Source organism: Alnus glutinosa, chromosome 7, assembly GCF_958979055.1.
Source record: "Alnus glutinosa chromosome 7, dhAlnGlut1.1, whole genome shotgun sequence".
Lineage (NCBI taxonomy): Eukaryota > Viridiplantae > Streptophyta > Magnoliopsida > Fagales > Betulaceae > Alnus > Alnus glutinosa.
In genome coordinates, this window is record NC_084892.1 from 23338921 (window position 1) to 23396323 (window position 57403).

General features: G+C 35.4%; 2 protein-coding genes and 1 long non-coding RNA gene across 6 annotated transcripts in view; 2 read left to right on the top strand and 1 right to left on the bottom strand.

Moving 5' to 3' along the window:
- Window positions 1-404, bottom strand: part of LOC133872388 (uncharacterized) — a 2770-nt gene extending 2366 nt beyond the window's left edge. Inside the window, exon 1 of the long non-coding RNA XR_009901012.1 lies at window positions 1-404. This exon is cut by the window's left edge and continues 1098 nt beyond it. This is a non-coding gene — a long non-coding RNA (uncharacterized LOC133872388).
- Window positions 405-22597: 22193 nt separating this feature from the next.
- LOC133872842 (phosphatidate phosphatase PAH1) lies at window positions 22598-33524 on the top strand. Its single transcript, XM_062310461.1, has 11 exons — window positions 22598-22826; window positions 23269-24979; window positions 25077-25666; window positions 25771-25844; window positions 26806-26890; window positions 27144-27230; window positions 27585-27657; window positions 32617-32660; window positions 32774-32902; window positions 32978-33076; window positions 33172-33524. Exons 2-11 carry the CDS (start codon window positions 23464-23466, stop codon window positions 33226-33228), a joined length of 2754 nt encoding a protein of 917 aa, XP_062166445.1. The 5' UTR covers window positions 22598-22826; window positions 23269-23463; the 3' UTR covers window positions 33229-33524.
- A 4175-nt stretch (window positions 33525-37699) lies between these two features.
- LOC133874148 (protein GRIP-like) lies at window positions 37700-49180 on the top strand. 4 transcript variants are annotated; one of them, XM_062311989.1, is made up of 18 exons: window positions 37700-38034; window positions 38181-38402; window positions 38625-38720; window positions 39313-39365; window positions 39555-39651; window positions 40131-40204; window positions 40387-40504; window positions 41919-42029; window positions 43123-43199; window positions 45832-45901; window positions 46360-46425; window positions 46729-46836; window positions 46958-47088; window positions 47302-47368; window positions 47500-47564; window positions 47698-47788; window positions 48327-48397; window positions 48504-49180. In XM_062311989.1, exons 1-18 carry the CDS (start codon window positions 37906-37908, stop codon window positions 48853-48855), a joined length of 1998 nt encoding a protein of 665 aa, XP_062167973.1. In that variant the 5' UTR covers window positions 37700-37905; the 3' UTR covers window positions 48856-49180. The 4 variants fall into 4 exon arrangements, with proteins under 4 accessions (XP_062167973.1, XP_062167974.1, XP_062167975.1 ...); XM_062311990.1 differs by having other exon boundaries at window positions 45835-45901; XM_062311991.1 differs by lacking the exon at window positions 41919-42029.
- Window positions 49181-57403: the final 8223 nt, after the last annotated feature.

Below are 57403 nucleotides of genomic sequence, written 5' to 3' on the forward strand. Positions count from 1 at the left end.
CCCGTTGTTGAATCGCCAGAAATTGGCTCCTGGAGGACCGGCCATTGACGATCGAGTCTCATAGGGTCACGGCTCCACTGAAAATTGCACCCCCAGCTCACCGGCAACAACCCAGCTCCGGCCGCAGGCGACCCATGGAGGATCGGCCTCCGGTTCTCCATCTTTGTTTCGTCCCTATCAGACCCGTCGGAAATCGGGCCTGGGTCCCGGTTTCACGATCTCCCGGCATCTCTCTCACCCGATCTCTCATCTCACTCTCTCTGATTCTCTTTCTCTTTATCTCATCTCTAATCTCACTCTCTTGGTCTTTTTGTCTCTCTCTGTTCTCTCCTTCTCACTCTCTGTGTGGTATCCGGACAAGAAGAAGAAAGAACGAAGAAGGAGAACTGAAGAAAGAGGATGAAGAAATGAGAGAGAGAGAGGAAAAATATTAAAAGAAGGAAACAACTTGCACGGCAAGTTGTTTGAATTTTTTTTTTTTTTTTCTACTTGTTTAATAAGTTAACTAAACTTACTTAATAAGTTATTATTATTATTATTATTAATAAAAATCTGGGATATTACATAACATTCAAAACAAAGAGGCATCCAAAATGATAATTTTATACATGCATAACATCCAAAATGAAAACATACAATTGAACATTTTTCACAACTGTCATTTTAACATCAACTTAGTACTTCTAGGTCCGCTATAATTAATAAAATAAAAGCCTAATACCAAAATGCCAACTAACAACGCAGTCCTAAACATCTTTCAGTTATTTTGGCCATTATTCTGGCCCAACCTTAACTCCCGGCGTAGTTTATCGGCATGTTCCTTGCATTTTTGATCAATCAATTCATCGACTTTGTTCTTCTCAGCAAGCCTTCTCTCCTCCATTCCTCTCAAATATTTCATTAATCCCTCCTCGTATGCGGTCATTTTATTATCAGCCCAATCAAAATAATCACAATCGCCGGCTTTCTGCATTAAAAAATCAAAAAATGTCATAAACTACTAACGATGAAATATAACACAAAGCTACTTTCATGAAGAAATTACCTTATAGTTAATACATCCATACCACTTCCTACTGGGATTGGACGAGGTCCAAGAGTACCTCACTCATGCAGGTACTCCACATTTACATAATGACGGACCACTTGATAAGTCACTTGTTGTAGACATTTACGCATGCCTACATTAGAAAGCACATGACAATCAAATCTTATATCACTCATAATAGAATTCTATAACATACCAACAAATGGCTTGCATAATCTAACTGATTATCCATGTAATATATTGGCACAATAGCATATTACTCCATAGCTAGGTCAAGTTAGAGCAACCTAAATAGGAAGGCCCAAACTTAGAGCAATCTAAGTTTCGAATTTCCACCCAATACAATAATAGATCCATACAATTAAGATTATAAATTCAAGCAAAAAAAAAAAAAAAAAAACCAATATACCACAAAGCCTAAATACACTTCCTATTAAGGCATTTCATCGAACACCAACTCGGTAGTTCTTCTTCTATTGCAAAATATACCATTTGGGCATTTCATCAAACACCCACTATGCACAGCACATGGTTTGCTCTAAATTTCATTCGGTTAACTACCCTTTAATCTTCAAGCTCATAAATTCAAGCAAAAAAAAAAACATTGCAAAATATACCATTTAACCATTTCATCAAACACCCAATATGCACAGCACATGGTTTGCTCTAAATTTCATTAAGTTAACTACCCCTTAATCTTTAAGCAAAAAAAAAAAAAAAACATTGCACAATATACCATTTAGGCATTTCATCAAGCACCCATTGCACAATATACCATTTAGGCATTTCATCAAGCACCCACTATGCGTAGCACATGGTTTGCTCAAAATTTCATTTGGTTAAACCCACTTCTACAGAACAAAATCAAGATTGAATGGCTTACTGAGATTTCAGATGGGGTTACTGGGGATCTGGGGCCAATACGGTTGCTGGATTTGCCGGCGGAGGAGCAACTGGATGTTGGTAAGCCGAGCTCGTCTGGCTTTGTCGGCAGTGGAGAAAATGGATGCTGGAACGACGGGATCCGCCGAAAGCCGAGTTCGATCAATAGCTGCTACCACAAGTTTGATCTAGGACCTGCGATGTATCTGAGCCCTAACCTGTGCGACCTCCTCTCCTTTCCTCTCCTGTATTGCGAAAATATTGGGAAAAAAAGACCAGACAACAGAGCTACAACATTCGGAATTTCAGTCTGTGGGGAGAGGACTAATCTCGGGTTTTTTAGTTAAATGAGTCACGTGCGCGTCACGTGACTCAGTTTCTGTCCAGTTAGACAGCCGAAGCTGACAGATGGGGCCAAAATAAAAGCGTCAGGTAATTTGGGGGGCCGGAATCCAAGCTTTGGTAGTTTGGGGTGCCATCCGGAGAATCGATGGTAGTTTGGGGGGCTAAATTGTATTTTTCCCATAAAAAAACATTTCTATAAGTATCAGAGCTCCTCTCTCTAAGAGAGAAAGTTTATTCTTCTCCGTTAGTCTCTCTTGTCGGGGGGTTTAAGCCTCCCTCCCAATTTTTTGTTTATTCCCTTTAGCCTTGTAGGGCTAAGGGGGTTTTGTTTTCCTCCCTAGTTTTTTCAGTGGAGGCTAGAATCCCCCAACCATTAAGGTTGTGTAGTGTTTTGTTCCTCTGATTTTGATCCGGTGGTTGTTGTGTCCCTTTTATTCCTTTTGGACTATAAGGGTTTTGATTTGTTGCTTTTCTTTGAATTATGGCAGGAAAACACCCAATGAGGTGTCGGAGGAGAAGTGGTGCTCCGCTTGTGTCATCGGTGGCTGTCCTGGCCGGTTTTAGCGAAACAAGCATGTAGTGAGGACCAGATCTATGAAACTCCGTTGCTTTCTATTCGACACGCACCTCTCAGCTTGGGTTGCCAGAGTCTTCTAGGTTAGCTGTTGGTTGCTACAGCCAATTCGATGGTCTATGTTCGGCGCGTAGCCTTCACGCGCTACGTTTTCTTGTTTTCTGGGAAGCACGTGAGGGCCACGCTATGCTCCCTTTCGCCGTGGTTTGGTGGCGCCCAGTTGTTTTGGTGGCTGACTTGTTGGTGGGGTGTCTTCTTTGTTTGTAGGCTTGTAGCTCAGTTTGGGTATTTTCTTGTTTTGTTAATGTATTGTCTGAGCTTGTTCAGCTTGGGGTTCACACCTTAAAGGTGTTGTTTTGTGTACACCTTTAGTGGTGATTTGTATCTGTTTGTAGAGAGATTAATGAAAGTTTCACTTTCTTAAAAAAAAAAAAAAAACTAGGAAAAAGTATAAATAAATAAATGGGCTGCCTTTGTTGACCCGTTAACCTAGACAACCCCCGAACCTGACAGACTGGAACGTTGGAAGGTAGTGATATTCGATGTTTGGATATTGGAGTTCGAGCTCTCTAAGCATTCCTAGTAACCTCATTAAATTTTACTCACCAAAGTAACTAAAAACCACTTTTCTCTATTCCGGTGAGCCACTTTTTAAAAATTCTCCCAACAGCCTCACCATTTTAACTATTCACTATCACTATTCCATTTAAATAATATATTTTTCATATTTTTTTTATTATTCCTCTATTTAATCTTTTTATACAACAAGTTGCCATACACCTTCTTCTTGAGATTAGATCATTACTAAGAAATTCACAAAAATCTTCATTTGCTTCTCAATCAAATTCAAGAAAGAAATAAAGAAAAAATAAATGAAAGAACCACAAAGTTTATGTCAGGGACAAAAAAAACTTTCATGTCCATGAAATAAGGACATCATCGTGTGTGAGAGATGGGAGATGAGAGAAGAAAATGAGGGGAAAAAAAAGAAGGAAAAAAGTGTACTGATCATGTGAGAGAGAAATGAGAAACAAAATTGATGAAAGAGTTGGTGAATGAATATTACTTATCAAAATTGGTAAATATTTTCACTCATCAAAACTTTTTAGTTAAAGTGGTGAGACTGCTGTGAGTGATTTTTTAGTGTTTTTATCAAATTGACTCACCAAAATAGTTAAAAAGCCATTTTAGTGAGGCTATTAAAAATGCTCTAATCCATCATGTCGTGGACTCCTGGCGAATAGCATAACGCAATGTGCAACACGTGCACCTAGCAACTTTCATTTCCAGAACGTTATGGTATTTATAATCGACCTAAAAAAAAATAAAAATTATATATATATATATATATATATATATATATATATATATATATATATATATATATATATATATATATATATATATTTCAAAGCAATTGGCCTCACGTTTGTCACAATTTGCTCATTACTAGAGAGCTCGACATTATTTATTTTTAACCAAATTTTACCGGGTGTGCTCAGAACACTCCCTGCAAGTTTGAGACCAGATTTTCTCATATTATTTGTTTGAATTTAAAAAAATTTGAACAAATAATTATGAGACATTATTTATGAAATTCACATAATCGAATAAGTTGTTGAACAACTCAATTTTCATTTGGTCAGGTGGATCACATAAACGATATTTCATAATCACTTGCTCAAATTCTCTCAAATCCACAAATAATTTGAGAGAATCCTAATCCCCGCAACTTTGTGTGCTGAAAATTGGATGAGATAGATATGATACGTTTACAACTTCTATACAACTTTTGTATAGCTTCAACAATTTGTTTTTTAAAATCACCAATTGGATATGTAGGACTCACGTGTAAGAAAATAGATCCAATTGTCAGTTTTTTTTTAAAAAAAAATAAAAAATAAAAAGTTGTTAGAGTTATACAAAAATTGTATTAAAGTTATAAACGTATTATATTTCAAATTTGATTAGAATTTTCTCAAATTATTTGTTCGAATTTAATAAAATTCGAGCATGTAATTGTGAAAGACCACTTATGAAAGTTATTTGACCTGGTGGGTCTCTAATCAAAACATTTTTATGGTTAATATGTGAGGAATTAGAGTAATGTTATAAGTCACTCTTTTGTCACTTTTGTGTCATTTTAAAAATGATGTGACTTTTAAAATTACTATTGAATTTTGATCAAGTGATAGTTTTAAAAGTCATATTATTCTTGAACGAATACAAAAATAATAAAAGATTGACTTCTAAAATTACTCGTATTCAGGGTTGGAGTTGTAGTTAAAATTGAATTAAGTGGGATTAGAATATATATATCCTTGATAGGACGTGCATCTCAATCCCTGCTATTGATTTCCGGTTCTAGTGTTTTCTTTTCGATTAGAATTGAATCTAAGTCGAACCTAAAAAGAAAAGAAAAGAAGTACACGGAAGTAATCTTTGAACATATATTCTAAAAATATTTTTGAGAATGTGACTTATGTTTTATTGAATAATGTTACATTCAATTAGAAATAGAAATATGAGAAATGTTTTTTGATTCAGTTATCATTGATTTTTTTTTTTTTTTTAATTAAGATTAATTTAAAGGTGGATTGACAATATTATTCCAATTAATAATGATATAAAAAGAACAAAAATAAACAAAAAAGAATATAAGAATAACACCAACTAACATATCTCTTAGAATATATCATTTTACAAATTTTAACAACAAATTATGGTGATTATGCATGGTGGTTTCAAACTGAGGGAATAACTTCAATCAGGCAGTGGCATAAATCTGTTGGTTTTTACCCTCCAATGAAAGATTGACACGTCATCACTAAATAAGAAAAGTAAATATTAACAAAACTTAGCAAAACACTAGATCAAAACCCTCATTTTCACTATTTTAGTCTTAAAATAAAAAATCACTCCAGCCATTGGCCGTCGCCGCCACAGCCCCACGCCGGAATTGGAGGTGGCTGCCACCAGGCTGCGCGGCCAACCCAGGGTCTGGGAAGTGGCCACGCGGCGGTTTCCGGCTTGGAGCAATGGCGGCGATGTCTAAGTGGGCGGTGGTTGGGAGTTGTGAGTTTTTTTTTTTTTTTTTTTTCTAGTCTAAAAAAGTAAAAAAAAGAAGATTAGATTCAGTGTTTTACAAACAATAATTTTTCTTGTTATAAGCTGATATGTCAATATCTTATTGGTGGTAAAAAATACTAATTTTTTGGTTTTCTATCCTGACTAGACAAAAGAGGCGCTCTGGAACAGAAAGAATGGAGAAAAGCTACGTACATTATCAATTCACGCATAAAGAAATCATGTGACACACGTGAACTAACAATTCAAGAATTATAACAGTTGGTAATACTTTTATCAGTTTATGGTCAAAGTTATAATATTTAAAATGTATATATGTTGTTTAAAGAAAATAAAACAATAAAAAAATATTAAAAAAATTATTTTAAAAAAATAGAGAGTGGGATAAAGATTATTGTTGGAGTGTTTTTAAGATAACCAGTAGTTAAAGTAGAGATTAACACTTTTTGAGTAGCTACGTTAATTCTAACTGCTGGAGATGCTCTTAGGCAACCCCATCCCCTCATCTTGGAGGAATATTTTTTCTTAAAGTGATAATAAAATGTGATTGATGTAATACAAAGTTGAAAATTTTATATGAAAAAAAAAATTTGTTTTACAGTGAATTTTTTCATTTAAATAGTAATAAAAAAGTGTTGACGTTTCCCACTTTTTATATTACATCGAACTTCATGTTTTTTTGAAGAAGGAAAAATAAGAGAAGGGTGAGGAGATTGCCAAATGGGGACTCATGTCAGCCAGATCCACAAACACCTACCCTGGCGTGCAGAGCTTTCAGTGCCCAGAAAACTGAAAAAGTGGCAGCCAGCATCCACAACGTTGTCTAAGAGCACTAGTAGTAGATTTTTTATATTAGTTCCCTTCCCTATGTCTAGGGAAAATTTGATAAAAAAATACCAAAAACTGATCCATAGTAGATACCCCAATTTTACATATTTTGGTTGGGTAGCACTGTAGCTTCCCAATCACTTTTTTTAATAGAAAAAAATCATTCTCTCTCCTCTCTCCTCTCTCCTCTCTGGCTCTCTCCTTCACGCTTGAATCACTTTACCCGCTTGGTGTTCTCATACCACTCGTTGCCGCTGTTGATGATGGCGTCGCCGGGGTCCATGTGGGAGGAGAGGGCGGCGATGGTTTGATCAACGGGTGAGCCGGCCTTGACCAGGATGATGATCGATCAGGGACCAAGAAACTGATTGCGAATTCTCTCATGAGTCCCATATTAGTTCCTCCTTTTCCTTTCTCTGAATCCACTTCACTCTGTTTGCAAATCTTCTTGTCAACTTTCCGTTCTTCTCTCTGTACCTTACATTGTCTTTGTTTGTTTCTCTTCCTGTGATATAAAAGCTTTGTGGGTATTTTGTGATTGGGTTTGTTTGAGCCTAATCTTGATCTCTTGGCAAAGGATTTGTGTTTCTTTTCTAGGTGCCCAAGAAACAAGCATGCCTTTCAATTTCTCTGCTTGGGATATCCAGGGGTTGGATTCTGAATTGAAGGGTTCTGATTGCAACGGAAGAGATGGTTTTGTGTGGAGTGTGACGGAGAAGACGAAAGAGCAAGAGAGAGAAGAAAAGAAATGAATGAAAAAATAAAAGTAAGAAAATTCTTACCACACAAGATAAAGACATTGCCCACAACCACACAAGATAAACTCACAACTTCCATTTCAAGTCATTGCCCACAACCACACAAAACTCTTACACAAGATAAAGACATACATCAAGCAAAATTTTTTTAATACAAAGTATTAAAGGGGAAAAGCAGAACACATGCTGTTGAAAAATTTTAAAACTTGGTTTGGGCACATTGCAAAAAAAAATTTCACTTTGGAGGCACGATTGAAAAAGAGGTAAAACATTAAGAGGGAAACTGTATTTTTCCCTAATTTCTTAAAAAAAATCGAATTAATTAAAGATCTAAACCTAAAACTCTATTTTTAATTGCATTAAACACATTCCCCCCTAAAATTGCATTAACCAAAATAAATATAAATTTAAATGCATTATTAATTTCAATTTAATTATTCTATCACTATTAGGGTCTTTGGCGATTGCCTAATTTGCTTAATCATTTAGCCGGCCCTGCCAATGGTGCATTTTTTGCTTTAGATTTAGGAATATGTATCTGCACTTTATTAGTTGGACCATGTTCAAAATGCGCCCAATTATCGACCTACAAGTTAGTGGACCTAAAATCTTCCACAGTAAGGGGAGTAAACGAATCGATCTTGAGCGAGTTATACTTGCTCGAGCTCGGCTTGTTTAATTTTTTGTCAAGCTCGAGCTCGATCTTGAGCGAGTTATACTTGCTCGAGCTCGGCTTGTTTAATTTTTTGTCAAGCTCGAGCTCGAGCTCGATGCAAACCTCAATTTGTGTTCAAGCTTGACTCGCTATGATGGGATTCCTGTACAAACTCAAGATCGATCATTTTGGTTGAGCTCGAGTTCGAGTACTGTTCAACTCAAGCTCGCTCGAGTTAGATTATTCAAAAATTTTAATTTAGTATTTTTTTTTTAAAAAAAAAAACAAAAAACTAGATTTATTAATGATAGTCTCTCCAAAATCCATCACAAAGAAACTTACACAATTATAATCAACTAAACTTGGAAATCAAATTTATATAAATACAGGGAAACGAGGTGGATCTAAGAGATTTATAGGATGGTAGGGGAAATATTATGCCTTTGGGACCTAAGGGAGAACGTCCCAGCCCAAAAGCTCCCTCTTCGCGGGTCGCCGATTCATGTGCATGTGATGATGTGAGGAAATTGGGTTATGAGCTCCAACTCCATGATTGGAAAGTGCAAGACGATAAGAGAAAGATGATGTTTTTTGTGTAAGCTTTCTTGAAGTGCAGGAGAAAATGAGAGAAAATAAGAAGAATGGTTAAGCTAGGTTGATGGAAGTGCGTAGAAAGAGATGAAGTTAGAGGTGTTAAAGTATTGATTAAATGATTAAATTTACATCTTCCTATCAGCTTAAGCTTTTAGGATAAGTGATAATGAAGGAGACATGGTTCGAACTCAGAACCTGTTTTTTAATACTATGTTAAATTACTAGCTTTTTTGATAAGTAGTGATTTAACAAGAAGAAGCAAAAAAATTTGATATGTATAGGCGAATGGCTAGGATTGATAGTAAATTAATCACACAGCCCAGATTAAATCTTAAGAGCCTTTTTTTTTAATGCTTGGTAAGCGTGAGCGTCAGGCTATCATGGCTGTGTGATTAATTTGAAAAATTATCTCCTCCACGCAGATCTATTGGTGAGATCGTCTCCAAGTCACATGATGTAGCGATCTTGAGCATAGATTTAAATTGGCTATTTCTTGATTCAATCATAGTCATTTAATAAGATGATTAATCGTACTAGCAAAACATTGTATAAATAATAGGTTAAAACATGTGTTACAATTGTTAACTACTTCCCAAAATGGACAGTTGAGATTTTACAAAAATGATCAGACAGCTAAAAGTTTCCTAAAAAATGCATTTTTAATATGTCGATTGTCAGGTTTGGTCTAATAAATCATGTAAAAGTAGGGATTTCAAAATTTTCTTCAATCAGCGCGAGTGTAGATGAAATGGGCCCCATGTGTGATCATTACCATTGATTATAATTTTATATTTCATGATTTAATATAATTTGTTAGATGAGATTATTGGTAGTGAGCTCATGGCCATACGAAACACCATATACCACTCACTTATAAAGATGCATTACAGCTGTAGCACACGTTCTCCATCCAACAGATAAAATTTAATCAATACAAATCGTACATGCGAGAATTCATATGCGAATACGCTTAATGCAATTAAATTTGTGTTGAAATACGTTTAATAAGTTTAATGCAATTAAATTTAAAATCAATCTACATTAAATGCCTATTTTTTTAATTAATGGAATTATTGGGGAATGCCTTTAATGCAATTAAAGAATATGAATTTAAGTTTAGGTTTTTAATTTATGAGATGTTTTATAGAAATTATGAATAATTTTTTGAAATTTTAATGTCCTAAGCTTGTGACTCTTGGAGGGAAAATTTTGCTAGCAGATTATAGTGGAATTTTGTGGGATATTTGAGTGAAATTTAATGTAAAGTTTGAATTTTGAAAATTAAACTTAAATTGTTTCATTAAAAGAAATTCATTTTCCTTTTGGTTTTGTCTTGAAAATTAAAAAAATCAAGAGTCAGATAGATCATGCAACTAGGAGCTATAAAATTTTGAAAAAAATAAAATATTTTGGATAATTAAGTTAAGTTTGATTATAAAATATTTAATTCAAAATTCAAAATTTTATTTGACAGAAGGAAATATGTGGATTTGGTCAATCTCATTCCCATATTTGCATTGCCAAATTCCAAGATTTCAATTTAATATCAAAGTATTTTTAAGTCTCACATGTATATCATTTTGAACACATATCAATTCAATATATTAAAAAAAAAAATTAAACAAATTCCTCTAACCTAATTTTTATTTTTAAAAAAACTATAAGTATGATTGAAAATACTCTTTAAATTTAATTACCAATTTATATCAAAGCAAGGACCACATATTTTACTTGGTTAAAGGATTTTTGTTACCACTTCTAGATTGCACTAACAACGGATGTTTATTATGAGTTGGTTATAGTGGCAAACATGCCATCAACATTTGTTTGGATTATTTTGTTGGTTTCATTTATGTAGCTTGTTGGACTTAAGAGTTTAATCTCTTACAGATGTGAAACAATTCTTCAGCCCGGCTTTAACTGTACTGTCCGAATTGAAAAGAATAGGGCAAAGGCAAGGCGTAGAAGGAAGAAAAGTAGTAATTTCACCCAGAACAATGTGGTATACAAATGTCACTTCTGTTCACGTTGAAATCTGAAGAGAGGGACCCCAAAAGGACATATGAAAGAGATATGTCCCTCAAAGGCCAAAACATCTTCAAAACCAGAAACTTCAAAACTGAAGGTTCAGAAATGAGCTAGCTTGGAGAAGAGCTCCAGAAGTAAAGATGGTATCAGTAAAACAGATGAGATAGCTTCACCAGCATTTGCTAGGGAGGTTCCTGCTACAGATAGTCCGGCAACTCCATCAGTGAGAAATGGCTCTACTTAATTTGTTGGAGGCGAAGAGTAGAAAGAGAAACCGATCAATATCCAAGAAACCAGCTGGAACTGAAAGCAATTCTACCCCAATAGATGTGGAAAAAGCCGTGAGCACGTCAAGTAAACGAAGAAAGAAGTCTTGGACCAGTTTGAAGAAAATTGCTGAGAGTGCTGAGCATGATAGCCGGAAGATCACTAAGTTGACAATCCCATTTTGTTTATAAACAGAACTTACTTTTTAGATTTCAGTGTTAATATTTTTTTTTTTTCGATTTCAACGTTAAATCTTTAAAAATTACAAAAAATATATAGCTTTTAACATTTTATAAATGAAATATTTTTCGATACTCAATCATATTGAAATATGATGATAGATATAGAGTAAGTATATCAAGCATAGTTCAGTTGAAAGTTTTTGAGTAATATAATATTCTCAAAAATAAAATAAAATAAAAAACATTCGTAAGGTGCTGTTTAAAGTTTTAAACATAATTCCTCTATATATATTAAAGCAAATCATTACCTAAAAATGAGGAATCGACTAAACAAATAAATAAATAAATAAAACATGTGTATATGTGATAGTGACGCATATGTGTGTGTGTAGATGTTGTAGGATCGGATCCCTTACCATTCATATGATATTTAGCACTTTTATCAATCTAATATTTAATCTCATTATTTATCCTAATTTTCCCACTTTGAAGATGATAAAAATTTAATCATTTAAACAAAAAAAAAAAAAAAGATATAAATTATACATAATATAATATCTTAGAATTATAATTTTTTTTTTTTAAAAAAAAAAAAAAAAAAATCGATGTTGGGAATGGCCCCAGTAACTCTATAAGAAGTTTTTCATATTTGTTATTTATTGGAATTGCTGATCACCTGAACAGCAAAACTAGAGATTTCTCTACGCCAAGAGCTTCTTTTATCATTTGAGATTTCTCCCTAAAAAAAAAAAAAGAAAAAAAAAAGAGACAAAATTCATCCTTCGGCTCAGAATCAAACCGCGCTCCGCCCCCTTCTTTCTTTACCGATCTGCTACTTCTCAGGTACTCATGCTTGTTTAGTGTTTTTAGTAAGATGAAAAGCTTGGTCTATTTAGGTATTGAATTTTTGGAATTAGAATTGAATTCTAATTCTATTTACAAATTTCGAGGCAAAAAAATGTGTTTAGGTGTTGAATTTTTAGATTGAAAAATATTATTTTTTAATGATAATAAATGATTGGAAGTTTGAAAAGTTGTGTATAATGATTGGTATTGTGAAAAGTTATGTGAAATAATAATTTAAATAATAATAATTTATTATATATTAATTGCTTAATTAAAAAATAAATAAATAATTTTTTTTAAAAAAAATTAAAATGGATGCAAGGGGTGGCACCCCTAGGCAATGGGGGTGGCCGCGCGCCACACCCGGTCACCCAGTGGTCGGCGGAGGCCGCGCGGCCACCCCCAAGGGGTGGCTGCCAACCAACAGCCACCCCTCTGCTTTTTTTTTTTTTAATTTTTTTTTATTTAAGTTTTTTTATTATTATTATTTAAATGTGGGACCCACGCGTTTTTTGGAGACAACTTCTCCTGCGCGTGGGTCCCAGTCATTAATCAGAATGTCAGAATTGAATTTTAATTCAATTCGGGTCAAATCCGGGTTTTAGGTGGGTGGGCAGGTTTTAGAAAAAAAAACCCGAATGGAATAATTATTCTTTTCTAATGCCAAATAGACCATAACCTCATCAAACTTAAAAAAAAAATGTAGTTGAGCGGTACGAGTATTTTTAAGAGCCTCATCTATATATTTTAACTATATTGATAAGACAATTGTCAAGTTTAGAAAGAGTAGAGAGAATAGCGGAAGAGATAAATCTTGATTAATCTGAATATGAAAAAATGTAGTTACAGAGAATGAAAGGAAATTACAATATATAGCTATCTAATCTAAACTATTACAACCAGAAGATAACCAACATAACAGTCTATTAACAATAAGTAACAGCTTAACTATTTACAAAGAAAAATATCTTCTATCTCTAATACTCCCCCTCAAAGTGGATGGTAGAGATCACGGACAGACATCTTGGATAACAAGTTATGGAAAACAGAACAGCCAAGTGGTTTGGTAAGGATATCAACAATTTGATGTTGAGAAGACACATGAAATGTCTTGATGAGGCCAAGTTGAGTTTTTTCACGAATAAGATGACAGTCAATCTCGATATGCTTAGTGCGTTCATGGTACACCGGATTCTCAGCAATATGAATTGCGGCCTAACTATCACAGTAAAGAGATGATGGCTGTGAATGAGGAATGAGAAGATCTTTAAGCAAAGAAAAAAGCCATAAGATTTCACAACAAACAGAGGCCATAGACCTATACTCGGCCTCAGTAGAAGATCGGGAGACGGTTTGCTATTTCTTTGATTTCCAAGAAATGAGAGAATCCCCAAGAAACACACAATATCCAGTAATCGACCTCCTAGTATCCAAACAACCTGCCCAATCAGAATCGCAAAAAGCCTTGAGTTAAAATTCTATGTTGGCAGGAAAAAATAGTCCTTGAGCAGGAGCATGCTTAATATATCTTAATACCCTATGAGCAGCATCAATATGAGATTGTCTCGGCTTATCCATGAACTGACTTAGAGTTTGGACAAAATATGCAAGATCAGGCCGGGTGATTGTCAAGTACAGTAATCGACCAATCAAACGCTTGTAGGAAGTAGTATCCGAGAGAGGAGTACCATCATCCCTAGACAACTTCAGATTTTGCTCCATAGGAAATGAAGCAGGCTTAGAAGCCAACAACCCTAAATCCTCCAAAATTTCCAATGCATACTTGCGTTGGCAAACAGAAATACCAGTTGAAGACCGAGCAATTTCCAATCCAAGAAAATACTTCAAAGGACCCAAATCTTTGAGTTTAAAACGCTCATTCAACATAGTAATAAAGGAAGAAACAGCATGGGAATCATTACTTGCAATAGCAACATCATCAACATAAACAAGTAAAGCAATAAAGGATGATCCTTGAAGCCGGGTAAAGAGAGAATAATCTGCCTTAGACTGCACAAAACCAAGATCAATGAGGGTGGAAGAAAACTTAGAGAACCATTGTCTTGAGACTTGTTTCAAGCCATAGAGAGACTTGGTAAGTCGACACACTTTTGACTCCCCCTTAATGCCAAAACCTGGAGGCATCTTCATGTAAACTTCTTCATTCAAATCACCATGCAAAAAAGCATTATTTACATCTAATTAATGTCAAACCCAATTCTTGGCAGCAGCCAAAGCTAAAAGACACCTAACAGTAGTCATTTTAGCTACATGAGAGAATGTATCATGATAGTCTAAACCCTCACATTGTGTGTACCCCTTTGCCACTAATCGAGCTTTATACCTTTCTACACCTCCATCGGCCTTATGTTTGATTTTATACACCCATTTACAACTAATTGGTTGTTTATGAGGTGGAAGGTCACAAACAATCTAAGTCTTATTAGCTTCAAGGGCTGAAATTTCAGCTGACATAACATCACGTCAATGACCAGATTTTACAGCTTCATGATAAAATTTGGATTCGGTTGCAGCAGAAATAGAAAAACAGAAATGTTTATAGGCAGGAGATAATTTGTCATATGAAATATAACTAGACAAAGAATAAGGAATACCTTAATGTTGTGCTGTAAAGGAAGCCAGAGATGGTAAAGAAGAAGCAAGCTGACAATAATAATTCTGCAGATACCGAGGTGTTGTTTTAAGCCGAGAGGATTTTCGAAGAAGAGAAGGAGAAGGTGGAGAAGGTAGAGAAGAAGAATCTGATGAAGGCAGAAAACGAGGTGAAGAATCTGATGTAGGTGAAATAGGAGGTGAGGTAGAAGGTGATAAAATGGGATGATGTGTTTGAAAGTTAGAATGAGGAGAAGACAAAACAGGAGGTTGAAGAGGCAGAGACTGTGTAGAATGAGTTGGTAAAAAATCTGGAAAATCAGATATAGGTAAAGGTAAAAAGATGTTGTTGAATGTGGTGAAGAAGAGTTAGTAAAACAGCCATCAGATGAAGAATTTGTAAGATTTACACTAAAAGGAAAAATGTGTTCATGAAACACAGCATCTCGGGAAATGACAGTAGTTTGTATATGTAAATTGTAAAACTTATAACCTTTAATGCCAAATGGATAGCCAATGAAAACACATGGAATGGCTCTAGAGTCAAATTTAGTCCGATATCTGGACAAAGTGGAAATATAAGCAAGGCAACCAAAAATTCTAAGATGTGAATAAGAAGGAGAAGCAGAAGCAGAAAAAAGCATCTTATGAGGTGATTTATGTGATAATAGAGGAGTAGGAAGTCGTTTTATAAGGTGAGCAACAGTTAGAATGCACTCACCCCAGAAAGAAAGAGGGACTTGAGACTGAAATTTCAAAGCTCGAGCAACATTTAGTAAATGTTGATGTTTCCTTTCCACAACATCATTTTGCTGTGGAGTTTCAACACAAGATAATTGATGAATTGTTCCATTAGAAGACAAAAAAATCATGCGTCTAAAACTCAGGACCATTATCAAAACGCAAGCATTTGATTTTGAGGTTGAATTGTGTTTGAACAAAGCTAAAAAAGGATTGAATAAGAGAATGAGTTTGAGATTTATTTTTCATTAAATGCACTCAAGTAAAACGAGTGTAGTCATCCACAATGGTAAGAAAAAAATTCAAGCCATTTATTGAAGGAGTAGCCATTAGCCCCCAAATGTCACAATGGACAAGTTCAAAAGGCATACAAGTATGAGAGTTATGTACAGGAAAAGACAGCCTATGCTGCTTGGCTAAGGGACAAATAGAACATATGTCCTTATTGTTACAAGAGATTTCAAGAAAGGTATTATGCAAAGATTGCATTCTGGATACAGACGGATGGCCTAGCCTATAATGCCATACATCATTGCATGATGTTTTTATTGAATTGAAACAAGTGGAAAGAGATAAAGGTAAAGTGGTGGAAACCTTAGGCTCCTGCAGGGGGTAGAATAAGCCACCATCTCCTTTACCCACTCCAATCGTCTTCCAAGGGCACAAATTTTGTATGAAGCAAAATCCAGTAAGAAAAATGAGACAAGCTTTCAAGACTTTAATGATTTTGCTAGCTGAAATTAAGTTGAAAGGAAAAGAAGGAACACATAGAACCTCAGTCAATATAAGATTGTCTGAAATGAAAACTGTTCCTATAGGAGTTACAGGAACAACAAAGCCATTTGGTAGCTTAACAAAAGTAGAAACATTTGCAGTAATTGTGGTAAAAAAGAGATGAACAATTGATTATGTGATCAGTTGCCCCTGTGTCAATGATCCAAGGAGTAAGGTTGGAATTCAAAGAAGGAGATTTTGATATGTGAATGGAAGAAAAAACAGAGTAATTAGGATTAAGATTGTAAAGGGAAGAGAAATGACCTGACACCTCAAAGAAAGTTGAGGCCGGAGCAGAAGAGGAAGCATGGAAACTACTTGCCATGTTTGCAGAAGCTTGATGAGCCAGATTCTGTTGTTGAAGAAGTGAAAGAAGCTGCTGGCACTGATCAGACTTGATGGTAAGTTGAGGCACGACTTGTTAAGGCTCATTCTGTTGAGGATGATTTGCAAAGTTCAAATCAGTCGCTTGGACATGATTTGCAGAATGAGCAAGATAAGGTTTCATGAGACTCTTTGTGAACTTGAATCCCGGTGGAAACCCATGCAGACGATAGCACTTATCTGCAATGTGACCTAGTACTCCACAGTGAGTACAGATGGGCTTATCCTTGCGATAAGGTGGTTTGTTGAAATGAGTTGCTGAAGCAAGAGATTAAGTCAGGAGAGCAGTAGAATCCTGACTAAGAATATGAGATTTCACCGAAATTTCCTACTACTTCTCTTCTTGAATTACTAAAGAGAAGACTTTATTTACTATGGGCAAAGGCTCCATAAGCAGAATTTGACCCCGAATAGCAGCAAAAGACTCGTTGAGCCCCATAAGAAATTGATAGATGTATTCTTGATAATAGTGCTCAGCAACTACCTTCATTCCTCCACAAGAACACGATGGAATTGGGCTATAATTACTGATTTCATCCCAGAGAGACTTGAGTTGAGTGAAATAGGAACTCACATATGAATTCCCTTGCGAAAGAACGGAGATTGACTTCTGAAGCTGAAAAACCTAGGACCCTTTTTTTGAGAAAATCGCTCCTTGAGGTCAAGCCACATCCCATGACTAGTGTCAATGTAGATCACACTCCCTACAATTTCTTTGGAAACCGAATTGAGAATCCAAGACAAGATCATGTTGTTGCAGCACACCCAAGCTTGATATTTGATACCAGCATCAAGCGCAGGTTGAGGAAGAGATCCATCAATGAACGCCAACTTGTTTTTGGCGGTGAGAGCCATTATCATCGAACGGCTCCATGTATTGTAATTCTCACCGGTGAGCGGTTGAGAAACAAGAGTAGCTCTTGGACTTTCTCCTTGAGGCAAGTAAAAAGGACTTGCAGGATTGGTGAAAATGAAAGGAGAAATGGTGAATTGAAGAGGTGGATTATCGATATGTGGAGTTTGATTGTCGACGGGAGGAATTGGAGAAGAGGAAGAAGGAATTTCAGACGCCATGGATGTAGGCTCTGATACTATGTCAAGTTTAGAAGGAGTAAAGAGAAAAGAGAGAATAGCGGAAGAGAGAAATCTTAATTAATCTGAATATGAAAAAATGTAGTTACAGAGAATGAAAGGAAATTACAATATATAGCATGAGAACTCGAACTATCTAAGCTAAACTGTTACAACCAGAAGATAACCAACATAACAGCCTATCAACAATAAGTAACAGCTTAACTATTTACAAAGAAAAATATCTTCTATCTCTAATAACAATAAGGTAAAAGCACACAAAAATCACTCACAGTTGTTTTATTATTATAACCAAAAAAAAAAAATTGATGGCTAAACAGTACCGATCAGCAATATTAAGTATTGTTTACTCACAAAATCATTAAAATACTATAAAGATTGTCATTTCACTCCTCCTCTTCTTCTTCTGTTTTTTTTTTTTTTTGTTCACATGACTCGCCGACTCGCTGGCATGTGTCTTAACGACACGATACGTGGATTTTAAATTTATAAGTTTTACCACTTCGTAATAGTACAAATCAATTGTACTATAGTAAGGGTTATCGAACCACAGAGATTGGATGTTGTTTTGCGTAACATGATATTTAAAGAGTGTATTCAACTTAACTTTGAAAAAGAAAACAAAAGTAAAGGTTGTAGAATTGAAGCTACAACAAGTAAGGTAATAAAGACGAAAAATGAAACAAACTTAAAAGAAACATATGGTATTGATCTTATCCAATCCTCAACCGATGAAATGCTTAAGGTCTACATGGATCTTCCTAACATGCATGATATGAGCGCGTAATGGGCATCAACCATTATGACGACCTCGACATGAAAATACTTTAGTTAAGACGTAGTTATAAAGCACATAGTTTTACATTAAACAACCCTACGTAAAGATTAGTCTATAATTGAAAAACGTTTACACTACAAAAGATGCGGGGTGATTAATGCTCCCTAGCTTACTACTCTATAAAACATCCTAATAAGCATACACAATACGTGAAAACCTTAATTAGGCCACAATGATAAGATATCTAAGTTCACACCGATCAAATCACGTATAAGTTACACTATAATTGAAAGATGGTTTATACTACCAAAGGTGTGAAACGATCAGTGCTCCCTAGTATACCCTATAAGGTAACTCTAATAAGCGAACATGCATTATGTCAAATAGAACCATTGCAAAAGACATCGTTCTCTTTCAAGAACGTTGATTTTACTCATGAATCCAATAAAACTCATAGACAAGCAAATTCATTTTTCATGAATAAATGGATTGGAATCTTGAAAACAAAACCTTTTAGCATGGGTTTTGAGATCCTCTAGCCTTACACAATCATCAAACATATTAAGAAAATCCTAAGAACTTCAAGAACACTTTATAGTTTTTTGAGAGGATTTTGATCAAATCCTAAGAACTAATTTAGCTATGCATAATTAAATCTAATCTAAGCATGAAATCTATGAAAAATAGTAAAGAAACAAGAAGAAAATGAACTAAAACAGTAGATTAAAACTTCTAAAATTCGGATTACAAGAAAAGAAAGGAAAAGAAAAACAAACTAAGCTAAGAACATGAAATTTAAAGGAAGAACAACAAAGGAATTAAGCTCTCCGGATTTCGGTCCAGAGAGTTGCATCAAAGGAAACTAAAATTACAAGAAATTAAGTTGATACACCTGAGCAAATCCGAAATCCCCAAAAGATGCATGTTTAAACCCTAAATCCTAATCTCATATATATAGAGATTTAATTTACAAAGGTGACATCAAAGACCGATTTTTGGCCGCACATAATAGTGTCGACATCCTCTGTGAACCGCTCAAATTGGATTAATTTCATCCACACAAAGCATGTTGACATCCTAAGATTTTCTCGGAAAATATCCAGGTTCGATCAATCGACTTCGCGACTGCATAAATAATCGATCGATCGATCGATTTTCTTCGACTGATGATGCGATCGATCGATCGATTTGCCTTGGTCAATTTTTCACATTTTCAGGATCAGCCTTGAACTCTGGAAATGACCAAAATGCCCTTGATGTATTTTCAAGTCTAATTCAAGTGTTTTGAACTAGATTTCAACTAAGACCTAAAAATAAGACAAAACACTAAAACACAACAAAATATTATATTTACAACACAAATTAGGCATAACAAATGTAAATTAAGGGGTCTTGAATAGAATATTTCAAGACTTATCACTCGCCGACGAGTCGGTGACGATAATCATTTGGAACCAACCAAATGAAAAAAAAAAATTACAATAGGTTTTCTTGTTATAGGCTGATATGTCAATATCTTATTGGTGGCAGAAAACATTAATTTTTTGGTTTTCTATCCTGACCATACAGAAGAGGCGCATAAAGAAATCATGTGACACATGTGAACTAACAATTCAAGAATTATAACAGTTGGTAATGCTTTTATCAGTTTATGGTCAAAGTTATAATATTTAAAATGTATATCTTATTTATCTAGGTATAAATAATAAGGGACGAATAAGGAAAAAAAAGATGAAGAGATAATTTCTATTTTTCAAAATAGGGGATCAAGAAAAGGTGAAAATAAGACAAGGAAAAAGAGAAAAAAATCTTGGATATCTCGTTTTTTTTTTTTTTTTTTTAAAAAAAAGATATTAATCTTTTAAAAATATTTATTGCAAAAGTCAAACAGAAATAAAAGAATAGAAAAAATTTAAAATTTGAGACCAATTGCTTTAGCGAGGAGGGCATTTTTGGTCTTTTAAATAACACTAACAAAATTTTGGAGGAATTAACTTTCACCTCAATTGAGAAAAATTAAACTTACCCTTCTCAACTTTCAACTAAATTTAGAAAACTTACACTTACTCTTATAAGTGAAAAGATGGTTACAGATAGCGGTTATTGACTAAAATAAACCGCCTAAGGAGGTTAGTGAAAGCGGTTATTTAATAATCACCAGCTAGCGGTTATTTAGGGTCCGTTTGGGTTTGCAATTTCAAAAAGTACTATTTAAAATAATAATTTGAAAATGTGCGATTTGAAAAAAAAAATAATTTTTAAAAACGCAGTTAAGCGTTTGGCAAAATCGCAGTTTCGCCTTTAAAATCGCAAATTAGTCATTAAAATTCTGGGTTTTAAAAAAAGCATCATCTTATTTGTGATTTGAAAAAAACAGATTTTATGCGTTTTCAAATCGCAATTTTTAAAAATGCAAATTTCAAACAATTTATGTTCTGCGATTAGGTTTAATATAACACTTATTGTCTATGAAATCGCAGTCACAAATGTACCCTTAACCTACAACTGCACTGCTAACCGTTTTTACTAAGTTGGGCATATTTTCAGCCAATTTTTATTGGGCTCACTTAAAATGTTTTGTGCATTTTTCTTTTTTAAAGTTTTTAATTTTTAAGGTTTTTTTGGCCCAATATGCTGCACTTACCCAAAACCCTATCTGAAAATCGTTTTATGTATGTGTGTGTTTCTATATATATATGTATATGAGTAGATGGTTAGCGATTATTAACCGTCTTCCCCTACCCTTAAAATTGCAAACTGTACTGCCTTTGACAGCTAGCGGCTTTTTCTAACTGCCTACAAAAACTGTAACGACCCACCCTCAATGACATAATATTGTCCGTTTTTGGCTCACTCGAACAGACTTCTCAGGAGCTCACCCATCTTGGTATTACTATCGCAGAAACACGCTTAACTGCGGAGTTCTAATAGGTTCATGGCCATCACAGCTTTAAAATGCGTTGTGTCAAGAAGTGTGCGATTATACATATAAGCACATCCCCATTTCAAGTGATGTGGGACGTCGCAAAAACGGTTAGGAAGTTAATAACTGCCACCTTTTTCAGCCCTATTTACTTCTTATAACTTTCTTAATGTCCCTCAAACTAAAAAAAATTATAATTAACCATTCAAACTAGGGGTGAAAAAGCCGGGTAGTTAATAACCGTTTACTAACCGTTCTAAACCATTAACTGCTAATCCCCTAACTACCTACCGCTTTTTTAGGCGGTTATAAAAAATATCTAACCGCATAGGGAGGAGCGGTTAACGGTTTTAAAGGTAGACGGAGGCAATTATTAATCGCTTACCTATATATATATATATATATATATATATATATATATATATATACAAAATGACATCGTTTCATATGGTGTTTTAAAAGACCCATACACCCAACAAAAAAAAAAAAAAGATAAAAAAAAAGGTCAAATGAAGACTCGACATCTAAAAATAGACTCATATTTTAAAAGCTAATTGTCTAATACGGAGCGGTTACAATTATAAAAATAAAATCACCGCATTTTTACCCGTAATTTAAACTACTACCTCATTTCATAGTTTTTAATTAAATCAGATGAAAAAAAAGAAGTAATGATAATACCCCTGGGTCTCACCTCCATAGATTTTTTTTTTTTTTTTTTTTTCAAATTTTCTTTCATTTAAGGGCATTTTGGTATATTTCACATACTTCATTAGAAACATTTTGATATATTTTCACACATACCACCGAAAGTACAATAGGATATTTAGGTTGAGTGAAAGAGACTCAAGGCCAAGGGCACTTACAATTTTTATTTTTAGTTTGAGATATAATTTTTTATTTTTATTTTTCTGAGCATCAATAAAATTTTGTTCACTTGAAGACAAAAGTGCACTACGAGGTAACGAGGAGGTAATGGCCTGGCTCCTTCCTTTCAATCAAACCTGGAGAAATGTATCTGGGCATAGTATTTTATTATTTAACACGAAAACTAAGCCTGAATGCCAAAAAAACCCTTGTTTATATTCAACATTTACCGGTGACCTAGAGAGCAGTTTCTGTAATTTAATCCAACAACAGGACTAGTTAAGCATGTCCGTTGGAGGAGTAACTACTTAATGCTTGGCCATGGAGGTCGCACATTTTGGCGTCCTTGTTATCCAAACAATCCTTCCAAAAGTCCAAGCTTCGAAGCCGCCAAGCATTTCAACAAGGGAGGATTGAATACGGAAACACAGACATTAATTAAAGAAATTTCAAGAAGACTAGAAGCGAGCGACCTCACCAAGAAAGAGCAAGAGAGAATCATTTTTGAGCATTTGGGCTGTTAGATTGGTCTCTCTTCGCCCATCTTCAATTTCCAATCTGTAAGTGTAACCGCCTTAATGTCGTTTTAATTTTCTCTGAGAGGTTGCGTTCTCGCTCTGCTTTTTTTTTTTTTTTTTTTTCCTGTCTTGTTTGTTTCATTTTCTCGGAAAGTTGGTGTCTGTGCACTTTGGTTGCTGGGAAAGAGAAAGCTTAGGAAAAGAATCGAAAATTCGAGATTTTTTTTTTTAAAAAAAAAAAAAAAAGCAGGTCGGAGTTTATTTTTTGGTTTCTGTGCATGTATTTTCGTGGGTTTCAAATGGCTACTGGGACATGTCAAGTTTTTCTCTTCTTTTCCTTTCTTTTCTTGGCGACCAAACGGGTATTAGGGCTTTAGTTCACTTTAAACTGGTGTTGACACCGTATGTACTATTTACTTTGTTTCTTTAAAATGATCATTTGATGGCTTTTTTGTTGTTGTTGTTTGCCTTGGATGTCACGCAGTGCTATTGATGAGTGATAGTCATAATCAAGAAAAAAGAAATTCCAAGATATTTTGAAATACGTCGCAGTCTTGGTTGGAGGAAATAATTTATGTCATTTTGTGTAGATCTTTTTATTGAAAGGAAACAAAGATTAAGCTCTGTAATCTAATTGGGGCTTCCCAAAATCTTGAGGGGTTGAGAGGAGGTTGACCAGATGAATGTGGTGGGTAGGGTTGGGAGCCTAATTTCCCAAGGTGTTTACTCTGTTGCTACTCCTTTTCACCCCTTTGGTGGGGCTGTCGATGTCATTGTCGTTCAGCAGCAGGATGGGACATTTCGAAGCACGCCTTGGTACGTACGGTTTGGTAAATTTCAGGGAGTTCTGAAAGGTGCTGAGAAGATTGTCCGCATAGCTGTCAATGGCGTTGAAGCCAATTTCCACATGTATCTTGATAATTCAGGCGAAGCCTATTTTATAAAGGAGGTTGATACTGGTAAAGGAAGTGAGACAAATGGGGTTGTAAAGGATTCTGATAATTTAGAAGTTACAGTAGATGATAGTAGTATAGGTGATAATAACAAAGACAGTAGTAATGACAACATTGATGACATTCATAGACTTGAACATAGTATCTCTGATTCAGTGGTGGTTCGATTGCGAGATGAATCTGTTTCCTTGTATGCAGACAGAATTGAGAGGGTAGAATCTGATGTTGAGAGAAGGTTTTATGACTTCCAGGATGAACATTCCACTTTGGAGGATTCGGTTGAGTTGTCAGAATATGGATCTAATCGATACGAAAGTTTAGATGGTGAGGATTTTGTGGCACCCCAATGTTTGGATTCAGAAGTGATCTTGGTGAGTGTGGATGGTCATATACTGACAGCCCCCATCTCAGCATCAGAGCAGAATACGGAGAATGTGCAATTAAGCATACCCCAGTTTCATTTGGGCCCAGCTGAAGGGACAGATTTTTGTGAAGGCAATGAGGAGTTTAGTTCAGGTGACAATGTTTGGGCCGCAGATTATATTAATAAGCTGAGGGCATCTACAGCTAATGTTGCATCTGATGATGTCCGCAGCATTATTAATGATGACAATGCTGTTGGGCGCCAGCTGGAAGTTTGTGAAGGAGAAGGGGAGCATGTCTGTCAATCTCAAGAAGCTCTGAGCATTTCAGATCAGGAAGGAGAGATGCTCATGCATAGTGATTCAGAAGAAGTGTCTGCTAATAACAAGAGGGAAGAGGTGTTTAAGAGCTGTTTGGAGCTATCAGAGTTGACCAAACAGGTTGCAAATGCTGATTTAAATGATGTGAATTGCTCATTGGATGTACAAAATTCACAACAGATATCTCAACAGAGTTCTCCAGTAGCTAGTGAAGACAAAGATGAGGGCGTTGTTGAATCTAGAAAGAATGATGAGTTATCTGCTTCCTGTAGTTCCAGTTCTTTGGGTAACAGGGCATCTCCAGGCTTACAGGTTGGAGTTGAATCAGTTGAGAAAAATGCATTGAGTGCACATCATATAGTTTCTGACAGCATATCTGTTAATTCTGTCACTAATGGTTCAGAATCTAAGGGCAAAAACTTGTCTACATCAGCAGCATTCGAAGGGATAGATAATAGTCCGCAGAGAACTGTACTGGAAGATGAGTGCAGTAAAAGCGAGCTAGTGGAACCTCAAACGGAAGCTTCCAGTGAAGGGATACAAACTCACTCTAGCATAAGTAAGGGGTTCTTAGTGGCATTTGTTATAATTATGGGCTCTCCTGTTGTCAATCTTAGAGAGTATTTATTTTCTTCCATCCTTCTTACAATTTGCAGGGTTTGAGATCTCGCTCTGTCGGAATGAACTTCATCCAGGTATGGGCTTGGATGCTGCTGCTGAAGCTTTTGATGCACATCGGATATCTGTAGAGGAGTTTAAAAACTCTGCAGTATCGCATATTAGAAATGAGAATCTAATCATCAGATTTAGAGAGAGGTACTTGCTGTGGGAAAAAGCTGCTCCTCTTGTTCTTGGAATGGCTGCCTTTGGCTTAGAATTACCTGTTGAGCTCAAAGATACGATTCCTGTGGAACAGGATGGCACACCACAGCCCAGGGATGACAATTCTGGTAACCCTCCTTCATCTGGACGCAGATGGAGGCTCTGGCCTAATCCATTTAGAAGAGTCAAAACACTTGAGCATGCTAGCAGTAATGCATCGAGTGAGGACGTCTTTGTTGATTCTGAATCTGGTAACTCACAAGTGGTATCAAGTATGACATCGCATGATAGCAAGGAGTCTCCTCACAAGCAATTGATGAGGACCAATGTTCCCACTAATGAGCAGATAGCATCTTTGAATCTGAAAGATGGTCAAAATATGATAACTTTCAGTTTCCCTACCAGGGTTCTAGGAACACAACAGGTTTGTTAATCATGTAGCATTTAAAACTTGCGATATGCAGATGATAGCCAGTAGGATTGGATTTTGTATATTTTTCTTGCTAATACCACATTTACGTTGAACAGGTTGATGCTCATATTTACTTGTGGAAGTGGAATGCACGGATTGTAATTTCAGATGTTGATGGGACAATAACCAAGTTCGTATATTAAATCTTATAATTAGGCTGCTAAATATGCTTTTTACCGGAACTTCCTAAAAGTTGATGAAGATGCTGCTATTTATGATGTTCTTTTCCGGTCTACTTTCTCTATTTTGTATTAGATATGACCCCATGAGATGACGTGCCCAAATGCCTGACCATAGCTGCCATGCACATGATTTCTTTTAGACTTTTCACTTTTCAGTATATAATCAAGTCATTAAAGTTGTCATATTACCACCAAGGCTTCTATGAGGGTGTTTCCTCTTTTGTGGTCTCCTTTCATGGTTTTATTCATATAGATTTTAACTATTTTTGTTTTCGAATATTACGCTATGGTGGAATGGGTATTTTTTTCGTCACGTGCCTTGTTGTACATTATACTGACACAGGCATCCGGTACAAAGTCATTTACAATAATTTAGTTTCAATAGTATAGCCATGATGCCTTAAATTGTGATGTAGTCAAGGACACCAAGGGACTCTTTTTGCAGTGTAATCACTTTTAAGCAGGACTTAAGGTTCTTGCTGATTGGTTGTCACGTTTCTATTATAAGATGTGTTCCTTGTTTATTGTCTTTCCACATGGGGGGCAATTTTATTTGTCCTGATGCTTGCATATAAGATTTCAATGGGAATGTTCATTTTCATTTTTGCATATCATAACTAGACCTTGTGATTGAAATTGGAAATGTACACATATCTTGGTGATATGGAATAGAAATCACTAATATGGTATTAAGTAAAAGATTGTGGAACTAATGCTTAGCTGAGAGAAAAATAACTCTTTATATGGAAAGAAGAAACCGTTCCTCTATAATGGCTTCTACTTTAAAAAGTATGAGCATTCTTGTCAAATCGATTTATGATGAAACCTATAACTTTGGACGTCTTCCAATTAACAATAGGTTTTGTGATTTGTGCATTACCTTGATCCTTTGTTTTTCTTCCTTTCCAGGTCTGACGTTTTAGGCCAATTCATGCCTTTAGTTGGAAGGGATTGGACTCAATCTGGGGTTGCTAGACTTTTCTCTGCAATTAAGGTACGTCTTTGTCTATCTTCTCATCTCCTGTTTTATAGCACTATGTAAATTCGTAATTCAATTTTTTTGACGCATTTGCTTTCTTTGGAGTTTGGTTTGAATGATCATTTTTATTGAGCAGTATGGTTGTTGAGTTAATTCCTTCAACTAATGACCCTTTCTTTTTCTTTGAGTTGCACATGACGCTGCTCTGGAATTATATGGCCTTCTTTTGTATATGGATCTCTAATATTAGATCCCTGTTTTTCTACAGGAGAATGGATATCAGCTGCTGTTTCTGAGTGCACGTGCAATTGTTCAGGCATATCTAACTAGAAGTTTTTTGCTCAATGTGAAACAGGTACCAAGATAAACTGGTTTTTGGTTGACTGGGTCCCTAACTGATTGAAAATGGGAACCTATCTGTGAGATCTTATAGATCTTATAGTTTGATGAAATTAAATTAGGAGTTGACAGTATGGTGGCATCAATGTAGTTTTTGCCTTCTATCTTCATTAGAAGGTTTGCGTCCTGATCTAGCTTCTGAAAATTTGATGCACATGTCTATATGGGTCATTATGGTCGATCTTTGTATTTTCTCTATTGGTTCAGTTCTTCTCTACTCTTGCCGTACAGTACACTTGCAGTGTAGAGGCTGCAGCTACTGTGGTGGTAGAATTATATAAGCTGAATGACAACTCTTCTACACTTGCAGGATGGAAAAACTTTACCAAACGGACCTATTGTCATTTCACCCGATGGAATATTTCCCTCACTGTACCGAGAAGGTGATATTCTTCCCATCTTTGAGAATTATATAATGCCCACTAATTTGTAGAAATACTTCAAACTGCATTAATTCTGTAGTGCAGTTGCCAGCTATATTATGGAATATTCAGTAGTTGCTCTCTGCAAAATATGATTTCTGTCTGAATGTTTAGTGGTTATAGTGATTTTTCCACAGCTATCAAACATGCATAAAAAATTATCTCCACTCATTCCGCGTGCTGCGGGAGGGGGACGAGGGGATGGATATACGAAGCTCCTACACAATATAGAAACACAGAATATTTGGCTTTGAAAGCTTGCCCATCTAGTGAGCGTCTATTCAGTATATATAGAGATTACATAGAATACAAGATAACTTCTAACTTCTTGATCTAATACTATCTCTTAGAGATAAGTCTTATCTAATACAAAACTGTAATCAATAATCTAAACTAACTTAAATACAAGTAAAACTCTTTCACTCAATACAAGTAGGACTCTTATCTCTAGGAACCGGTTGTCACTAGGAGTTGTGAACTACCGGAAGTCTTATCAATACACTCACTAGAACTCTTATGTGTTAGAGAAGAGTTAGGAGTGTGTTGTGCGTTAATATCCTCCCTCAAGTTCAACGGGAGTGCACAGACGTTGAGCTTGTATGATAGATGATGAAATCTCCTTGAAACAAGTGGCTTAGTGAGAGCATCTACAATTTGATTGTCACTTGGAACAAATAGAATCTCTAGGTCTTTGGAAGCAACCAACTCTCGAACAAAATGGAAGTCAATGGCTATATGTTTGGTGCGAGCATGAAAAATAGGATTAACTGACAAATAAGTTGCACCAATGTTGTCACACCATATCTTTGGTGGAGTAGAAAGTGTAAGACCAAGTTCTTTGAGTAGAGATCGGATCCAGATCACCTCAGCAGCCGTGTTAGCAACAGATTTATATTCAGATTCTGTAGAAGACCTAGAAACAGTAGGTTGCTTACGAGAACTCTAGGAAATCAAGTTGGAGCCAAGGAAAACACAATAAGCACCGGTTGAACTTCAATCATCCGAGCATCCTGCCCAGTCAGCATCCGAGTATGCTTGAAGAGAATCTGTTGAGGTCTTTTGTAACAACAAACCATGAGTGATGGTATGTTTTAGGTATCTAAGGATCCGCTTGACAGCTTGCCAATGAAGTTTGGTTGGGCGATGCATAAATTGGCACACACGATTAACCGCAAACGCCAAATCCGGGCGTGTAAGAGATAAGTACTGAAGTGAACCTACCGTGCTTCTATATAAGGAGGGTTCTTCCATAGGATCACCTGTAAATGCGGATAAGGCTGCAGAAGACGACATGGGAGATGAGACTAGTTTTGCTTCTGTCATATTCGTTTTGGAGAGTAAATCCCGAATGTAGCACTGCTGGGAAAGTACGAGACCATCCTTCATGGGTATGACTTCAATTCCAAGGAAGTAGTGTAACTTTCCAAGGTCTTTAACAGCAAAATCAGTACTTAATAGCTGCAAGAGTTCATCAATGGCAGTTGGAATAGATGAAACAATAATAATATCATCAACGTAAATAAGTAAATATATAGTGACTGCTGCGGTGTGGTAGATAAACAGAGAAGAATCTGCTTTTGAGCCAATAAAACCAAGGTCAACCAATTTCCCACTAAGGCGAGCAAACCATGCTCGTGGTGCTTGCTTCAAGCCATAAAGAGCCTTTTTCAGTTTGCAGATGTGATGAGGATACGAAGGATGAATAAACCCCGGAGGTTGCTCCATATAGACATCCTCGGACAAGAGACCATGCAGAAATGCATTTTGTATGTCGATTTGTTTCATAGACCATCCTGAAGAATACGCATGTGATAACATAGTCCGTATGGTAGTTGGTTTGACAACAGGGCTGAATGTCTCACCAAAATCAATGCCCGCATGTTAGTGAAAGCCCTTTGCAACCAATCGGGCCTTATGACGTTCTATAGATCCATTTGCCTTCCTTTTAAGCTTAAAAATCCATTTGCAGCCAACCACATTCTTCGCAACCGATGATGGAACTAGTGTCCAAGTGTTGTTTTTGAGCAAAGCATTAAATTCAGTTTGCATGGCAATGCGCCATTCACTAACCTTGACAGCATTGGTGATACATGTAGGTTCTGTAAGGGTAGCGCACTGTCCCGTTAGTGAACTGTCGGATGGTTCTGACATTATTTTGAGATCGGGTCTGCATAGGATGTAAACAGAGAGGTTGCTGCATAGATGACACATCTGGTTCTGCAAGAGATGAAACAAAAGGAATAGGAGAGCTATAAATACTGACACTAGTAGGGGAAGAAGGTGTATTGAGAACAGGGTTGGTGGGTGGAGTTGATAGTGCTAGTGTTTGGGGAATAGATGGGGGTAATGAAACAGAAACAGGATTGGAAGAGGGAGAACTGGAGCTGGAGTAGTGTTTGAGAAGGGAAAGACATCTTCATGGAAGATGACATCCCTAGAGATAAAGATGCGGCTAATTTCAAGGTGGTAGCATTTATAGTCCTTATGACTTGTGCTGTATTCTAAGAAGACGCATGGTTTGGATCTAAGTGAGAATTTGTGAGAATTATACGCCCGAAGATTAGGAAAACACTGACATCCAAAAACCTTAAGAAACACTTATAATCCAGAGTTTGAGAGAAAAGTTTCTCAAAAGGAGAAAGGTTTTTGAGTAGGGGAGTCGGCAGTCGGTTTATGAGGTAGTAGGAAGTTAAACACGCATCATCCCAAAATTTCTTTGGGAGTGCGCTTGTTGCTAGGAGAGCCAAGGTTGTATTGATGAGGTGTCGATATTTCCTTTCCACACACCCTTGTTGTTGATGAGTGTGAGGACATGAAACACAATGGAGAATGCCAATAGACTGGAAATATTGGTGGAGGTTGCGATATTCGCTCCTCCCAATCAGTTTGGACAGATTTTATTTTGGCATTAAGAAGACGTTTGACCATGGATTAAAATTTGATAAACACTGGCATGACATCAGATTTGGCTTGAATGGGGTAGACCCAAGTAAACCGACTAAAAGCATCCACAAAAGAGACATAAAATTGATTTCCATTGATTGAAATAGATGGGGAAGGACCCCAGACATCTGAATAAATTAAGTCTAACGAATTACAAATAGAAGTTTGAGAAACTGAAAATGGCAATTGGTGACCCTTTGCTTGTGGACAGACCAGGCAGGGTACCGTTGCCTTATTGGATAAACTAGGAAGTTGAAATTTGGATAGAACAAAGTTGACTGTTCGAAGAGCTGGATGTCCCAAACGGTAGTGCCAACTATGTGGAAAAGTCCTCTCACCAACGAGTGCTTGTGATTGAGATGAAAGCACTAGCGAAGGAAAGAGGTGATAAAGGCCATCCTTAAGTGGGCCATGATGAACCGGGAGCCTGGTCTTGCAATCCTTAATAGTAAAAAAAGAAGAATGAAACTCAAAGAAAACATCATTGTCAAGTGCAAATTGACAAACAGAGAGGAGATTCTTGCATATATGAGGGACATGAAGTAGTTGTTTGGGACGGTAAAGAGGACGTTGGATGAATCAGACTTGGAGGAAGAAGTCGTGGAGGCAGACATAGTGATGAACGGAAATAAAATTTGGATACATGAGTCTATAGAGGCTCTGATACTATATAGAAACACAGAATATTTGGCTTTGAAAGCTTGCCCATCTAGTGAGTGTCTATTTAGTATATATAGAGATTACATAGAATACAAGATAACTTCTAACTTCTAGCTTCTAGCTTCTAGCTTCCTGATCTAATACTATCTCTTAGAGATAAGTCTTATCTAATATAAAATTGTAATCAATAATCTAAACTAACTTAAATACAAGTAAAACTCTTTCACTCAATACAAGTAGGACTCTTATCTCTAGGAACCGGTTGTCACTAGGAGTTGTGAACTACCGGAAGTCTTATCAATACACTCACTAGAACTTTTATGTGTTAGAGAAGAGTTAGGAGTGTGTTGTGCGTTAATACACAATGACGGACCCAAAGGGAGGCCAGGATTGGGCCAAAAAGTTTGACTTGGCCCCTATTTAACTACACACAAAAAAGGAAAAAAAAAAGTGAACAGCCTCCTTAGTTTTGCAATGCAACGCATCAAGTCAACAACCATGATTTGCCTCCGTTATTTTGCAACGCAGCAACAATGATGACTCAACTCACTCAACAACTACCTTATTTGTCTATCAACTTGTTTTTCAAGTGTTTTTATTTGTGCATACTCTTCCCGTTTCTATTGCAACTACATAACGAGCATTTTCAGTTATAAATATTATTAAAACTAGGCTTCGCAACAAAATTGAAGATGCATTTTTGACTGACTCTTTGATATTGGACATCGAAAGAGAAATTGCTGCGAAGTTTAGTACATATTCAATCATAAATGTTTTTTGGAATCTAAAAAAAGGCCAAGTTCTATTTTGATGGGTGATTGAGTTAAAAATCGAATTATATTAAGAAACAATTTTTCTCTGTCTTTTATTTTGTTTATATTTTGTTAACACGCAATGGATACTAGTTTTATTTTTTATATATTGATTAAATTTTAAATCTTAATATATTTTTCATTCATGCTTTGGGTCCCTCAATAAGAATTCTTGGTTCCTATATCAAATGAAGTAACTAATATTTTTACCATAGGCCTTCAGTTTACATCTAACCATAATTTAGTTCACCTTTGATGTGTGATGTTACATGCTCTAATGATAAAGTACTCAAGCTTATAAAAACTGCCTTGGTTTGTTGTTCGCATGTGGAAGCAACACCTCACTGATCTGTTCATCTATCATTGCATCATTGACCATTTAATAGAAAAATAGGGTTATGTATGACTTTTACCCAATAGTTTCATTTCCAGGTAGCATTGGTCCGCATTGTTTCTTACTTTGCATGCCTTGTTGACCATTTTGTTTCTCCATTTCTGATGGCAGTAATAAGAAGAGCACCTCATGAATTCAAGATTGCATGTTTAGAGGTAAATATAGAAGGTCAAACCTTATTACTGGATGTATATTAGACACTTTTACTAAGCATTGGATCCTTCTTTCTGACATTTTGATGCATATGATATAATATCATATTACGCAGGATATTAGAAAACTCTTCCCTTCTGATTACAATCCATTCTACGCGGGATTCGGAAATAGAGACACAGACGAACTCAGTTACATGAGAATTGGGATCCCTAAGGGCAAAATATTCATTATCAACCCTAAGGTATTTATCTTCAACTTATGTTTTTCACTCTTCAATAATATTTTTGTTCACTAAAAAGTTGATATAAACTGACAGGGTGAGGTAGCTACTAGTCATCGCATTGATGTGAAGTCGTACACATCTTTACACACTCTTGTCAATGACATGTTCCCTCCAACTTCATTGGTTGAGCAGGTAATTAAGATACCTCACCTTAAAGAGACATGTCTGCGTCTTATTTTGTTTTGTTTCTCTCTTCATGACAACCTCGACTATCAATATCTGTGCAGGAAGATTTTAACTCATGGAATTTTTGGAAAATGCCTGTGCCAGAGATTGAGTTATAGGACCAACAACAAGATCAGTGGCTTGGGATGTCCCACAAAATATGAATACACTCGACAGTCTTCTTGTTTGGCTGTTTGCCCTGGCTGCCAGAATTGATGCTTCTTGGTTCATTGGTGGTTTGTAGTGTGCAAGCAGCCCTTGTTGTACGGGAAGTTTTGGGTATTTGATGGGTCATAAAGATCTCTCACTGAATAAAAATTCCTGCTGACGTTTACAGCTCCCTTGTACCAGTTTCTTTCTTTTGGTTTTGTATAATTTCTCGACTCCTGACTCATTAATAGAAGGATTTGGCTTACATCCTGTAAATTTTTCAATGGAGATCTCCTGTTAAAAAATGAATGGACAGGACTTAAAAGAAAAACTTCCATCCTTTCTGATTTCTCTCATTAGATGAGCAGGTGGTTATGTAGAATCTTTCATGCTTGCAACTAGTGATTTCATGGGAGCCATTGCTGCATCTTGATGGTCCTCGCATAAACACTGCTTTCATATAGGATTTAGAAATTGTTAACTGATCATTCAGCTCATCATCACTGTAAGTGATGTAGGACAACATTTACCCATATTTTCGGTGTTTTTTGAATTAAGAAAAATAACAAAGAACATATTGGGAAATCACTGTTTGAGGAGATTTTTTATCGGCTTCAGACAATAGAAATACTTAAGGAAAGGATTTGTCACCATCCTTGCTTATTTTCAGCCATATTTGGTTGACAAAAGAAATCAATTTGTTGATTTTTATTTTATATGAGAAATGATTGTTGAATAACTCTTGTTTAATTTTGTTTACGTGGCAGTTTATTTATTTTTTCAAAAAACGATGAAACCACTATGGGGAAAAAAGTCTTGAAAAAAGAATGAAATAAAAATAAAAATAAACTTTCATGTAGGTAAAGTTGGACAAAAGTTGTGTCAAAAGACAAAAGTTGTAGAGAAATGCTAGACATCTCAATACTTTCTTTTCTTTTCTTTTTTTCTAGAATTTGGTTTCAACCTATGAGATTGTGACACATCTTCTCAAAATGATAGATTTCATGGAATTATAACACATGGTTGGAACTAAATTTTAGAAAAAAAGTATTTGAATGTCTAGCATTCCTCAAAGTTGTATAACAATCATTTCTCATTTTAGATTTGGAGGCTTTCTTTGCTATAAAGTATTTCTATAATTATTGTATTTTTTTTTCTTCTTATTTTGTTTTATTTTCATTCTTAGCAGAATTTTATTACCTTTCGTTTGTAAGTTTGGATCGGTTGTATTGGAATAATTAGAGTTTTTTTTCATCAATAATATATAGTTTTCTCTATCAACGTGTGTTGATTTTTGTGCACTTAGAATTTGGTTTTTCTTTCAAGTTTATCGCTTTCACTACGTCAATAACTTTTAAAAGCTGAAGATTTGACAACTCTAGAAACTACATAAAGCATGCGGTGGTGGGGTGTCTAACCTATTGAAGTCACTTGACCTTTACTCATTCCCAAAAGACACCTCAAAGAAAGAGGTTTGCTCAAGGCTTATAAAGCCCACAACTCAGGCATACCTTGGCAATGTGGGACTCTTAACACGCCCCCTCACGTGTAATATCTTTTGGCCAAACACGTGTTCAACATTGGAAGGGAAGGCCCAACATTGTCCAAGGGCTTGTGGCTCTGATACCATATTGAAGTTCTCTTGAGTCTTACTCATTCCCAAAAGGCACCTCAAAGAAAGATGTTTGCTTAAGGCTTATAAAGCCTACAACCCAGACATACTTTGGCAATGTGAGACTCTTAATATAACCATGGCTCTCTTAGCAATTTTAAAACGTGATGTTTGAAAAAATAGTGATTTCAATTTTCAAAACACAGCTAATAAAAACATGATTTTTAAAAGTAAAGTTAAGCATTTGGTAAAATTTGCTGGTTAAAAAAAAGTCTTAAACTGTCTTTAAAATTGTGCGCTTTTGAAGACGCTCCCTTGCCACTGTGTTTTTAAAGTTGCACTCATTTACCTATTATATATAAACGTGAATTTTTCTACGTTTTCAAACTGTCATTGTCACGCCCCCAACGGTTCCCTACATACAACAAGTCGAAGGTGTGACCATCCTCTAGTGACTAGTGAGCATGTGCACAGCAAAAAATTGTCTCAAAGAATGCAGCAGAAAATATAAAACTTTACATGAAACAGAAACAAGGCACGAAAATTCTTCAAATGAAAATTTTCCATTAATGTTACGTGAAACCATAGAGTTGTACAAATGCTCAATATTTAGATTCAATACAAATCACAACTTTCTAATGCAATTTCTTCATACAACAACTAGTAAGGCTGTACTTGCAAATGTAATTATTGATAACAATAGCATTCGTATCTGTATTATGCGGTTACTAATCGTTATTCATACGGTTATTGCGGTTATTGAATGCGCTCGTTAACCAATATTCGCATATTAGGTAATGAACATTTTGAGCTTATTTTATTCTTTTTAGACTTTTATTAAAGCTTAATTTAAACGATTTTAAAATATTTTTTCGCCATTTTTTGGGCTGGAACCTTGAGGAAATGAGGCCCTATCTCATACCATCGCCCCATGTATCTCTTTCAGTCCACGCCCTTCACTACTTCCATCTCTTTGTTTGCCATGGCGGCCCATGGGTTGCGTCACAGTGCAATAAGGGAGAGAAAGAGTCTTTGAGGAGGTTGTTGTTTCCGGATTTGATTTAGGTGCTGTAAAAAAAATTACAGTAATTTTTTTAATGGTTAAGATTTACTTCATTCTCTCTCTCTTTTTTATAAAATAATTAAAACTAGATCTTAACTATTAAAAAAATTACAGCATAGGTGCTGTAGGTTTTTTTACAGCACCTAAGCCTATTCTGTTGTTTCCTTGGGTTTGAGGGTTCTTGAGAGCATTCCCAACAAACTATTTATTTTGAAACTTTCATCAAATATTATAGAAACTCGTCAATATTCCACCAGTATCAAGCTCTCTATCCTTTCCTTAAATTAGCTTCGGTCAGAAACTCTCTCCAAATTTGATGTCAGTCTTTTTTCTGCCATTCAGTTTTATATCATTTTTTTTGTCCTCTTCAACAGAGATACCTCATAGCCACTTCCAGCTCCACCACTTCTAGCTCTGCCGCTTGTTTCGGTACTACTCTCTCTCTCTCTCTATCTCTCTCTCTCTTTGTGCTATAGAATAGAGAATACATATACCATTAATGGTCTTGTATCGCTGATTTGCACTTGAGCTACACTAAGTGAAGGCTTTTTTCTTTTTTGAAGGGAAAATTTCAATTTTTTTTTGACAAAGATTTGATTTTTTTTTTCTTCACATGGGTATTGATTTTCTGCTTCAAAGAAATAACTTTTTTTCATCAAGGTGTTGCAATTTTTCTAAGCTCTCTTCCCTTTGTTTGTTGAGTTTAAAAGTGAGAGTTAATTGAGTTCAATTCAACCGGTTAGAGGTAGTTATTTGTCTGGTCTTTCTTTATCATCCCTTAAATTATGCATTCATTTCTAATTGTGTCTCCTTATTCAATTCAACCAGTTGGTTTGTTGAAGTCTTATTTGTTGTATAGTCTCCTTAGCCAGATTTAATTAAAGTCTAGTTTGGAAGTAGTTATTTGTCTTGTCAAGTTTAGGACGGACACGTCAACACTGTGTGATAGTTATAAAGAGTAATGTTAGAAACTACATTTTTATCTCATAATTATCTTATAATGCTGACGTGATAATCCTAACTAACTTTTGATGAGAGGTGAAGATTGTGAGATAATAATGAGACAAAAATGTAGTTGTATTTAGGGTTAATTATAAAAATGCCCTCCAAATTACTTGTCGTTTTTAAAGTAGTCCACTGAACTACCAACCCTAGCATTATGGCCCTCCAACCTACCAAATAGTGCCAAAAAGACAAATTTTATCGAAATATTTATATAATACCCATGACACGTGTCATATCTTCAATTAAAAAAGAACAAAAAATTAAAAACCCACACCCATGCCAAATGGGGGTGGTTGAGCCACTCCCAATGCTCTTGGGGGTAGTTTCGGCCACTTCCATTTTGCTATTTGGGGTGGTCGAACCACCCTAAGAGCAATGAGATTGTTTGGCCACTCCAAACTGGCCATAAGCCACCCACTTTGGCCAAAATGGGTTATATTGGCCAAAATTTGGTCCAAAGGGATGGCTCGAGCACTCATTCATTTTTAATTTTTATTTTAATTTTTTATAATATTTTCTTTAATTTTTAAATTAATTTAAATTGTTATTATTTTTTTAATTGAATATATGACACACGACAATGGTATTAAAAACGGCAGGTAGTTTTTGAGCTTTTTATTTTTTATTTTTTTTATAATTAACCTTGTATTTAACATTACATTCTTTTCATATCCTTAAAACTAAGAGGGTCTTGATTCTATATGGTGGAGGGCTTGGCCTACCAACAAAATAGAGTAAATTCAATTTTAATGAAGCGAGCGAAACGAAAGGCGTAAGACTCGGGCTATTAACAAAATCGTACAAACAAACGTGCGAACTGGCGCGTTGAGACGCTTGACTTCTTCTTCCCTGACCATTTCTCTGTCTCCCACTGGTTGTTCCTAACAAAATCAACGTTCTGTTTCATCCAAAATACTTCCAAATTTACAAGTGAGAGGGAGAGAAAGAGGTTGGTGATTAATTACTATGTCGTGGATAAGAACAGTGGTGAGCAAAGCAGTGGAAGCTGGGGGCAGGAACAACCTCACTCGCACCGTTCGCGACTACGCCGGCTATGCCGTCGCCGACGGAGCCAAGATCATCCACGACCGCATCGTAATTCCTCTTCCTCTTCTTCTTCTTCTTCTTTTTCTTGATCATTAATTTATACTCCCGCGTTGGTCCCCGTTTTATTTTTATTTTTAATCTATGTGACTTTATTCTCTTGGATTTTAGAGTTTTATATTAATGTTCTCGATCAGGGTCCTGGGAACTTGAAAAGCTTTAAGCACACCGTGAAACAATTGGAAGACGTTTCTGTGTCGTGTAGAGGGATAGAAAGAGTTCAGTTACTGAGGAGGTGGTTGGTTGCACTTAAAGAAATAGAGAGATTATCCGATGTTTCTCAGGAGAACAATGAAAAGAATCCCGAAGAGCAGCTTACTTCTGATGAATCCAAGGATTCTCCTAGAAAACCCACTTTGGTGAGGATCAAACCCGGTTTCGTATTTCATTTTTATCTCTCATTTGAGTGAGTTTAATTATATGTGCCAATGTTCTTCGTTTGTGGTTATTCATATAAGATATGTGCTTCATTTGTTAATAAGATGTGTTCTTGGTGGAGTTGAAAATTTATTATGATCGTATATTTCGTATTCTGTTTCATTTTAGTTGCTTTTTAATAATTGACATACAATGGTGGACAGGTTTATTATGTTGGCTCTGACATGGGTGGTGTGCATTTGACTTTTCGTGATGCCTTTCTTCAAAGCCAAGCGCTTGAAGGCATAACGTTGTCCATGGTAAGTTGAAAACACATCCATGCTTCTCATGGGTAGTTTGTAGGCTTCCAATGTTTTATAGTTTTCGAAATTTTCAATTTGGCCTACTACTAGATGAGTATTGACAAGAAAGGATAGTACACTTATCTATTAGTCTCCCTCTCTCTCTCTTGGGTGGAGGGGGGAGGGGGGTGAGTTTGAGGCCATGCCCTAGCGTATGATAGAGTGTTTAATTTACTAAATACATCTGTAGTGTATGATTGTATCCTATATATGACTTGTCATCTTGAATATGGATGTCTCTGCTGTATCAAGTGGACCTCTTATCGATGATCCAATAACAGTTGTGATTTGCTGGGACATATTGTAAATACTTAAGAAACTTTTCTGATTTATAGTTAGAAGAATAAGATCTTACGTGCTTGATGATTTTGGTTTTCTTCATTTTTCATTTTTCCTATTTTGTTCTTATTGTAGAAAGTTCTGGCATTGTGATACTTGTACTCTTCGTCCTTTGCCTCAAATTTTAGTTCAATTCTTATTATTATTGCTGGGCTTTGTATTTGCTGATTCATGGAGTTTAACCGCAGGTTAATTCTTTTGTATGAATCAGATTCTTGAAGCACCAAATGATGAAGAAGTTTCACTACTTCTGGAGATATATGGGTGATTTGTCTCACTCTTTCAAATTTCTTATAATGCCTAATTACAGCTTCTTTGGCCTATTCTGTTTCCTGGGAACCAAAACTTTGGCATATTGTGAAAAAGAAAAAAGAAAAAAAAGAAGATTACCACCTATTTCATCCTAGTACTGTTTGACTTCCTTATAACTTCCTTGTGGTATGGTTCATACAGGCTGTGTCTTACAGGAGGAAAGGAAGTTCATAATGCAGTAATGAGCAGTATACATAATTTGGCAAAAGCATTCTCAAGCTACCAAGATGAAGTACTGGTAAAGACATGAATCAATTTGCATGGGGTTGATATAAGCGTTATGCCCCTGAATATCATAAGGAACATATGCATGAACTCATTATCATACAGATGCTGGCACAATGCAATTATACAAGTTATTCTTTAGGAGTTTTGAAGAAGCCTTATGAATTGAAATTATCTTCATTGTTGACAGACCTTCACTGATACTTACTGGCTGACATTCATAAGTTTTCGTTCTTTAGGTATTGTTTTGCATTGGATCCTGTTCTGACCATTGTTATATTTGATTTATCTGTACTACGTATTTGTACGTTCTTACAGAACACTCAAAATATTGCTAGGCTTGCCTATTGAGCATCATGATTGTGCACTTCAAATAAAATCATTGATGTTGTTTGCATTTTACAATGATGTTACAATTGGAGATGTCTGAGTTTATTTTCTAATAGATGTGCTCTCTCCTTTCATCGCTTCCTTTGATTTTGTCCTCTTTAGATAAAGCGAGAAGAATTGCTCCAATATGCTCAAGGTGCAATTTCAGGATTGAAAATAAATGCTGATCTTGAAAGGTACTTTAGGAACTTAATTTTAATTTCTGAAAGTTGGGGCTATGGTCTCAAGTCAGCTTCTCAAGTCATGCTTCTTTTTTTTTTTTTTTTTGGGGTCCAAATCATGGTTGCTCATGCAAATGGTAAGATTGAAACTTCAATTCTTTTTGTCCACTTGTTTTTGATCTGTTCTCTGCTCTCAGAATAGGTGCTGAAGCTTGCAGACTAAAGGAAAAACTTGATAAAATGAAGGCATCCCAGGGTCCTTCAAGTGAAGGTTGTGAAAAATCACAGGAAGAAACAAATTTTGTAACGATAGAGGTGAGCTTAATCTTCTCACTCTGAAACACAAACAAGCACATAAGAACACAGTGATTGGAGACATAACATTTACAATTTTGATGTGATGCTTTGGTTTTGAAATCATAAAATGATTGGAGAAAAAATAATATTTGCAATTTTGATGTGAACTTTCCATTGTGTGCCTATTCCTTTTCTCTCTCTCTCTCTCTCTCTCTCTCTCTCTCTCTCTCTCTCTCTCTCTCTCTCTCTCTCTCTCTCTCTCTCTCTAATATGGAAGTTCATTGATCAATATCAGGTTTGACTTTATCATCCTCGGATGTAAACAATTTTATTTATTTATTTTGTGTGTGTGTTTTGACATCTCGACTCCCATTATAATATAAACTTAATTCCCATAGTATTCCTATTTAACTTTCCAAATTTATGAATGCGTGAATTATATAGAACTTATGTACTCTCTTGATGCCTTAAGTTAAAGGAACTTAATCAGAAAAAAGAGGGTTGAATGGATAATTTGATACCATTGAGCCTTGTGGCATAGTGGCATCAGGGGTCCTGTTTAAGGACTGTTTTAAGGCTTGCTAGGTTATGCCCTGAGTTTGATCTATGGACCCTCTCCCTTATGTTACTATATGGGTGATGGATTGGGATCAAACTCTAACTCAATTTGTTTTGAGGGAGCGCCTATAGACCATGTTCAAGTAGGGTGAAGTTTGTTATGGACTAGGAATATCTTGACTGATTCTCCAACTAGTGGAGACTGCTATGGTTATGCCTAGATAGGGATATATTCGGTTGCCCCTTTTGCCGTATTCTGAAAAAAAAAAAAGAGGAAAAAAAGGATAAATCGATAAGTTGTAGGATTGCAATTAAAACTTGTCTTTTAAGTTCTAGTACTTTGAGTTCAATAATATCTCAAGTGACACTTCCTCCTCCCCATAATAATGGTTTGAAGTGTGAGTTTGTGAATTCAAGACCCATTGGATGTGTGTAATGTACCATTAAAAAAAGTTAATCATATCCACTATTCCCATATATTTGGATTAGTATTGTCATCTTTCGGGAGAGAGAGAGAGAGAGAGAGAGAGAGAGAGAGAGAGAGAGAGAGGATGTTTAAGGCATTCTGGTTTACTTTATCTGAGCCATAAGTAGTTGTGTGCAAGTAGCTGAATGTTAATTATATGTTAAGTTGTATTGCAATGATACCGCAACTCTTATTTACAAGGGAAAGCAAAACTATTATCTTAGCCAGCTATCTTAATGAAAGAAAAGCTAAGTTTTAATTCTTAACGTTTCAAGGAACTCTTAGATCTAATCATGAACTTTCCATTCAATTTTCATACTTTTGGGGCAGCATCAGTCAGCTTCTCAGTCAGATAATCAAGTGCAACTTTATGACTGATTGAAACTGAACTCTTTGGTTCCCTTGCAGGCTCTACAAGAAGCAATTGCACAAATTGGACTATGTTCCAAGTTCGAGGCACTCTTACTAAGGAAAAAACCCTTCAGTAATGGGGATTCTTCAGAACTTCATGCTGAAAAGGTCTCATTTCCTGGTGATATGGGTCATTTATATCTTTTTCTTCTTGATGTGCAGCCAAAGATCTGAACTGAGTTTGCTGACAATAAGTTAGCTCTCATTTCCCTAACCTAGGAAAGAACTGAGGTTCCCAAATAATCAAACCAGATGTCTGATTAGGTCAGCCAGTTTTTGGTATGCACCAAACAAAGCAGCCCTGTCAAATCTGTGTAGGAGGAACAGAGCTATGAAGAAAGCTTCAAATGTGTGACTCATTGTTGTCAGCATTATCTTTGATAAATTCTCTTTATTTGGTATTTTGATAGATGTCTAGTATACAATAAGCTTAACCATGCCTCTGAGTGACAGATGGCATATTGTTCAGGTCCATCTTTTTGGGGCAGGTAGTTATCTCCTTGTTGATCTCTAAGACGACAAGTCAGAGCAACTTGTGTAACATAGTTGTTGATTGAGATGTCATGATGCCCAAATTGTTGAATCATAAAAAGATAGTTTAAGAAGCATACTTTTATGAGAATTATTTGGAGGGGCAAGAAGTATTTAGTACTTCAAATTTTATCTATATTACATGGACTCGCTTTAGGAGTTTTGATCCAAGCTGTTCTAGATGTCTGGTTCATCTAATCTGCAGTGTCCAGATATGGAGAAATGGCTGGATTATTGACATGTTTCTTTTTCGTCTTTTAAATGAAAGTGAAGTGTGAATGTAGTGAATAATTAAAAGTAGCTTAATAGTGATATGGGCGTGTTCCTCTCTTTGTTGAACATACACGCTAGATATGTGTTCTATGGTGAGCATCCAGAAGGCATATCCCACTCCCATACCTGTGTCATCTGTGTCTGCTACAGGTACTTCATGCATTTTGAAGTTCTCATGTGAAATAAAAAGATCATGGTATTGTGTAAGGAGTTCTAAAGTCGTAATTTGCAATTTATTTTTAAATTCCACCAATGGATATAGAAATTTTTGGCAAGTGAGTATGGTTTACTTTGGTCCAGCTCTTTCTTGATTAATGCTTAATTCTTAATTCTTCACTATCACTATTACTATTACAGTTTGTTATGATTGATGGTTCAGGATTGCATTATATTGCAGGTAGATAAATTGAAAATACTATCGGAATCTCTTGCTAACTCTACCTCCAAAGCTGAAAAGCGCATGTTAGACCACAGGTATTGTGTTTTAGGACTTGCTTTTGTTTTTTTTTTCCTTTGCACAATTTCCCATACTTGAGTTTGTATGTTTATGTATGCATGGCTTCATAACTTGCATGTGCATGCATATATGGATCATAATGGATGCATTTGCTTGCATGGTAACATGGCTTACTTAGATTTTTTTAGGACAAGGGATGCCCCTAGTTTTTATAAGATAATAAAGGGGAAATATTTTCATCATTTTGGGTGTTTATTTTTTCCTTATTCTTGACCCAAAATATATTTTTATAGGTTACGACATATCCTGTATACCACATTAAGAAATGCCCCATAGTATTCCGTTAGAGTAATGTTTGCTACACAACATTTGTACACACTTTGTACAACAAAGTTGACGTGGAAATTGCTGCACAACATTACACACTTTGTAAAAAAAAATTGAAAATAATTTTCACGTCAGCTTTATTGTACAAAGTGTGTACAAATGTTGTTCAGCAAACATTACTCATTCCATTATCTTTAAGTACTTTGGTGGTGGATAATTTGTTTGTGGTAGAAGGCGTTGCTCATTGGAATGTTCTCTTTACGCGCTATGCTCAGGAATGGGAGGTGGAGATGGTTATGTCCTTTTATGAACAATTATACTCTATTCAGATTCGGTATGAGGAGATTGATAGGGTGGTATGGAGTCTTTCTAAAAGGAGGAGTTTTGAAGTGAAGACTTTCTATAAAGCATTAGTTTGTCACAAGGCGGCCTTTTTTCCTTGGAAGGGTATTTGGCGTGTTAAAGCTCCGAAGCGGGTGACGTTCTTTGTTTGGACAGCGGCTTTAGGAAAGATTTTGACACATGACAATTTGCGTAGGTGTCGTATTGTGGTGGGTGGTCGAGTGGTGTTGTATGTGTAAGAAGCATGGGGAATCCGTTGATCACCTTCTACTTCATTGTGACATGGCACATGTTGTTTGGAGTTTTTTTTATAGCTTGTTCGGGGTGGAGTGGGTTATGCCTAGTAGTGTCCTGGATTTATTGAGTGGTTGGGACACTTTGTTGGGTCGTGGTCCTGTTAATCGTATTTGGAAGTAGGTTTCTTTGTGTGTTTTGTGGGGCTTGTGGCGTGAGAGAAATTCTAGGCTTTTTGAAGATGTGGAGGTACCAGTTGGGACTCTTTGTAGAAATGTGCTTAATATGTTATATCTTTGGGTGTCGGCGCATAGCCCAGGTAGTATGTCGTTCATTGATTTTTTACTTTCTTGTTCGTTTCTTTCCTCTGATTAGGGACACTTTTGTATACTTCATGTGTACTAGGGTTGTGCCCCTTTGCGCTTTTTATTGAATTCTTACTTATTAAAAAAAAAAAAAAATGTATCCCCTCTTATACTAATTAGAGTGAAAACCAAAATAAACTGATTTCATGGTTCAAACCTGGACGTGAAGAGGTCCCACTTATGGGTCTTGAAATATATTAGTAAATATGTCAAACATTTAAAAATTTCTTGCTAATGCCATAGTTCAATAAATTACAAAGTTTGGGTTAAATAACCTTGTTAAGGAGCGATTCTCAACCTTATAACTGCTCCTTCTGAAGAAGGAACGTGGAAAGGGAGATGAAACAAAAAGTATTTCATCCAATTCAAAGTAGGCGAGGGCAATGATATACATATGTGGCTAGATTGGTGGCATCCAGATGCAATCCTATATACAAGATATGGCCATAGCGTAGTTTATGATGCAGGAAGCTAGGTGGAAACAAAACTGTCAAGTGTTTTGAAAGGAAAGCTAGATCAGATGAGATGGTTAGTGTTCAAAGCAAATTCTCTATGGTGAAGCTTGAAGATGCTGATCAGCCTGTCTGGGTCATATCTAAAAAGGGAACCTATACTTATTCAGAAACTTGGAATGCTATTCGTGTCAAGATGCCACAAGTTAATTGGTGGAATTCAGTTTGGTTTCCTATGGCTATTCCTAGGCATGCTTTCTTTCTGTGGTTGGTTATAAGAGATAGCTTATCAACAGGAGAGACGTTGCCGAAATGGGGATTTAAAGTGGATGTTATGTGTGTGTTCTGCGTACAGGAAATTAAGTCATCTTGGGCCTGATACAAGGTCACATGGGTCCCAAACTCGTAACAGTGGCCAATACCAGCAACACCACAAAGTTGGACCTCTTGGGTCTCAACACCATTGAAAGTAGGCCCACGTGAGCCTCAAGAGAGACGGAGCTTATTACTCAAAAGTAAAGGGCTTTCCTATGGACTTTGTGTACAGTTGCAAGTCATTCCAAATTGGGACAGGGCGATAGAAGCAATATTCAATAAAAGAACTCAAACTTATAAAGCCCTAGGGATGGTGTGTACTTACTGAACATCAATGTTGTAGTTGATTAAGCTGATACTTTTACAAGATTTGCACTTCATTTAGAATTGGAATGGTGCATTACAGCTTAATACATTTCTGCATGTCTGGAAGTTTGTCTTCAATATGCTTTTGGTGAAGTGGAGTATTGACATGGAAAAGGTGGAAATGTTGACTATAACATGGCTTGTCCTGACCCTTCTTGTAGTTTAGACTGAAATTTTCCGTTGCATTCCATTCTTTTTTTTTGTTTCATTTATTGAAGTGTTTCTTATTCTTTACCTCTACATCTTAGCAGGTATCAGAAAGAAGAAGCTCTCAACTTTCGTGTGGCAAAAGCCAATGAAGTTACCCAACTTGAGAAGGTACATTGACTCTGAAGAAGTAATTTTCCTGCCTCATTAAAAACCATTAAGCTAAGGGACTCCCTTTCAGAGATAGATCATATCATGACTAAGTAGTATGGGTTTCTTGCAAGAAAGAATTGTGTCTTGATGCTTCTACACTTGCCTATTGAATACTGGCAACAACTTTCAGCTGCTTGGTATTTAATATATTCAATACAGTGGTTTATTTTAATACCCCTTTCGAGCTTCATTCTTCTCCTTATTGCTATTGACTAATAATGAAGGACTAACAGCTTGGAGTTCCCTTTTGAATTTTTTATCCAAGAGAATTTACATGATTGGGCTAATAGTTGATACCTTTAAAAAGTTTCCTACCCTTATCTGATATGTAGTGAACTTTAATAATGGATTTTATTTTGTTTGTGATCCATTTCGTTGTAGAGGTATTTAAACATAAGTGCTGTGGCATTTTCCAGGAATTGGTGGTGGAGATCGGAGAACTAGAGAAGCAAAGAGATGAACTTGAAGCTAAATTGAAAAAGGTTCTTTTTTGCTCTACCTGATATGTTGTTACTTCTGAAGCACGAAAGATTACTTTAATGTGATGAACTTGTCCTCAATATTGTTCAATTGATAATAATTCTGCCAATGTATCTTCCATTCTAAAGATTACTTTAAGTAAGCTGGGTGTGTTTTATCCACGTATTTGTGTGAGCACACACAAGGAAAGGTGAATTGCCAATGTCAGTCCAACCCATCCTTCGATTCACAACATGACCTACTGGGTCTTTAAATTATTCTTTGAACTTTGAAGTGATTGCATATTGCTGAGCATTTTTTTATAGGTCAATAACTCTTTGGCTGCTGCTCGTGCACGGCTACACAATGTGAGAGAAGAAAGAGAGAATTTTGATGAAGCAAGTAATGAGATTCTTGCACACTTGAAAACAAAGGTATGCTAGCTTTTCTCATGCCCTTCTTCACTTTTGGATTATAAATTCAAAGATAAATTCTTATAGCTATAAACCCTTTTCATTATTGATACTTATCTTTTTCAACATTATTTGATTATAGGAAGATGAGCTGTTGAGATCGATCTCTTCCTATAGATTAGAAGGTAATGCCGTTGATACATGGATCAATTTTCTGGAAGATACCTGGGTTCTCCGGACCTCGTATGCAGAGCAATGGGAGAAGCAGATCAAGTATGTATGTTTGCATTTCTCTGGTTGGAAAATTTATCTGATGCAAGAACTCTTTGTTGGATAGATATAGTTTGAAAACCGGAGTTCGGAACTTCATATTAATATCTCCTAATTTCACTTTTATGTTTCATTTCCCTGCTTATTTTTATCCATCTCATATTGGACCATAAGTTACTTGTATTTGATGCTATATTTCTTATTTGCATGCTCAAGTGGTGAACTGGAGAGAAGTGGAGACTATTTTGTGAATTTGGTTACTCATCTTCTCTCTACTTACAAGGTATTAGTTTGCTCACCTAACTAGATTGTTTTATTAAATATATTGTTATACCTCCAATTCCAATCTATAACTGTGACACAATATATTTTCGTATTTTCTAATTGGCATGCATATCTTGTATATTAAATTAGGAAATGTTGGGGCCTTCCGTTGCTTGTACTAGGAATATTGTGGACAGCTTGAGTTCAAGTCAACGGTATTTGCTCTATTTCTTTCAAATGTTTTTAGCAGTTTTCAAAACCCATTGGGTGCGTGTAACGTCTTGCGAATCAAAGAAAAACTATTTGTTATGCAATTAAACCAAGCCTCTTGTTGTTAATTTACATCAGGTTAGAAATATTGCCTAGCATGGATGAAAGTTCCAGAGTAACAAATTCAAGGAAAAATCTTGAAGAAGAGTATTTGGATGTTGAAGCCAAGGTATGCATGATTCTCATTTTTGTCTGGATGATCTTTTGCATAGTTTGAATAATATTTTGATGTCAAATTTTATAAAGATTAATGAGATCATGCTTCGTTTATGAGTTTGTATTTCTTCATTTATTTTGCTTCAAAACTTTTGTCCATCATGTATCGGCACTCCTAATTTTGAATTGTTGGTTGCTTCTTTTAATTAAGTAGCATGAAATTGATAAATTACCACTTATCACAAAAGCTTAAACTTATAGGAATGAATGAATTTAATTATTTAATTTATATTCTAACATTCTCTCTCACGTATAGGCTCAAACTCTCCTATAGTAAGGGAGGTCCAATACGTGGGATATTAATTGAAATGAGAGGTGCTCTGATACCAAGTTAATAACCACTTGTTGCAAAAGCTAAAGCTTATAAGAATAGATGAATTTAATAATTTAATTTATATTTTAGCAGAAATGAGGTCTACTGTTTCACAAAATTTAAGCGCTTATCTACTTAACTGATATGATCATCACTTTCATTTTTTGTTCCTTCTCAGTTTGTAACCACTTTAAGTGTTGTGGACACCATGAAAAAGCAGTTCTACATTCAAAATGAAGGCATTTTTAGGTATGCAGTCTTGTCACATCGTTGTCCCTCCCCTTCCCCCCAATTGCATGCTCTACAATGGCATCAATCTCACTTAAAATGGATACATGGCACTCTTTTCATCCAGGAAAGATGATCAGAAGGTCAAAGAGCTGTTTGATGTCCTGGAGAGAATAAATGACGAATTTGAATCAATTGAGAGACCGAAGTTGGAAATTGAGACTCCAACCCGGAAGTCAGAGACACCATCCGGCAATGGCCGCCATCAAAGTTCATTCCTTACCTCTAAACACAATACTGAGTCTCTGGAAGACAAACAAGATGAGGCCTCAATTGAGAAAGTAAATGCATCGGGTATTGAGTCACAACTGGGAAAAGCAGAGCCAAAATTTGGGAAGGTTGGTGGAGATGACTTGGCAGAGGAGATTGGTGACTGGGAGTTTGATGTTCATGTAGAGGATCTAAAAACCAGCAGCTGACCAGCAAGAAGATGGGACAAAGAAAAAAATAAAATAAAAGAGGGAAAAAAAAAATCCTCTAATGTTTTATTCATGGGAAAAGAAAGAAAGCATTTCTCCATACAAGAGAATAGCTTGAGTTAGAAAGCATTTCTCTATACAAACATTTTATGATGATATGATATGCTAGATCACATTAGGTTGTAATTGAGTCGAGTATTGAATTGAAGCTTGTTTCGTTTAATTTTGTTTTAAATATGAGTCGAGCTCGAGCTTATCATTGAACTAAATAATCTATACAAACAAGGTTCATTTATTTTTCGAATGAATTCAAGCTTGTTTACAAGCTGTTCAATTGATTTATTCATTCTTTATATAAAGCAAAGAGAATAACTTTTTTATATGGACATGACACAAATCTAGTCTTTTGTGCCATTCAATGAGAGATAAACACATCAGCGTGGAGGCATAAACTTTTTCTGAACTTACAAAACTTTTTCTTTCCACCTATTAATATGGCATTGCATACTATTATGCCTTTTATGAATGACGTTGTGCGTAACCTCGAAGGACCTAATGCACCCGTGGCTGCAAATGTGTCATTCATAATGGGTCACCTGATTAACTCTAAGTGCACTCAGCGTGGCTAAAATTTGGTGATGAACCATACTGTGGCGACACTCCATCTTAGCCCTGCTGGCTGCTACCATGCAGTGCCTTCTCTCTCTTGGGCTAAATATTATCTTAAATGAGTCCACCCTCAACTCATGCTCAACTATCTCTTTCTTTCCCTTTTGAACTTTCATTTAAAACATAAAGCATGTGTAGAGGGAACTTTCATTATCTTAACAAACCTTCATTATTTGGAAAGTTTCCTTAAATATATAGAAACTTTCTTAAATAGAAAATTCTTTGAAATCTAGCTTAAATACCAAAAATATTGAGTGACAGTCTCTTTAAAAATCATATTAACTTTCATAGTATTGAGGCAAATTATGGAATTCAAAAACATTTATGCAAGGCATTTAAAGAATTATTGCATATAGTAACATAAAACATGCAAGATATTCAAAGAGACTGAAAAATAAAACATTTAAGTAAAGGGGTAGGGAATAAAACATTATCTCCATACTGCCACTAAGCTGAACACCTTCTAGCTACCTAAACCAATAAATTTTAGTTATGTTAGCTTTAAGCTAAACACACTTATCCTAATCAAGAGTCGACCTTAGGTTAATTTGACATTTCTTAGCTTTTTCCCTTTTTCTGAAACATTGCTTTTATTTTAATTAGGCCTAGGGTGTAATACCCAGATTCAAAAATATAAATTAAAAAATGTAAAAGTAAATATAATAATGCTCAAAATGTAAGAAGAATATATGGTACAAATAGGTACCTAAAAGGAAATACTTATGCAAATAATTACTGGGCAATTAAGGTATTAATTAAAGTCAAAAATATGTTTCGTAAAAGGCCAAGAAAACATAAGAAACACAGTTTTGAAGGAAAAACAATAAATTTTGAGCCCGAAAATAGCACTCACGAGTAGGGCTGAGCATGGGGCGGGGGGGGGGGGGGCGGCGGGGATGCACCTTTTTTGGCCCCGCACCCCGCGAAAATCCCCATGCACCCGCACGGGCCGGGTGGGGATGGGGCGGGGTTGAGGGGCGGGGATCCCCGCGGGTATGCGGGGATCCCCACAGGTGTAGAACACCTAAACAAAAAAAAAAATGGTGCAGGAAAAAAAAGAAAAGAAAATATATGAGAGGGGGGGTGATTCTGTGAAGAAGAAGAGAAGAAGAATGGTGCAGGAAGAAGAAGAAAAATCTGGAAGAAAAAGAAAAAGAAAATATATGAGAGGGGGGGCTGTGAATTTGTGAAGAAGAAGAGAAAAATAAGGAAGAAGAGAAGAAGAATGGTGCAGGAAGAAGAAGAAAAAGAAAAAGAAAATATATGAGAGGGGGGCTGTGAATCTGTGAAGAAGAAGAGAAAAATAAAGAAGAAGAGAAGAAGAATGGTGCAGGAAGAAGAAGAAAAATCTGGAAGAAAAAGAAAAAGAAAATATATGAGAGGGGGGTTGTGAATCTGTGAAGAAGAAGAGAAAAAGAAGGAAGAAGAGAAGAAGAAGAATCTAGAAGAAGAGGAAAATATATGAGGGGGGGGGGGTGCGGATCCGGGGAAAAAAAAAGATTAAACCCGCGCCCCGCCCCGCCCCGCCCCGAATGGGTTGGTTAAAATCCAACCCGTACCCGTAAAAAAAAAAAAAAAAATCAAAAACCGCAATTTTAGGGGCGGGGGGTGCGGGTTGGGGCGGGTTTGCGGGTTTTTGCTCACCCCTACTCACGAGTCACTAAGCTCTCCTCAATGGCCACAACAAGTGTTTCGAAAAGAGTTTTCAAGATTGTGGTCATATGCACAATTCTGAAATTCGTAGTAAAAGTTATGTCCATTTTATTGCACGTTGCGTGATGTTGCCCCTAATATGTATACTTGGGAACTACATTTGAATGAAACTGTCTCGTTCAAATGGGATGGTAATTAAGGCACATGTGGGACATGTAAGAGCTAAGTGAGATCAAATTTTGTTCGAACGAGATGTGGTTTGGCAGCAAGTCACAACAAGAGCTATAAAAAAGGGGTTTTAAGGTTTGGTGCATTTTGTGCCACTCCCGTTTCTTAGACCTACATGAAGAGAGAGAAGGTGAGAAAGAGGGAGAAAGATGAGATCTTTGAGTGTTCTTGGAGCAAAGAGGTGTGGATCAAGCTTCAAGGGTAAGTACCTAAGCCTTTTTCTCTTAGCTTTCATAAAGTTTTAGTGATTTCTTATGCATGGTTTGTTATTTCTGGAGTTAATGATATATGATTGTGTAGTTTGTGAAGATAATGGTGATATTTTGGTTGAAGGGTAGAAGATAAGGGCTCTTCCATGAACAAAGCTCAAAGTTTTCTTTGAAAAAAGTTGGAGAGTGAGGTAGGAGAGGTTTGTGAAGTTTGTGTTGTAATGGTTGAGTATATGGGTTTCGAAAGAAATGGGGAGAGAAGGAATAAAGATTGGAATTTTAGTTGGAACATAAAAGTTGTGATTTTGGAGTAAAAAATGGTGTTAGGGAGGTAAAGGAGAATATATTTAGTGTTCTGGAATTTTGGGGAAGTGAAAAGTAGAGGAAAAATTGAAGCTTGGGCAAAGAGAAATTTAGAGAAGACGATGAACAGTAATCTCGTTCGAACTATATTAGTTCCTGTTCGAACGACATGGGATCTGAGAGTCCCGTTCGAAGATCAATCGAAATCCGTTTCAAACGGGGTTACTCAAGGTGACTTAAAACGCACTGTTTGAAGTCATGTTCGAACCACCAAAAAAAAGAAGAAAAAAGAAAAAGAAAAAAGAGGGAGAGTCAAGGAAATGGACTTTTAGTACATGGACCCTACACTAGGTGAGTCTTAGTGCAATGTTAGGAGGAAAAATTAGGGTTTTATCCTTAAGAGTCCAACTAATTATAGGATAAATTTGTAGACGATGGAACCAATTTCTATGGAGAAGACTTTGTTTAGGAGTTTAACACTTAAGGTAAGTGAACATTTGTGAAAGTAACAAATAGAAATTTTGTTGCAGGAATAATTGTAAAGAAAAAATGTGAACTTTTGCTCAAGCATGAAATATTGCCTTTTTATATGATGTGAGCCTTAGATATTTGATTGAAAGAATATGTTTCTAAATTGCCTTATTGAACTCACATGTTATGAATACCAATGTCACATACATATGAAAAACTTTACTATGTTAAGAAGAGAAATGACATGTTCATTAATTGATAGAATTTTTATGATAAAAATGAAATGACTATGTTAAGAAATGTTGTGCGTGAACATGTGCATTTTTAGAATAGTTGAGCTTAACCATATGGCCTAATAGATTTACACTAGATCTGCGTGTTAACATTATGTGTGTGTGTGTGTATATATATATTTGTAGTCGGTGCAACTATACACAATGTGGGGCTACCAGGTCTTGTATTCTAAGTTGAGTGAGCCACCAAGGCCACCCATGGTCGATCAACTAGGGTATGCGCTAGCATGCATTCCTGTAGCCACTGAGGTGTACTAGGAGGTCCTACAAAATGTTCAAAGGCCGAAGAAGCAATGTTACTCGATCATTATCAAACTAGCTAACTGCAATCTTTTTCTGTTCGTGAGGATCCCACCAAGATGCCTTCTACTTCTAATAGGCCATGAACTAGATCCAAATCATTCTTAATGAGTCCACAAAAAGTGATCCCATTTTTTTCATTGGGTCTTGGTAGAGACCAAAGTCCTTGAGTAGGAGTGAGCATAACCCGCAGATACCCACACTGACCCACAGTACCCACCCCACCCCACCCCACCCCACCCCATCTAACAGGAAAATCGCACCTTTGGTGCGGGCCACGGGCCTTTACCTGGGCCCCTTGCACGGTGTGGTGTGGGCTGCGGGGGAGGCCCTTGAAAATTCTCGGGTCCCCGCCCCGGCCCGCATCATTAAAAAAAAAAAAAAAAACTTAAAACTTCTAATTTCTAACTTTCTAACCTAACCCTAGTTAGAGGAGTGACCCTAATAATCATAAATCATAGTGTAATTATTGTAAGAGGGAGTTTAATTGTCACCCTAGAAGCCATGGTACTTCATCTATGCTACAACATATCAAGAAAAACTGTAAAAAATATCCTGGTAAGTTTGATAAAACACAATCAAAGTTGAGCTTTGATGCTAAGAGGGAAGGACAAGCGGTAGTGGGTGAAGGATCTAATGGTAACCTTGTGATTGCTAAATTTAATGCTTCAAAAATAAGGGCAGCAATTTCTAAGATGATCATAGTGGATGAGTTGTCATTTAGGTTTGTAGAAGGTGAAGGGTTTCAGGACTTCATGAAAATAGTTGAACCTAAGTTTTTAATTCCTTCCTGTTTTCCTGTGATGAGGGATTGTTTTAAGCTCTTTATGTCTGAGAAAGAAAAGTTGAGGGGAATGTTCTTGACATTCGGTGTTCGGGTTTGCTTACCACTGATTGTTGGACTTCAATACAGAACCTTAATTACATGTGTATCACTGCTCATTTTATTGATAGTGAATGGAACTTACACAAAAGAATTTTAAACTTTTGTTTAATTCCTAATCACAAAGGTGAAACCATTTGAGGAAAGATTGAGTGGTGTATGCATGAGTGGGGCATTGGTAGCATTTTCACTATCACAGTTGATAATGCTTCTTCCAATGATACTGCTTTGGAGTACTTGAGGAAGAGAAGTGGTCATAAGCTTGACGCCATATTAGAGAATCAGTTTATACATGTGAGGTGTTGTGCACACATCTTAAATCTTATTGTGTCTGAGGGGTTGAAAGGAGTTGATGAATCCATTATGAAGGTTAGAAGTGCGGTTAAATATGTGAAGTATTCTCTTGCAATATTTGAGAGTTTTAAGACATGTCTGGAAAGAGAAAAAATTAATTTCAAGGGGTTGTTGTGTTTGAATGTTCTAACTAGATGAAACTCTACATTTAAGATGTTGGAAGGTGCAGAAAATGTCAAAGTGCTTTTGAACTTATGGAAGAGTTGGATGGATATTATTTTTTTGTGTTGTGGGATGGTAAAAAAGGTTTAGGACCTCTTAATCATATATATATATATATATATATATATATATATATATATATATATATAAAAGTCGAGTTCTTCCTTAGAATGACATAGAATGATGACACGTCGCATGAACCCATACTTTTTAGTGACTAAACCGGTCCTTTAAGTATTAAACCGGTATTTTAAATAAAATTGAACCGGTCTATTTAATCTCTATCTCTCTCTATTAATGATGCAATTAGTCTCTCTCTCAATTAATGATACAATTAAAGATGTTTCTTTAGTATTTTATATTTTTGGTTGAAATCTAAATATGTTTCCATTTTGTTTGTGAAATTTTTGGTTGAGCAATTCTTCATTTGAATGTTTATGAGATTTTTTATTTATTTATTTTTTTTTCCGTTCATTTGCTTTTTCGAATGTTCAGAATTATATAGGATTGAAATATAATAGGTATCACATCGACAATAAAAAAAATTCCTGTTAATTTTTTAATTTATGCTTTGATAATCAAAATCGTGGTTTTCTTCTTGCCATTTTTCTTCTTCATACTTATTTTCATTCTAAACTACACATATGGGAGCAAAGATTTTAACATGTTTTAATTTATATGAATTAAACTAAAAATAAAGGTCTTATGTTTTAATTCGTTTGAATGTTTTATGGGATAACCGGTCCTTTAAGTATTGAACCGGTCTATTTAATATCTCTCTCTCTCTCTCTCTCTCTCTCTCTCTCTCTCTCTCTCTCTCTCTATATATATATATATATATATATATATATATATTAATGATACAATTAGTCTCTCTCTCAATTAATGATACAATTAAAGGTGTTTCTTGAGTATTTTATATTTTTGGTTAAAATTTAAATATGTTTCCATTTTGTTTGTAAAATTTTTGGTTGAGCAATTCTTCATTTGGATGTTTATGAGATTTTTTTTTTTTATTTTTTATTTTTTTTCGAATGTTCAGAATTATATAGGATTGAAATATAATAGGTATCACATTGACAACAAAAAAAATTCCTGCTAATTTTCTATTTTATGCTTTGATAATCAAAATCATGGTTTTCTTCTTGCTATTTTTTTTTCTTCATACTTATTTTCATTCTAAACTACACCTATGAGAACAAAGATTTAAACATGTTTTAATTTATATGAATTAAACTAAAAATAAGGGTCTTATGTTTTAATTCGTTTGAATGTTTTATGGGATATTTGTTTTTCTTTTATATGATTTATACAATTTTTACTTATTTTTTGGAAGTGTTATTCTGCTTTTGAAAGTCAAAAAAAGACAAAATTTTATTTGATTATTATGCACAAAAGGAATAGAAATGCTTTTAAAACACTAAAGAGTTAATTAAACATTAAATTTGAAATGCTTTTTTTTTTTTTTTTTTAATGTTCAAAATTATATGGATTTTATTTTTATTGAAACATAATAAGTATGTATCACACTAACAATATCATAGATTTCTACTATTAATCCTATTATTAATGCTTTGATCATCAAAATCCAGGTTTTTCTCTTCCTATTTTTTTTTTCTTTACACTTCTTTCCATTTTAAACTATACATATGAGAATATTTTAAATGTCTTAATTTATATGGATTAAAACTAAAATTATGGTTCTTTTGATAGTAAAATTTTATATGAATTATATATTCATTCAATGTTCTTTGTGCAATGGAGAATTATGACACATGGCGTGAACTCATAATTTTCAAACAATGAACCGATTTTTTAAGTAAAAAAAACTGGTGAATTTTAAAGGTTGAACCGGTTTTGTCATAATTTTAATAAATTTATTTTGCTTTAATGAAAAAGGTCATGGGTGTTAATCTTCATGAGACCAAAATAAGGATTTTTTCGCATTATATCATTAAGTGTCATTGTAGCCACATTAAGTTGTGAGATTTTTAAAAAAAATTAAAATTAAAATCATGCATTAATTATAAGTGGTCAAATTTTTTTTTTTCTCCAAAATTTTATTTAAAAAATTTTCCTTATATGAGATTTCATTAAGTTCAAAATTTTAATGTACAATATTATAATTTCAGAATTTACGACTCTCCAAAATTATAGAGAGACAAAATTTAAATTTAAGAATGTACTACATTAACTACCCATAATTGACCATATAGGTATGGCATGCATTAATTATAAATGGTCAGATTTTTTTTTTCTCCAAAATTTTATTTCAAAAATTTTTCTTATATGAGATTTCATTAAGTTCAAAATTTTAATGTACAATATTATGGTTTCAGAATTTACGACTCTCCAAAATTATAGAGATACAAAATTTAAAACTAACAACATATTACATTAACTACCCATAATTGACCATATAGGTATTGGATACATTAATTCTAAAGAAACCGTACAAGTAAGCTCAAAAGTCATATTACTCTCTTAGATCGGTTATTTATACATCTCTCTCTATTTAGAGTTTGAAACATATTGAATTGTGAAATCAAGAGCATCTAGCAGCGACATTCAAGAGAAGAACAAAGTATTGAAGTGCATAATTTTATTTTGTTTTGTTTTTTTTAAGGACTTTGCTTATTTTTCTTTCTTTCTATATATATATATATATATATATATATATATATATATATATATATATTTGTATGGAGGTTGAAGGACTTCGTGTTTTATGTATTTTTATAATTAGAATCTAGATATTCTTCTTGCTTATCTTTTTTTTCTTTATACTTTCCGTTTTCAATCATATCTACCTATGGAAATAAATTTTCACAAAAAATATTTATTTTTCTCTGTATTTTTTTTTTCCTAACGTTTAGAATTATTTGCGTTTTATTTGTATTGAAATATAATAGGTATCACACAAAGATTCCTACAATTTTATATTAATACTTTGATATTTAGATTAAACTATATATGTATTCTTCTTGATATTTTTTTTCTTTATACTTTTCATTTTAAACCAT

Bases quoted from the DNA above. Each gene is read 5' to 3' on its own strand.
- LOC133874148 (XM_062311989.1), top strand. From the start codon at position 37,906: ATGTCGTGGATAAGAACAGTGGTGAGCAAAGCAGTGGAAGCTGGGGGC. The intron at 43,200-45,831 runs GTATTGTGTTTT...TCTACATCTTAG, and splicing joins AAGCGCATGTTAGACCACAG to CAGGTATCAGAAAGAAGAAG. The intron at 46,426-46,728 runs GTTCTTTTTTGC...ATTTTTTTATAG, and splicing joins TTGAAGCTAAATTGAAAAAG to GTCAATAACTCTTTGGCTGC.
- LOC133872842 (XM_062310461.1), top strand. From the start codon at position 23,464: ATGAATGTGGTGGGTAGGGTTGGGAGCCTAATTTCCCAAGGTGTTTAC. The intron at 27,231-27,584 runs GTACCAAGATAA...CTACACTTGCAG, and splicing joins TTTTGCTCAATGTGAAACAG to GATGGAAAAACTTTACCAAA. The intron at 32,903-32,977 runs GTATTTATCTTC...ATAAACTGACAG, and splicing joins TATTCATTATCAACCCTAAG to GGTGAGGTAGCTACTAGTCA.